The sequence below is a fragment of the Rhinatrema bivittatum genome, chromosome 8 (assembly GCF_901001135.1).
Source record: "Rhinatrema bivittatum chromosome 8, aRhiBiv1.1, whole genome shotgun sequence".
NCBI lineage: Eukaryota > Metazoa > Chordata > Amphibia > Gymnophiona > Rhinatrematidae > Rhinatrema > Rhinatrema bivittatum.
Genome location: NC_042622.1, coordinates 102372558 through 102444646, shown reverse-complemented (window position 1 = coordinate 102444646; position 72089 = coordinate 102372558).

The window sequence follows — 72089 nt, the reverse complement described above, 5'->3', positions numbered from 1 at the left end:
TGGTATTCTATTGTGAGTAGGGAAAAAGGCAAGACACTAGCTAGGCACTGTGATCTATATCTGCCAACAACTTGTATTTGTCTGTTTCGATATGTCAGAGCCAGTGTTGCTCCCATGTTTAGTCTCCATGTTGGAGTCCATTATGTCTTCACTTTACTTGACTTGTTTTCTAAAGTTTATTTCTCTAGTAGCCTTGGACTTGGAGTGCAAGTTGAAACCAGTGAGCCAGTACAGGTGCTTTCTGATCTACAGTAGTCCATCAGAAAAGTACAAAGGAGCATGCAAAAGAGCTAAGGCTAGCTTTTAACTGTAAAGTTGTTCTTGCAGAAAGGCTTCAAGTAGAAAATGAATCTAATTTTGCTCTTTGGAGTTTTCAGGATTCTGTAGTACTAGACAGAATTTTACTTTGTAAGGGGGTGGTCTACATTTGCTTTGGCCTGGATCCCAGCTTCCTAAAGCCCAAAGGTAGTGTCCCAGTTGTCTGCTCTTCAAGTTTAATCCACCTTGATCTTTTTTCCACTGACTAATTTTCACAGCATCACATTCATTATTCTGTGTAATGCCTCAAAGGTTTTTCCCTTTGATACAGAATGAAATAAATCCATTGATGAATCGGGCCCAGGTGAAGAAGCTTCAGTGTTACATTTCATTCGACTTCTGGTCATATTCCAATGTCAGGGATATAACAGGAAGAAAAATGATTTATGAAAAATCACTTTACCAAGAAATTGTATGTACAATATTTCTAGATAGGGCCATCATTTGAAATGGGACCATATGTTTACTCAGTGTTTTGACTCATCCTCTGCAGCTACAGAATAATTGTCTGAAATCTTACACTATTTTGATTATGTTTCAGTGACCCCTGATAATTGTACTGTGGACCTTTTAATCCCAAACAGGCTGAAATTTCCTACTAGGCAGAGGAGGCAGCTACCTAGGTGAGCCACAACAGTACTTTCTCCAAAGCAACACTTGGTGTGAGCAGAGGTGCTCCAGGGGCTCACTGGCCGGTTGCATTTTTATTTTATTTATTTAAAATCTTTTCTATACCGTCGCTAAGTTATATACCATCGCAACAATTTACGTGCCTACATGTAAACCAAGATAGAATGTACTATAGTACGCACTCACCTAACAGGTGCCACAAAAGGTTCGGTTACAAAAATCATTATAAGACAGTCAATTGTTTAGTGATAGAGGTAATGACCAGTTGTACCTGAAAGGTACTATTCCCAGGTAAAATTCATATTCTCTGTGTTTTACACTTACGTTTCTTGTGAAATAGAATTGATAGGCTATTATAAATGCACATTTCTGATAATAGTGCTGAGTGCTGGTGCTCTTTTGCCTCTTCCTGTATATTTTTTGCAAAGTAAAATGGAATCGCTGACAGCCCTCTCCTATATCTATAGTATAAGGGGGGGAAAGCGATGGGATGCTGTCACATAGGTTTGATATTGAGAGCTACCCTAAAATAGGAAGGGGTGAATCTTTCATTATGGCGCATCTTCGGAAGGGGAACGTCCCCTGATGGGAAATTTCCCCATCCCGCAGTACCTGCAGAGGCAACCCAAGAAGTAAATCCAGCCTTAATCTCAATAGGTTCTGTTGGATTCATAGAGTTTATTATTAGTTCCCAGGTACCTTTTGAGGTGCCAATTGGTCCTTTTTGGGGGTTTTTTTTCTGAACATAGTGATCCAGTCCGGTTTTATCTATGAATACATATATGGGCATGTACATCCGATTTTCTTGAGAAAAGCAAGAATACAACTCCATATATATAACTTGCACTATAGTGAAAATATAACAATGTTGTTTGCCCCAGAAAGCCAAGTTTAAATGCACTTAGGTGGTAGACAAAACTAATAATAACCACCATGAAGATATTTTAGTACAGTGATGAACAATTCTTGTCCTGGAGGGCCTACAGCTGGGCTGGTATAAGGAAAATGATTTTGGATACATTTGAACCTGGGGCTGTATATGGAGCAATAAAAGATTACATGGGAAGGATGGCCTACATTTGTCTGTGGCAGGAAAGATGATGCTAACTGAAAAATTGAGATCATACATTACCAGGCATTTAAACTAGGGAGCAGGGGTGGCAGGACGTGACCTGTGAATCTGGCATGTCACCTCCAGCAAACAGGAAGAAGGAAGGGAAAGCAACAAAAATCAATCAATTCAAAAAAGCAGAAAGGTGAATACAAAGAGCAGCTGGAAATCCATTAGAGATGTGAATCGTGTCCTCGATCGTCTTAACGATCGATTTCGGCTGGGAGGAGGAGGGAATCGTATTGTTGCCGTTTGGGTGTGTAAAGTATCGTGAAAATCGTTAAAATCGTGAGCCGGCACACTAAAACCCCCTAAAACCCACCCCGACCCTTTAAATTAAATCCCCCACCCTCCCGAACCCCCCCCAAATGCCTTAAATTACCTGGGGGTCCAGCGGCACACTAAAACACGGCAACTAAAACCCCCTAAAACCCACCCCGATCCTTTAAATTAAATCCCCCCCCAAATGCCTTAAATTACCTGGGGGTCCGTAGCGGCGTTTCATAGCTTAAATTACCTCCATAGCGGCGGTCCGTAGCTAAATCGGGGGAAGGGGGAGAGCAGGAAAACCGGCACACTAAACCGTGTAGTCTTCAGCCGGCGCCATTTTGCAAAATGGCCGCCGCAAAATGGCGGCGGCCATAGACCAAAACGATTCGATGCAGGAGGTCGTTCCGGACCCCCGCTGGACTTTTGGCAAGTCTTGTGGGGGTCAGGAGGCCCCCCCACGCTGGCCAAAAGTTCCTGGCCAGCTGGACCCTCAGGAACTTTTGGCCAGCTTGGGGGGGCCTCCTGACCCCCACAAGACTTGCCAAAAGTCCAGCGGGGGTCCGGAACGACCTCCTGCGTCGAATCATTTTGGTCTATGGCCGCCGCCATTTTGCGGCGGCCATTTTGCAAAATGGCGCCAGCTGAAGACTATACTGTTTAGTGTGCCGGTTTTCCTGCTCTCCCCCTTCCCCCGATTTAGCTACGGACGCTGCTACGGAGGTAATTTAAGCTATGGACCGCCGCTACGGACCCCCAGGTAATTTAAGGCATTTGGGGGGGGGGGGTTCGGGAGGGGGGGATTTAATTTAAAGGGTCGGGGTGGGTTTTAGGGGGTTTTAGTGTGCCATGTTTTAGTGTGCCGCTGGACCCCCAGGTAAGTTAAGGCATTTGGGGGGGGAGGTTCGGGAGGGTGGGGGATTTAATTTAAAGGGTCGGGGGTGGGTTTTAGGGTGTTTTAGTGTACCGGTTTTCCTGCCCTCCCCCTTCCCCCGATTTACGATTTTTTGACGATAAATCGGGGGAATTGGTATTGTATCGTGGCCCTAACGATTTTTGACGATTTAAAATATATCGGACGATATTTTAAATCGTCAAAAAACGATTCACATCCCTAAAATCCATGACAAATGCTCATAGTCTGGGCAACAAAATTCCAGACCTACAGGCCCTAATGGTGGAGGTGGCCTTGAACATTGTTGCTGCTATAGAAACCTGATTCACTGATTCCCATGATTGGGATATGGCCATTTCGGGTTATAACTTGCTAACAAAAGGCAAGACAGGACAGAGGAGGGGGAAGAGTAGCTCTATGTCAAAAACAATATCCAAGCAACTAATTTCATTAGTATCCTTGAAGGATTGGGCATTCAAATGGCAGATGAAATTTAATGTGGACAAGTGCAAGGTGTTGCATATAGGGAAAAACAACCCTTGCTGTAGTTACAAGATGTTAGGTTCCATATTAGGAGCTCCCACCCAGGAAAAGGATTTGGGTGCCATAGTGGATAATATATTGAAATAGTCATAGTCATAGTGGATAATACTTTAAAATCATCGGCTCAGTGTGCTGCAGCAGTGAAAAAAGCAAACAGAATGTTAGGAATTATTAGGAAGGGAATGGTTAATAAAACAGAAAATGTCATAATGCCTCTGTATCACTCCATGGTGAGACCGAACCTTGAATTACTATGTACAATTCTGGTCACTGCATCTCAAAACATATATAGTTGCGATGGAGAAGGTACAGAGAAGGGCAAGCAAAATGATAAAGGGGATGGATCAGCTCCCCTATGAAGAAAGGCTGAAGAGGTTAGGGCTGTTCAGCTTGGAGAAGAGACGGCTGAAGGGGGATATGATAGAGGTCTTTAAGATCATGAGAGGTCTTAAACGAGTAGATGTGAATCAGTTATTTACACTTTCAGATAATAGGAGGACTTGGGGGCATTCCATGAAGTTAGCAAGAAGCACATTTAAGACTAATCGGAGAAAATTCTTTTTCACTCAATGCACAATTAAGCTCTGGAATTTGTTGCCAGATGATGTGGTTAGTGCAGTTAGTGTAACTGAGTTCAAAAAATGTTTGGATAAGTTCTTGGAGGAGAAGTCCATTAATTGCTATTAATCAAGTTTACTTAGGGAATAGCCACACTGCTATTAATTGCATCAGTGGCATGGGACCTTCTTGGTGTTTGGGTAATTGCCAGGTTCTTGTGGCCTGGTTTGGCCTCTGTTGGAAACAGGATGCTGGGCTTGATGGACCCTTGGTCTGACCCAGCATGGCAATTTATTATGTTCTTACATGGGGTAGAGAAGAAGCATTGTGGACCATCCTAAAAAAAGGAGATGGTGCTTCCATTTCTGCTGGTATTATCTACAGACCACTGACTGAAACAGAAGAACTGGACAGAGAACTCATTGAAGAAATCCAAAAGGTAGGAAAGAAGGGCAAAGTGTTGCTTGTTGGAGATTTTAATCTGCCAGATAAGTAGGGATGTGAATCGTGTCCTCGATCGTCTTAACGATCGATTTCGGCTGGGAGGGGGAGGGAATCGTATTGTTGCCGTTTGGGGGGGTAAAATATCGTGAAAAATCGTTAAAAATCGTTAAAAATAGAAAAATCGAAAAATCGAAAAACCGGCACATTAAAACCCCCTAAAACCCACCCCCGACCCTTTAAATTAAATCCCCCACCCTCCCGAACCCCCCCCCAAATAACTTAAATAACCTGCGGGTCCAGCGGCGGTCCGGAACGGCAGCGGTCCGGAACGGGCTCCTGCTCCTGAATCTTGTCGTCTTCAGCCGGCGCCATTTTCCAAAATGGCGCCGAAAAATGGCGGCGGCCATAGACGAAAAAGATTGGACGGCAGGAGGTCCTTCCGGACCCCCGCTGGACTTTTGGCAAGTCTCGTGGGGGTCAGGAGGCCCCCCACAAGCTGGCCAAAAGTTCCTGGAGGTCCAGCGGGGGTCAGGGAGCGATTTCCCGCCACGAATCGTTTTCGTACGGAAAATGGCGCCGGCAGGAGATCGACTGCAGGAGGTCGTTCAGCGAGGCGCCGGAACCCTCGCTGAACGACCTCCTGCAGTCGATCTCCTGCCGGCGCCATTTTCCGTACGGAAAATGGCGCCGGCAGGAGATCGACTGCAGGAGGTCGTTCAGCGAGGCGCCGGAACCCTCGCTGAACGACCTCCTGCAGTCGATCTCCTGCCGGCGCCATTTTCCGTACGGAAAATGGCGCCGGCCATACGCGTATGGCCGGCGCCATTTTCCGTACGAAAACGATTCGCGGCGGGAAATCGCTCCCTGACCCCCGCTGGACCTCCAGGAACTTTTGGCCAGCTTGTGGGGGGCCTCCTGACCCCCACGAGACTTGCCAAAAGTCCAGCGGGGGTCCGGAAGCACCTCCTGCCGTCCAATCTTTTTCGTCTATGGCCGCCGCCATTTTTCGGCGCCATTTTGGAAAATGGCGCCGGCTGAAGACGACAAGATTCAGGAGCAGGAGCCCGTTCCGGACCGCTGCCGTTCCGGACCGCCGCTGGACCCGCAGGTTATTTAAGTTATTGGGGGGGGGTTCGGGAGGGTGGGGGATTTAATTTAAAGGGTCGGGGGTGGGTTTTAGGGGGTTTTAGTGTGCCGGCTCACGATTCTAACGATTTATAACGATAAATCTAACGATTTATAACGATAAATTGTTTAACCATTTCTATCCTCTCTTCTCTTTTTCCTTCTCCAAGTTTGGCCTCCATTGTTAAATGTAACTGTACCTTCTGTCACCTCAGTTCTGGTTCTATGTTTTTAAGTTCTATGTATTTATTGCACCCCCGTTCTATGTAAACCAGCAAGATATGTTTTCATGATTGCCGGTATATAAAAACTCTAAATAAATAAATAAATAAATAAATAAATAAATAAATCGTTAGAATCTGTATTGTATTGTGTTCCATAACGGTTTAAGACGATATTAAAATTATCGGACGATAATTTTAATCGTCCTAAAACGATTCACATCCCTACAGATAAGGATTAGAGTATCCCTTCTGTGGAATCTATGAGAAGTAGAGAGATAGTCTATGCTCTTCAAGGGGCTCTGCTCAAACAAGTGGTAATGGAACCCATAAGGGAAGGTGTGATACTTGTTCTGGTGCTCACTAATGGTGATAATGTCTCTTATGTTCAGGTAGGTGATCACCTGAGCACCAGTGATCATCAGATGGTGTGGGTCAATTGTGCAAATAAGACACAGAGAAGTTACACGAAGACCCAAGTTTTGAATTTCAAAAATATGGACTTTATCAAAATGGAGACATACCTAGAGGAAGAACTGGAAGACTGGAAGAAAATGGGTGAGGTGGAACAACAGTGTGCCAAGTTAAAAGGAGCTATTACAAGGACAACAAATCTATATATCAGAAAAGTAAACAAGTGTAAGAGGAAAAAGAAACCTTTCTGGAGGTGGCTTACTAAGAAGGTGGCTGAAAAATAAAGGCAAAAAGATTAGTGTTCAAAAAGTATAAAGGATCTCGAGAAAGGAATACAGGGGAGAATATCTGTTAAGAAAGAAATATGAAAGAAAGAAATATGAAAACAAAAGGTCCAGCTGAAGAAAGGATGGCCAAAGAAGTAAAGCAAGTGGACAAAACATTTTTCAGATATATCATTGAAAGGAGAGGTCAGAAGTGATATAGTTAAAATATAGAGTTTTATGTTTCACATTTTAATTGTACCAAATTTTTATTACTACTTTATTTTACGCTTTTTGATTTTATATGTAATATAATTGCTGTAAACCGATGTAATTTCCAAACACCGATATAGAAAAAATTAAATAAATAAAAAGAAAGTTGAAAAGGAGCAATGTGTAGAGAGTAGCAAAGAAATAGTTGTAATATTAAACAAATACTTCAGTTCTGTGTTCACTAAAGAAGACCCTGGAGAAGGACTGTTGCTGGTTAACAAGACCATAGATGAGGATGGAATAGACGAAACTCCGTTTACAGAAGATAATGTATGGGAGGAGCTAGGCAAACTGAAAGTGAACCTGGCCATAGGGCCAGATGAGATACACCCCAGGATACTAAAAGAGCTCAGAGATGTACTGGCAAAGTGATAGAGGGGAGGCTGGAAACTACAGGCCGGTTAGCCTCAGCTTGGTGTTGGGAAAATTAATGGAGACTCTGTTGAAGGAAAAGATAGTGAACTATCTACAATCTGGTGGATTGCTGAATCCAAGACAGCATGGATTCACCAGGGGAAGATCCTGTCAGACATATCTGATTGAATTTTTTAATTGGATGACTAGAGAATTCAATCAAAGAAGAGCACTTGATATGATCTACTTGGATTTCAGCAAAGCTTTTTATACTGTCCCATATAGGAGGCTTGTGAGTAAAATGAGAAACTTGGGAGTCGGCACCAAGGTGATGGTGTGGATTACAAACTGGTTGACTGAAAGGAAACAGAGTGTAATGGCAAATGGAACCAACTCCGAAGAGAAAACAGTGTTAAGTGGAGTGCCACAGGATTAAGTCTTGGGACTGATTCTGTTCAATATTTTTGTGAATTACATTGCAGAAGGGATAGAAGGTAAAATGTGTCTATTTGCAGATGATACTAAGATATGTAATAGAATGGACACGCCTGAAGGAGTAAAGAGTATGAAGAGTGATTTAAGAAAGCTTGAAGTATGGTCGAAGACTTGGCAGCTGGGATTCAGTGCCAGGAAGTGTAGTGTCATGCATAGGGGTTGCAGTAATCCAAAAGAGATGTATGTGATGGGGGGGATGAAAGGCTGATGTGCACAGACTAAGAGGGATCTTGGGGATATAGTGTCTGGAGATTTGAAGATGGTGAAGCAATTTGACAAGGTGATGGCTAAAGCCAGAAGAATGCTGGAGGCATAGAGAGAGGAATAACCAGTAAGGAAAAGAAGATGATAATGCCCTTGTACAGGTCCTTGGTGAGGCCTCACTTGGAGTACTATGTTCAGTTCTGGAGTCCATATTGCAAAACGGACTCCAAGCAGACAGGACTCCTAGCAGACAAGTTCCTGTACCCCTAAAACTTATCTGTACCCCTAAGACTTATCTACAGTCTGGAGTTCCCCCCGATATAGGATAGGTCACGTTCATCCACAGAGATGATGTCAGATGTGCAGTTAGATTCAATAGATTTAGAAGATGAAGCATTAGTTAAGATTATGCAGGTTTTTACTAAGAAAGAAGATATACAATACCAGGTCTCTAGGGTACGTGAGAATTTTAAAGACACATACCTACAATTAGGGTCCATCACTAATTTTTACCTGACTGAAATTTTTGGTTAGTGAATCTAAATTTACCCTTAAGACATTAGCTGAATATGCTACCATTTTGTACTTAAGAGAATTGCTACAAAAAGGATAACTTACATTTACAGGCACTAAATCAAGTGTTAGAAAAAAATATTAGTCAGCGAAGAGCAGAAATAGATGGTATCATTGAAAAATGCTCACTGCAGGAAGAAGATCACAAATTAATGGCAGCACAGAACTAAGAACTTACAATGAAAATACAAGCTTTAGAAAAGCAGATCTCTAAAGGTTAGCCCACAGACCCTCATTAAGATAAGCTACCTGAATACCTACAAATAATTCAGAAATTGCAAGAAATTTTCAGAGAACAAAGAGAGGAAGTAAATTCAGAGGAAGCTGCAGATTGGGTTCAGGAATTAGAAATGGCTATTAAAACCCAGCAAGAAGAGGCAGAAAAAAAAAGATTAAATCTTTGAAAAACCAATTAACAGACCTACAATTTAAATTAGCTGTAACTGATAGCCAAAATATTGATTTAAAAATATGGAACAAGAAGTTAACTCAGTTGGAATTTCAGGTTTCTGAAAGAGGGAAGAATGCAAGAGCTTGAATTAGAGAGGCTGGCCCTTCAAGAGGCACTCCTCACTGAAACTGAATTAGTAAAAGCTGAAAATAAAGCATTAACCCAACAGCTTTTAGTTGAAAAGTAAGATAAACAACAAACAAGGCTCGGCTGTGTTGGTTACAAGAAGAAAAAAAGTAATTTAGAAAAGGAGAACAGGAATTGTTACTTAATTTAAATGAATCCAGGTATCAGCTGCAGCTGCCTCAAAATATGATCCAGTTACTGAAAGAAAAGACAGCTAATGTTATGCCAATCCCTATCTCTCCAAAGCAGAGCATGTAGGCAGCAGAATATCCCAATACCACCCAAGTATCCCTGACTCCCACACCTCACTAAGGATTGGAAGGGGTGGAAAGAGGAATGCACAGCACAAAGCTACAGACAGTCTTTTTCCCAAGACTGGGAGAAATTACCAGAACCCAGAGAAAAGCTTAAGACATGGGACAAAGCAGAGGTGTTAGTTCTAAATACAGCCATAATCACTTGCCAGTACAAAGGTAAAAGACACACCCCATACAGCCTGGGACAGGGAGAGGGAGCTGTCCCTCCTACCCTCCCAGACGTGGGGCTGGGATCAGAAGCCCACACACCAACCAGCTTACCACCAGCTAACATTAGGGGGAGCTTCAAACCTCACCAAACAAATTAAGCTCCTTTGAACATTAACCTCTCCCTTTAAGGAAAATTCTGGCTCAGATATTTTGCAGCATTTAACAAGGTTGCATGAAATGTTTGAAGTAGTGGGTGCCCATTCAGAAAAAGACCAAGTGGCCCTTACTGCCATGGAGTTTCTGTGAAGAAGCTAGACAATATATAGCTAGCATACCCGCTGAGGTAAAAGTGTCTTTAGACACATTTGAGTTTGCCCTCAAAGAGTATTTTGGGAGTTATGTTAATAGAGTTTGTCATGGCAGGCCACCTACTATCTAATACATGGCCCTGAATAAAGTCCCAGAGCTTTTAGCTACTGCTTAAAGCAGATTTTCTTCTATGGAGAGCCCTGTGCCACTGAAGCAGACAGGATCGCTCTCCGAAACCTCTTTTTTTATTCTCTTCCCCCTACTCTGTGAACTCCCTTATATCTCCACAGGGATGCGCCCTTAAGTTTCCTCACAGAGGAAGCAGAAAAGCTATATGTCATTTGTCACAAAGGAAAGTCTGCTTTTAGGGAGCAAAAGACAGATAAGAAGGAGAGGAACCGGAAGTGTCCTGTAGCAGACAGGTTCCTGCACCCCTAAAACTTATCTACACAAAGACAGAATGGAGGCAGCCCAGAGAAGAGTGATGAAAATGGTGTGGGGTCTGTATGAGAAGATCTATGAAGAGAGGCTGAAGGATCTTAGTATTTATACACGAAGAAAGGAGGTGCAGGGGAGATATAATACAGGCCTTCAAATACCTGAAAGGTTTTAATGATGCACAATCAACAAAACTTTTCTGATGGAAAGAAATCAGTAGAAATGAAACTCCAGGAAGGACGGCTCAGAACCAACGCTGGGAAATATTTCTTCATGGAGAGGGTGGTGGATCCCTGTCATGCCCTTCTGGAGGAGGTGGTGAAGATGAAAACAGTGAAAGAATTCAAAGGAGCATGGAATAAACACTGTGGGTCCCTAAAGACTATAGGATGGAAATGAAGAAATCAGTGCATGGGGCTAACTTGCTGGTGTGGTGGTTACTACCCTTAACCAATAAGCCTTCATTCTGTTGATGCAACTCAAACACTGCTCTCTGCTTCAACGGCAGGGGAAAAGGGGAATTGCATTAAGACAGAAACCGAGGGCCCCAACTTCTATAGTCTGGGGAAACAAATATGCATGGGGGTAACTTGCTGATGCAATAGTTACTACCCTTAACCAATAAGCCTTATACTTTTGATGCAACTCAACATTGCTCTCTGCTTCAATGGCAAGGCATAATGGGGAATTGGATTCAAACAGCAATCAACAAGGGCCCGACATTTACAGTCTGGGAATCTTAAGCATGGGGGTTACCTGCACAGCGCAGCATATACTACCCAGGACGTATTAGGGTATTAGGCACACCTTACAGACTGGCGCTCCCTCCCCATACACAATTAAAAATTATGCTTTTATAACATATTTTACATGAAAAATGACATTCTGAATTAAAATTAATATACAAGTTGTTGTGATGATTTCATGCACTGTTGTGATGCCAACAAGAAAACTTTGCATCTTGGAATTCATATGACATCATACCTATTGTGATATATTTCAGCATGATCTTCCCGTATCACAGTACTATTTGCGAACACTCAAAGAATATCAACCCCACCAATGAAAAAGAATACCACAAATATTACACCAGAATCTAAAATATCAATACACCTCCTATCAGGAAAACAGAACAGGCCAAGCTACTACAGATCCCTACAGAGAAACCACATGCTAAAAGAATGTTTCATCTCAGTCTTTGCATGCAGAACACAAACCCTCACCAAATACAGAATAAAGCCACATAAAGTATAAATAGAAATGTGCAGACAAAAACTGAACTGTAAAACGCATCACGCCAGACTCTATATGGTGTAACTATGGAAAAACAAAAATTTCACCATTCCTCCTGAAACAAATCAATAAAGTCATGATTTATAAAATCATAATTATAAAATCATACAAATAAAATAATTCCAAAACAGCTGATGAATAGAATATCCAATAATTAAAGAATCATGCAAATTTTTAAAGCTTTACCAAACACCAATAAAATATGTCAAACAGGAGACGCATCACATACTACCCAATAATTAAAATGGTAGTCAAGCAAGAAAAATGAACTTAAAAGCCACCTTTATTTACCCTCTCCAGCAGTTTTCCTACTCCTTTCCCTTGCAGGCCACACCAGAAGCAGCAGTAGCTTCTCTTGTTTTACACTTTCAGGCAATAAAGCAAGTGTCTTTCTTCAAACTACCGGTGCCATTGGTTGGCCCATGTCACATGGTAGGGGCTAAAGGTAACCGGCACCATTTTGCTTAGAGGCAGCCGAAGCCCTGGGAGCGACAGATTGCTCCTGGGCCCTCCGCTGTACCACCAGGGGAGTCGTCGGGAGGGTGGCACTGGGGGTAGGGGGGGGAGGCAGGGTGAGTCGGGGGCTGGCAGAATATTGAAAGGGCACTTTTTGCCCTTTCAAAATTCTGCTGCCTACCGCAGCGCCCCCTAAGTCTCGGTGCTCTAGGCATAGGCCTAGCTCACCTAGTGGTTCCTCCGGCCTGATACTACCATAAGCTTGCTGGGCAGACTGGATGGACCATTTGGTCCTTTTCTGTCATCATTTCTATGTTTCTATCTTTTCAGCATAATCCTCATGAATATGCATAAGAGATCTGATACTGCCTCAGTTTTATGCAATTTGATTTCAAGCATATTCATGAGGGTTATGCTGAAAACCTGACTGGTGACTACTCCTGTTCTAGCATATTTTATAGGGCAAGAAAGACATTCTCCCTGGGCACCAAGTGGGGGAGAAACCATCATCATGCTTTTGAGTCAGTCTGTGAATCTGCGAACAGGAGAGCCCAAAAATAAAAGAGGGCACTGAAAGCGGTTCTTCTCCAGGGCATCATTTTGTCCTACAATTGCCCTCTCCCTGTGCATCAGTACATTGCTTGAAAAGAAGTAAAAACTCAAATTTTACAACCTCAATTTACTATTACTTAAGATGTCCATGTAGAACTGCAAACAGGAATTTTAGGTATGTGGGGCTGCAGGCCATGGCTATAGGTCAGGATAAACCAAACCATGTAAATCAGTAGGGGTGTGTGTGTGTTTGAAAACAACATGAAACATGCATACAACAGCCTGTTTCATTATACGTCGTTTCAAATGAAACAAAACTGACATTTTCTTGTGCATTTTGCTTAAAAAATAGCAGACATCCATCGAAACTTGGTCTTGCAGCATGCAAGTGAAACTGTTTAAGATAAGTTGATGTTTCTATAGAATTTACATTTTAATTGCATATATAAAAATTTCTAAAAAAAAAAAGTTATTTACATGGTTCTGGATATGAAATCAGTGATGGTGACCGATGATTAGAATTATGGTGCATGGAAGATATAAGACACATAGGGGTAGAGTTTCAAATCTAAGGGCGGGCGAACATGTGCGCGCGCTACCTCACATGCACACGTGGGCATGCATGTTATAAAATCAGGGGTCCGTGCACAGAAGGGGGTGCACACTAGTGCATCTTGCACATGCCGATGCCAGCGGCCTTCCCCCGTTCCCCCTAAACTAACCTTCCCACCCCTTCCCCTAACCTTTCCCCCCCCCAGCCCTACTCTAACCCCCCCGAACCTCTGTCTTACCTTTTGCGCCTGCTTCTGGGCAGGCGCAAGTTGCGCGCACTGGCAGCCTGCCGGCACGTGATCCTCCAACACAGCGGCAAATGGCCGCTGTGCCGGAGGCCTCTGGCCACGCTCCAATACCATCCCGCCCCCGGACCGCCCCTTTTATAAAGCCCCAGGATTAGACGCATCCTGGGGCTTTAAAAATCCATCCCAGTGTGTTTAAAAATAACCATAGAAGCATATAAAGCAAAACAGACATAACCTTCTCCTATAATTTAGTACCCTCTTTTGTGCACTAAAATAATAATTATAATGTATTTTGTTATGTAAAGCTTGTGAAATAATAAAGCTGTAGATGGGACAGAGGTAATTTACTTTTAAATTTAGGGTGAGGATAATAGAGCATTTGCTCATGCCCTTGAGTAAGTCTAGTCTGCTCTGCTCCAATGTGAAGATTGTGTTTCTAGAGGATGTCTGCACACAGTGGCCCTTGGCTCCATCTCCTTGCACACTGCCACCATGCAGGTTAGGCCTCTAGTTTCTCAGTTTTCTTTATGCATTGTTATAAACATGTTGTGTACAAGGTGAGGGCGCACTTATTCCCTTGGCCGTAGGTACCAAATTGCCTGGCTATGGCTCTGCTTCTTACCCCTTAAGTGGGTCTCGGAATTCCAATGGGGCAGGAGCGATCCCCAGTCACTCCTGTCCCTCTGGGTCCTGATTTGAAAATGGTGCCAGCTAGCCTCGAGAGGGAGAGGGAGTTGGTGGGTCATTGTTTAGTGGCCAGATTCAGGGTCCGTGATTAGCAAGGTTCTGGGGCATGGCAGGGGTATGCAGGGAAAAGTTTTGCATTTGGGGTTTTTGATTTTAATTGTGTCCGCCACAACAACGTCGGGGGAAACACCTGAACCGTGCCCGGCGCGGCTCCCCGGCCTGACCGCGGGGTGGAGAGCCGTCCCTGCTCTTTTCCCGTGCCGTTCCTGCAGCCCTTCCTCTGCGGAGGAAATCCAAGATGGCCGTCGCCATCTTTAGGCACGAGGCTGCGCCTCTTCATTAGAATTAAAGGGACCTGATCCCTTTAATTCGCCACAGCTGTTCCTTATGAGCCAGAGCAGAGGAAGTTTATAGGGATGTGAATCGTTTTAGGACGATTAAAATTATCGTCCGATAATTTTAATATCGTCTTAAACCGTTATGGAACACAATACAATAGAGATTCTAACGATTTATCGTTATAAATCGTTAGAATCGTGAGCCGGCACACTAAAACCCGCTAAAACCCATCCCCGACCCTTTAAATTAAATCCCCCACCCTCCCGAACCCCCCCCAAATAACAAACATTTCCTTGCCAAATCCTACCTCCTTCAATCCCCCACCCCCCCGAACCCCCCCCCCCCAAATGACTTAAATTACCTGGGGGTCCGGAACGGCAGCGGTCCGGAACGGGCTCCTGCTACTGAATCTTGTTGTCTTCGGCCGGCGCCATTTTCCAAAATGGCGCCGAAAAATGGCGGCAGCCATAGACCAACAGGATTCGACGGCAGGAGGTCCTTCCGGACCCCCGCTGGACTTTTGGCAAGTCTTGTGGGGGTCAGGAGGCCCCCCCCAAGCTGGCCAAAAGTTCCTGGAGGTCCAGCGGGGGTCAGGGAGCGATTTCCCGCCGCGAATCGTTTTCCGTACGGAAAATGGCGCCGGCAGGAGATCGACTGCAGGAGGTCGTTCAGCGAGGCGCCGGAACCCTCGCTGAACGACCTCCTGCAGTCGATCTCCTGCCGGCGCCATTTTCCGTACGGAAAACGATTCGCGGCGGGAAATCGCTCCCTGACCCCCGCTGGACCTCCAGGAACTTTTGGCCAGCTTGGGGGGGGCCTCCTGACCCCCACAAGACTTGCCAAAAGTCCAGCGGGGGTCCGGAAGGACCTCCTGCCGTCGAATCCTGTTGGTCTATGGCCGCTGCCATTTTTCGGCGCCATTTTGGAAAATGGCGCCGGCCGAAGACAACAAGATTCAGTAGCAGGAGCCCGTTCCGGACCGCTGCCGTTCCGGACCGCCGCTAGACCACCAGGTAATTTAAGTCATTTGGGGGGGGTTCGGGAGGGTGGGGGATTTAATTTAAAGGGTCGGGGGTGGGTTTTAGCGGGTTTTAACGATTTTAACGATATATCACGATATTTTACCCCCCCAAACGGCAACAATACGATTCCCTCCCCCTCCCAGCCGAAATCGATCGTTAAGACGATCGAGGACACGATTCACATCTCTAGAAGTTTATAAGGAGACTTCCTCTGCTCATTCCTTGACTTGGCAACTTCCCAACGCTGTCTGGTCTGCTTGCTTCGGTGAGTGCCTTGTGCTTGGACGCTGGTTCCTGTTTCGTCTTGGTGTTCCTGGTTCCTGACTTCGGATTGGCTTATGGTGATTCCTGGTTCCTGACTTCGGATTGGCTTACGGTGATTCTCTGGTTCCTGACTTTGGCTTGGCAAGCGGTGATTCTCTGGTACATGACTTCGGACTGGTGAGCGTTGACCCTCTGGCACTCAACCTAGGACTTCTTCAAGACTCCGTCTCCAAGGGCCCACCTAAGTCCCAGCGGTCGGGTCCCTACGGGCTCCTCCTGGGGGGACCGCAGACCACCAGTGGTGAAGACACAGCGCCTTATCTCGCCTTTTCATCGTCCCCTTGTTCGCCTCACCCTCCAGTGCCAAGGGTCAGCTGGTCCTGCCTCCTGTTCTGCCTTGCCACCTGACGAGAGTACCTACAGACCCTCCGACAGGTATTCCATCCTCTCGTCGGCCAAGGGTCCACAAGCCTGAGCATAACACCTTTTTGGAAATTTTTCATTTGTATGTGCAGTGGGAGATACGTGTGTATCTGTGCGGCTTTTAAAATCCGCTCGGTGTGCGCCAGCCCAACTTATTTGCACATCCCTTGATTGATGTATACATCAGGCTTTTAAAATTCACCTTTTAATGTTTATTTCACTTGTTTCATTTTTACTGAATCAAAATAAACGTTGCATTTAAAAAAGAAAAATATCCACACAGAAACTACCCCATTCCTCTGCCCTCATCAGTGCCAAAACAGAAAAATTAACCAGCTAGCAGCATTTTAAAACTGGAGGGGAAGGAGCAGCTGGGGGTCAAGTCTTGCTTCTTTATACTTTGCAGACCCAAGTATGGTGGTAAGAGACCACTTGGGGGAGGGGCTGATCGGGACAGTCTGAGGGGGTAATTTTATTTTGGAAGCTCTCAGGAGTTTTTTTTTATTCACTTTTCAAAATGAAAGTCAATGGAAAAAAATGAATTTCAGAGCAGGGGGGTTTCATTATTTCTTTTAAACAAAATGAAATGCAGACATTTTTATTTTTCATTTCATTTAAAAAGTACACATTCCTAGTGCATGGCCCCCCTCGGCCAAGACCAGTTTGAGTGTATATAAAACAAGGGGGAGGGGGAGAACTCCGGATAGTTGTGTCGGATCCTAGCCCTGGTTCTGAGTGAGCTGGAAATACAAAAACAAAATTGGAAGCAAACAAAAATCTTTCATTTTTCAATGGCTCTAGCAGTCTAATTATGTATGCTGGACAAGCTGTGTTTACTCTAAATGCTTTGTTTCTGACCTCCAGCACATATCAAGTGGAAAATAAAAATTAATGCAGTTTGCCACTGTTTAGAAGGCATGCAGACAAAAACAGCATGCTGGCATGTCTGTGTTTATGATAGCAATCCCAAGTGCACGCTGTTGTGGATAGGCTGGAAGAGGACAGGGCTTACGTAACACCCCCTGCTGCATTAGATGCATCTCAAAGGCTTAGACCCAATGTCTTGCTAGTCTATCCTTGCCAGTGAATGAATATGAAGCTTAGCGGAAAGGCTGTAGAGTCCTGCTTCATTTACTCTGAGGGTAGGGAGGTACACATGGGCTATTCCTATGGCTATTTAGAATCAATGTATCTTCCATATTTGATTTTTCAGTAGATTGCATTAGAATAGGGCGGAGGTTCTGATATCTTTCTTAATGTGAAAAAAATGCATTGTAGTATATGTGCAGGCCCTTTCTTAAGCTTTCCATCTATTTTGGCTTCATCCTTTCTATGTTTAAGGGTTTTTCTCAACACAATTTATATCTATGAATTAAACAGTATTTGAATCGCCAAATTATTTTAAAAGTGTATTAATTGGATATATAGAGAGAATCTATGCACTAGAGCAAGGGTAGCCAATTCCAGTCCTCAAAAGCCACCAACAAGTCTGGTTTTCAGGATATCCACAAATAATATGCATAAGATAGATTTGTATACAATGTATGCAAATCTATCTCATGAATATTCATTATGGCTATCCTAAAAACCAGGCTTGTTTGTGACTCTTGAGGGCCAGAGTGAAAGCTGTTAAGTGTAGCTGCATTTAAGTAAGGTTTGGACACGTTCCTGGAGGAAGGTTCCATAAACCATTACTAAGGTGGAGTTGCAGAAATCCACTTCTTAACCCTGGGGATAAGCAGAATGGAATCTATGAACCCCTTGGGATCCTTCCAAGGGCTTGTCATCTGGATTGGCCACTGCTAGAAACAGGATACTGGGCTTGATAGACCTTTGGACTGACCCAGTGTGGCAAGTCTTATGTTGGAGTTGGCCACCCCAGCACTAGGGTGTACAGCTACAATGATGTATGTACATACCTCCCACAGTGGGGTGGGGGTGGGGGGGGGGGGGTTTGGTTTTTTTTTAAACTTCATACCTTCAATACCCAAAATGTGTATACTGCATATTTTAGAGCCATACAACCCTAAAGTGAAATATTCCACGTATATTTAAAAAAAAAAAAAAGGCTATTAAGACCCACTTTAAATTTACCTTTAATCTATAGTCCATCTGATGTTAAAAATCAGATGATTTGTGATTAGTTTGACCATCTTGACATTGATTTATCTGACATTCTTTGATTCATGTTTGATGTTATGAAATTGTAGCTTTTTTTTTTGTTTGTTTTGTTTTTTTCTTTTTTACCTATTTCATTATGTATGTTACTCATGTGTCCTCCCCCAAACTATGGAGGAGCAGATAATAAATATTTAAAATAAATATAAATATTCTTAAATCAGTTATATTTTATAGTTTGTTCTGGTGAAAATAATAATATGGGTAACTCCTGAAAAGCATTAACACAAAATGGAAACATAGTTTCTACAATTTACACAATACTACTAAGAATGTATTTAAAATATTACAATTAATGCTGCTTTACTAGAGCTACTGTATTCCTAACAGCTGCAGCTTTTGAAAAGAAAAAGCATCAACAGCCTGTGCTATTTGTTTTCCCTACCTACAATTTCTAATCCTGTCATAAATGTTTAAGTGCTTTTCTCTGGGTTCATTTGTTATAGACATGTATGAATGATGCAGTATCATTTTAAAGTTATGGATCTTAGCTTTCAGGTGAGAAATCATTTCTTTGTATGAAAATTCCCTATAAGTTGAAAGATAGGAGCCAGCAATCTCCAGAAGCCCATGAGACTATGGCTCATTTTCCAAGATGGTTGCTCAAATGAAACATTATAGGCCGGGTCTTAGTCCATTTAGATACATTCTATGTTCTATTACATTTATATCCTGTTTTATCAATCCCAAAGAACTGCCCAAAGAGGCTTACAAGATAAAGCACAGTTCATAAAGTACAATTCATAAACAGTTCAAAATTGAGTAAAATTTACAAAGTAAATAGCATTCAATACAATAACTCAAAACAATAATCAATCCCTAATCATCCAGCTAGCTCTCATTCCCTAGGAAATAAGCCAGCTGTGTCACAATAACACAGGTCAAACACTTGGGACATAAGGCCTGGATGGACAGGCACAGCAATAGAGGACAGAGGTCAATCACACCTAGGGACATAAGGCCTGGACGAACAGGCACAGCCGGTTTTTGTTTTTTTAATTTATTTATCTTGCTATTTTCAAACGTTTCCAGCACTTCATAGTCAATTACACTCAGGTACTGTAGGTAGTTCCCTATCCCCAGAGGGCTTACAATCTAAGTCAAACACTTGTAGGAACATAAGGCCTGGACTGACAGGCACAGTGTTTGAGGTCAGGTACATGTGCTGCAGTGCTTATATTATCTGGAGCATAGGAGGCAGTTGGAGCTGCTGCAAGGCTTTTAATTGCTTTTATTCATCTTGCCATTCACAGTGAAAATTTGGAAACCCAAGCAAAGGCAGGTTTACTTTCAAAAACACTAGCATTTCCATCAACTCTGGTGCCAGCCTTGAGCTGTGAGGGCTCATGATATCCTCTATCATTGAAAAGACACGTTTACTGGGCACACTGGTTGGTGGACATGACAGATATCACTGAGCTACTTTGGCTAGGTGTGGCCAGACAGTGGACTTGTGTGCCCAATAAGCCAGCGGATCTGTCTGCATGTTCTCTATCGGCTCTGAGAGATACTGTGTCACTGACAGCTATGCTGGTGTCTCCTTTGCTTGGGCGGGCTGAGAGTCACTCATGCCAGCAGCTTTCTCTCTCACCTGTCGCACAAAAGATACATTTTTATGGGCAACATGCCTTGGGCGTTCTGAAGTGGAGGAGGTGGTACTATCTGTCGCTGACACAGTGCTGCTCCTGCTTGGCTAGCAGCACAACTCTCTGAAGTGCCCGCTGTTTCCACCTCTGCTTCAAGCTTAATCTGTGTCTGCCTATGGCGCTCCTGTTCACAGACTTTTGCTAACAGCAGGTCCTTCACCAATAAGAGACAATCGTACTGTAGGGCGAGTTTCCCTTTCACACGGGGATCACAGACTGTGGCGAGCATGTATGTGTTCTGTTCTGTTAAAGGCCTTAATCTCTCTTTCACCTGCTGCTGCAAAACGTCCAGACAATGCAGCACCTCAACTGTCATTCCCTCTTCCTGTCTAAAGGCCTCCAAATGTTCATCCAGGAAATTAACTATAGGGATGATGTCAGCCAAGGTGGCACTTCTGTAACTCAGCTCCTCAGTGACATCCTTGAAGGGCTGCAGGATTTTTACCAGCTGACTCATGACTAACCAATCATGATGCCCTAGGGGATTCTCTACACCTATGTCCATTGTACCAGAAAGTTCATGAAGAGGTGTCTGCAGCTCCACTAACTTCTCCAGCATCATAAAGGTGGAATTCCACTGGGTGGCAATGTCTTGAATGAGATGCTTGTGAGGCATCTCCAAATCAGTTTGTTTTTGTCAGAGAACATGCCCTGCCTTGACACTTCTGTGGAAGTGCGCTGCTATATTCCTGCACTTCTGTATTAACCTATGCAGGTATTCATTCTCTTTGTCATTGGAATCCAACCCCAGAGCTTACTTCACTACCAGGTGCAGAGTGTATGCAAAACATCAGATGTTCTTAAAGTGCAAATCGGTTATTGCCTTAACCATGTTTGCACCATTGTCTGTGACAAAGAACCCTGCCTGAGTTTTCCTGTCTCGCTGGTGTAGTTGCCAGCCCTCCAGCATCTGTCTGATGCATGCTAGAATATTGGTTGCGGTATGGGCCTGGTCCGTCAGGTGGGTGTGCAGTAAAGCCCACCTCCACCCTGATACTTCTTCAGTAATAGAGCTGCTGGCTGTCCCTGCCTCAGCCATGTCCCACCAGTGTGCTGTTAGAGAGAGGTAAGAGTGTGCAGCATTCATGGCGGTCCAGATATCGCAGGTGAAATGCACTCTCCCCTCTGCCTTAGCTAGCAGCGCTTGTATGCGACTGCAACACTGCTTGTACAGGCTGGGGATGACCTTTATTTATTTAATTTTTATTTAAGTTCTTTTAATATACCGATGCTCAAGAAAAGGTCTTATCGTACCGGTTTACAATAAACAAGGGGAAACCAGTTAACATATGAAGAGAAAAAGATACATTAAAACAGGGAAATCAAACATGGTTGTTGGAAGAAAAGGATAGATAATTACAATTCTAAACATAAGGAAGAGTCGATCAGCAGGAATGGTTGCTTCTTAGATAAACTTAAATACATATTTACATGGTGTAGATTCAATTGCAGAGTTAATACACAAATGCGGTTCTAGAATAGTGGGTACTTAATGCAGCTGGGAGAGGACATCAACCGGGGGGGTGGGCGTCCTAGCGGGTACCATGGGTTTCTTCAGCGATAGGCCTGGGCGAAGAGCCAAGTTTTCAGTTTTTTTCTGAATGTGAGATGACAGTGTTCCTGGCGTATGTCTGGAGGAAGAGAGTTCCAGTGAAGTGGTCCCGCGGTGGAAAGCGCTCGCTTTTCGATGGAGTTATGTTTAGTGGAACTGCTGGGAGGAACTTGTAGGGAGCTTCTGTATGCCGATCTAGTGGGTCTTGATGAGGAGTGTAATTTAAGGGGTATGGTTAGTTGCAGAGAGGATTGGTGATATATGGCTTTGTGGATGATGGTTAGAGTCTTGAAGAGTATTCTGGAGTGTATGGGTAGCCAATGAAGTATTTTTAGAATTGGTGTGATGTGGTCCATCTTGCGTGACCTTTCTACTAAATGTGGTTCTGGAGGGGACCTTGTAATTTGGAAGTACGACCTTCAGAAAACGCTGGAAACCCACATTCTCCACTAACTTCAAGGGCTGGTCATCAAGGGCAATCATTTCCCCAATGGTCCTGGTTACAACTTTTGAGGTTACCTGCCTCCTACCCAAGGATAGCGTTACCACACTCCACCCCATTTCCTCCATGGTGGATTGGCACTTCTGCCACATGTCAGGGGGTTGCTGGCCTGCCACCTGACTGCTAGAAGGGGATGAGGGGTGTGGGCTGACTCTGCTGCTTTTGAACCACTGCACACTGCTTGGAAGGGGTCTCCCGACTGGTACTACCACCATCCCCAGATGGCAGTAATCTTGTTGGGTGTTGCCTCTTCAAATGATGGTTCATGCCAAAATTAGATAGATGTCCCATTTGCTTGCCTCTGCTAACATCCCTGGCACAGTAATTACACTGAGCAAAACATGGGTCTTCCATCACTTTAAAGTGGCTCCAGATCGCAGATGTCTTTCATGATCCTCCCCTCTCTAAAGCCTTGGGGGTGGAAGCTGCAACTGGAGCTGAGGTAGTGGGTGCACCCTGAGAAGCAATGCCAGGGGGAGCCTCAGTCACCCTCTGTGCCTGTGCTGACTGCTCTTCCTCCTCCTCATCACTTTCATCTCTCCCCTGCTGCACTAAAGTGGAGGCTAAGACAAGACTAACTGATCCTCCCGAAGATTCTTCACCTATTACTTCTTCCGTTTCTGATGAGAATCCCACACAAGAAGATTCTTCATCTCAATCAAAAGCAAACAATGACTGCGCTACCTTGTCAACGCTAAGTGTTAGTCGAGACTTCTGTCCCCCTGCTGCTTTTGGGTATTTACATTTTGCCTGGCATGACTGCCTCCCCTTCCCTCACCTCCAAAACTACAGGGCCAGAAACATGTGGTGGCGATGGCGCTACATCATGATCAGATTTCATTTTTTTCGGGATGGAACTGCCAGCCCCTACAAAGAGTTTAGATTGCGACAGGTGCCTTTTTAACTGTACTGGTGGTGTTGCACTAGTGTCTTTTGAAGTGCCTCCTCTGCCAGTCCCAATCACTCGACTACATCTAGCTTTCCCTGACATTATGGATTTAATGTCACTGAGTAGTGCCTACCACTGCCCACTATCACAGTGCCTGGCTGTGTACTAATGTGTGTGGTGTGCACACAGAAGCTGCTTGCTTATAAGCACAAAAGAGGCAGACTCCCTGGGCACTTGACAGCACAGACCCACCCAATAATTAGGTTCAGTCTGTTAAAACTACCCACTGTCCACTATCAGGGTGCCTAGCTATGCACTAATGTGTGTGGTGTGCACACAGAAGCTGCTTGCTTGTAAGCACAAAAGAGGCAGACTCCCTGGGCACTTGACAGCACAGACCCACCCAATAATTAGGTTCAGTCTGTTAAAACTACCCACTGTCCACTATCAGGGTGCCTAGCTATGCACTAATGTGTGTGGTGTGCACACAGAAGCTGCTTGCTTGTAAGCACAAAAGAGGCAGACTCCCTGGGCACTTGACAGCACAGACCCACCCAATAATTAGGTTCAGTCTGTTAAAACTACCCACTGTCCACTATCAGGGTGCCTAGCTATGCACTAATGTGTGTGGTGTGCACACAGAAGCTGCTTGCTTATAAGCACAAAAGAGGCAGACTCCCTGGGCACTTGACAGCACAGACCCACCCAATAATTAGGTTCAGTCTGTTAAAACTACCCACTGTCCACTATCAGGGTGCCTAGCTATGCACTAATGTGTGTGGTGTGCACACAGAAGCTGCTTGCTTGTAAGCACAAAAGAGGCAGACTCCCTGGGCACTTGACAGCACAGACCCACCCAATAATTAGGTTCAGTCTGTTAAACTAACCACTACCCACTGAAGACTAGTGCACAGAGAGACTAAGTGACTTGAATTAAAAAAAACTCAGTTTAAAAAAGCTGGAATCTTTTTTTGAAAATAATATATCTCTCCCAGCCAGCCACAGCACCTTAATGGTGGTGAGTGCTAGCTGCTTCTCTCCCTGGCACAGCTTTTCTTCTCAGTCAGATCACCTAAATAAACAGCTTGAAAGAAACAGGACTAGCTGGCACTGGCACTGCAGCAAAATAAAGAATAATTCACTTTTTCTTTCCTTAACTAGTCTATCTCTCAGTGCAGCCCTCTCTTACACCAAGCCCACCTCCCCACAGCATTGCTGGAAATAAAATGTGTGGCTCTCATGCTGATCTTTATATAGTGCTGGCTCATCAGTAAAATCGACAGAGAGCACTGAATGACAGCACGATTGGCTGCATTCAGTGCATTTCACAAAATTTCAGCGTGGATACGCTGCATTCCGGTATCCATGCCGACCTGTCTGACCCTTTCCTGTGAGTCACAGTGACTCACAGGAAAGGGTCGGACAGGTCGGCATGGATACCGGAATGTAGGGCATGGGCACTGCCATTTTGTGAAAATCCTAAGCTAGCTAGTAGCTAATGGAGGTGAAGAAAAGTGCGTGCCGCAAGGTGCACCGAATTAAACGGATAATAAGTTACATACGTGGGGAGTCGCGATGTGTTTCGCCTCCCCACGTCTATAATGAACATGGCAAGATACGTTGCGGATCGCCAATATGGATTTTAAAGTATTGTCGATGACGACACATACATTCTTTTCTTAGTTGATAACTCCTCATATGGAACCTAACATTGTGTAACTACAGTGTGGGCTACCTTTCCCTATGTTCATCACTTTCCACTTGTCTACATTAAATTTAATCTGCCTTTTAAATGCTCAGTCTTCCAGTCTCGCAAAATCCTCCTGCTTGTCATTTAATCCACCATAACTGCTGTAATTAAGCTTTAATATATATCATTATATAATCTATTTATTCCTCATTAACCGCTGTAAAAAAATCAACCTTGTTCTAACCTCATTAAGCAACCTATCCTGTAAACACTGATATGTTCCTTGTACCTTTCTCAGCTGCTGTCTTTCCTCCTTTACCTCTCTCCCCCCTCTTCCCCCCCCCCCTCTTTTCGCTCCTGCTCCACTCCCCCACTCCCTGTTTTTTGTAATTTCCTCCTTTCTCAAGTTTATTGTAAACCGGCGTGATGTGCTTGCACGAACACCGGTATATTAAAAGCTGTTAAATAAATAAATAAATAAATTTAACAACTTGTAATAATTTGGTGTCATCTGTAAATTTGATCACTTCACTCGTCATTCCCCTTTCCAGACCATTATAAATAAATTAAAATGCACCAGTCCCAATGCAGATCCCTGAATTTCTGCTTACCTTTCTCTACTGAGAAAAACTGACCATTTAGTCCTACTCTCAGTTCCCTATTTTTTAGCCAGTTTGCAATCTACAATAGGACATTGTCTCCTATCCTTTGACTTAAATTTTCTCAGTAGTCTCATTCTTTGGTACAGAAGTTTACAAATGATTATGATAATGTTTACTAGGTAAATTTCTGTGTTATAGTTATACGATTAACTATTAGCGATGATGGCTTTTCACTATAGAAAACTAGTCAAGTGATGGAATAATCTGGTGACTGCAGGTTCTAACCAATGGCAGAGTAGCTTGAGACGTGCTTATTGACATCAAAATATGTTCTCCCCCCCCAAGTTTTTCAACTGGAAGTGGCCTGTTTTGCTACAGGAAAGAAAAAAAAAAAAAGGATTCTGTGTGTCAAGGGTGTCAAGGGCACATGAAAAGTGTGATCCAGAAGTCACTAGGTGATATTCTACCTGTAGCACAAATTTAAAGAGTTCAGAAATTAAGAGTAGATAGACAGATGCAATGATTTAATAAGGCTAGTTTTCCTCAGAAACTACACTAAAAACAGTAATGTACTATTAATTTCATATCAAGGGACATTCATCATCTTTGTTTTACTGGACTAGAAACTTTATTTTTTATTAAGAGAATAACAAGGAGGCTCCTGTCATGTTATGTGCTGGAGGGAGCATCCTCCAGCACATCACAGGATGATGCTTATTGAGTTTGCCAAGTTTGCTCAGTATTTGCAAATGTGATATACTGATGGTAGTGGCTTAAACCACATATACCGTGCTGCAGGTAATCTGCCTTGGCACTGTACATGCTTTCCACTTACGCAAAACTCTCATAAGCATAGAGAAGCAACCACATTATGGGACGGATTTTAAAAGGCGCGCAAACAAAAGTACGCTGGATTTTAGTAGATACGCGCGGAGCCGCGCGTATCTGCTAAAAACCTGGATCGGCGCGCGCAAGGCTATGGATTTTGTATAGCCGGCGCGCGCCAAGCCGCGCAGCCTACCCCCATTCCCTCCAAGGCCACTCCGAAATCGGAGCGGCCTCGGAGGGAACTTTCCTTTGCCCTCCCCTCACCTTCCCCTCCCTTCCCCTACCTAACCCACCCGCCCGGCCCTGTCTAAACCCCCCCTTTACCTTTGTCGGGAGATTTACGCCTCCCGGAGGGAGGCGTAAATCCCCGCGTGCCAGCGGGCCTCCTGCACGCCGGGCCGCGACCTGGGGGCGGGTACGGAGGGCGCGGCCACGCCCCCGGACCGCCCCGGGCCGTAGCCACGCCCCCGTACCCGCCCCCAAAACGCCGCGACGACCGGGCCCGCCCCCGACACGCCCCCCTCGGAGAACCCCGGGACTTACGCGAGTCCCGGGGCTCTGCGCGCGCCGGGAGGCCTATGTAAAATAGGCTTCCCGGCGCGCAGGGCCCTGCTCACGTAAATCCGCCTGGTTTTGGGCGGATTTACGCGAGCAGGGCTCTGAAAATCCGCCCCTATGGTTTGCTCACATGTGTGTCAACATTTCACGTTGAAAGTTAGGTCCACTGTTAACATGAATCCGGTTCGTTTCACGTGCAGTGTTAGGAAGTAAAAAGACATTTCAAGTTTGCCCATATATTCTGCATTATTTGAACCTCCATTACAAATCAAGAACAAGAATATATGAGTTCTGGGGTTATTGATGTGTGTAAACTTGTCTCGATGCATGAAATTCTTCTGAAGAGAGGTATTTTCTCACTGAATGCTCTCCTTTTTTAAATGTAAAATGTGAGTGCTGTAAACTTATAGGGCATTTAGCTGCTGAAAGAAAGTGGTGGCAATCATAGCAATTACATGCAGCTAAAACATATTTAGATAGATTCTGTATGCAGGGGCCCATTATTGAAAAATACTCAGCCCCTTGCATATTTCAGTTAGTGATTGTTTAATGTAGCTCTTTTACATCTTCATAAGGTTAGCCATTTATGGTGGTAGTATGCCAAGATGAGAATAAGTTTTGATTATGGTCATGTATTAAATTAAAAAATGTAAATTTCATTACATTTTCTCTTCCTGTGTTCATGAATCCTGTTAAATAATCTAGTTATAAACAGCGTATGCTATTTTGTAATGGTTAGTTAGGATCAGATTCACAGTGGACGTTAATCAATTTTGCTAGGGCTTCTGGAATACAGTAATAGTTCCAGAAACTTTGCATTAATCCACATGGCTCAGAGGTTTTGCAATTAACCTCTAAGATATTGAAGTCAACAGGATGCATTGGTTAGTTACCAATGTAGGTCTTTCCAAATCTGCCACATTGTCAATCATGATAATGTTCTCTCTCTTCCTTGATTCAGCAGAACAAATTAAATATTAGTGTGTAGAAATACATCATTGAGAAAAGGCAGTAATTAGAAAAGAGAACTTGTTCTAATTATACCAACCAAACAAAATCTTATATATATCAAAAAGTGGAAATTTAGCACAATGCTGAAATCTTGGGTTTCTTTCATATGAAGAAGCAACCTATCTGGTCTCAAACTCGCATACATTGTCATCTTTGGATAAATCTTACATTCAGCCAATAGACGGTAGCGCAGTCTATTAAGATTCCAATTTCCTCCAAGACCAATATAGCTAGTAGAACTCTGTACACCAGAGAAGAGAATAGTTTCTGTCATCTGAAATATCATTTTACAGCAATACTATGTTTCAGTATTTTCAGCCCTGGAGGTGCTTCATTTCTTCAGAGTTCCACACAGCAGCTGGCCATCAGCTAACAACAGGATGTGTATCAAGGAAACAGAAATTCTGTCATGCTGTACACATGCTGCAGATTAAAATCAACAGGCTATCAGATAATACAGAGATATAACAAACTCATCTAGAAATTCTCAATAGCTATCCAAGCACAAGAGAAAAACATATTTCCAAGTGAACAGAAGAAAGTAGAGAGAGTGTGCCAGAGGGTCTCCCTGCAAATTTACATCTTGTGCATTTCCCTGCCACTGCGATTCTATCTTGGGCAGCTGCGAGCATGAGATCTTCCCCTTGATGACATCGGACAGTGCCTTGAAAGCATGGCTCGCCCTTGGTAGCACATTTTGCACTCTGATCCTCAGCAACTTTTGTATCAAAGCCTGCTTTATCAATGAGGGAAAAACAAAAACGTAGTGTTAGAAGCTTCCCATCTGGTTCTTCTTCTACGCCACTTGCTGATCAGCTGACTTTGGAGGTTTTCATTTCACAAGCCAAGATTCCACAGGAATTGCCCAACTAGGAGCGTCTGGTTCCGTTCAATTTAAAGCTTTGACCTCCCTCAGTCCTGCTGGCTCTGTTTCTTCAAGGGCAAAAAATCTCAAGCCAGATGGAATTACTGGACAAGGGTAAAGGAAGGAATATTCCCCTATTCCCCCACTCCTGAGTAGGGCTTCACTGACCGGTTCTTTGGGATCATTAACACCCTTGAGTCATCTGAATAAACCAGCAATAACACTAGATGCTCTATGGATTGCTATCACCAAATTAGAGGCAACTTTGTCATCCAGAATTGACTCTATTTTGGATATGGGGAACATGTTTGCGCAGCTCAATGATTACTCCCAGACCATTCAAGATCATGCTGAGAAGTTGATTTCCATTGAGAATAAGATCTCTACTATGTCTGACCTTCATACTGCTATCATGAGAGATAATTTGAATTTGCAGAGAAGACTGGAAAATCTCAGTAACCATGTTAGAAGATGTAATCTTCGATTGTTTAATTTTCCTAAATGTTCTGTTATTTCTCCTGCTGAAACACTTGAGAAATGCTTTATTGCTCTCATGCTTTTCCAAGGATATTATTCCTCACTTATTAAAGTTTACTATTTGTCTTCTGTGAATTCACAGATCACAGGAAATGATCTTCAGGAAGATCCCTTTTACATTTCTGCTTTTTTTTTTTAGAAAAATCTGATTTTTTTTTTTTTTTTTTTAAAGATAAGGCTACTCTTTTGGTTGAATTCCTTAAAGAAAGAACCTGATAAGCAGTTGATTCTAAAGTATTTCTTTTGTAAAAAAAAAAAAAAAGTGTATGTTTTGTGGTCAAAAGATTTCCGTCTTTTCTGACTTTGTGAGGGTAATTCAATGTTGTAAACTTTTTCTAGAAAGAAGACAAAAGATTTTGGTCATGGGTGGGACTTACTAATTGAAATATCTTTATAAGTGTATACATAAAAATCATGGTAACAGTCATGTTTTCTATGATGTAACTCAGCTGGATAATTTTAAGGGCAATAGGGTGGTACCTCATGCTGTTGATGCTAATCCCTAGAGATCGTAATGGGCTCTAAAACAATGGCTTATTTTCCTATTAATGTATCTGTCGCCTTTCTTTTTTCTCTCCCTTTTGTGGTCTGCTATACAACTTTCTGCTTATTTTTAATCTCATTATAATGTTTTTGTCTTAAATAATATTACAGAATAATGTTACATTTCTGTAACCCAAAGTTTGTTCTTGGATAATTTTGTTAAAATTCAATAACGAAATAATTAAAATTAAAAAAAAAGAAGAAAGTAAGGGCAAGAAATATATCCAAATGAGTTCCAGAAATAATAAGATGGTAGCATTCAAAGAGGCATGTGGGTGCCCATTGATGTGCGTGCATCGGTGCGCACCCAGGGACGCGGCTATTTTATAACATGTGTATGTTATAAAATAGCCTGGGCATATGTACTATATCTGTGCACCCTATTTTGCAACTGGGTGCGCACAGTCGCACCCATTCTGGTCTGAGCCTCAGCACTGGATTTAGGTGCATAAGTATTTGCATGCACGTCTCTTGGCCCCACCCTGAAATGCCCATGCTTCTCCCAAACCACATCTGCACAGCACCCCTTTTTGGATTGGATTCAGATATTTACATATCGGGAGATGCACGCACAGGTAGGAGGCTTTTAAAATTCGGCGCACATGTGCATATCCTAGATGCACGCACATCTCCCAATTCTGGTGTATATAGAGCAGTCAAAACCCAAGTTTCCAAAATAATTTCATTATGTTGTAAGTCATATATATTCTATAAACTCATTCAACCTACATAGATTGTAAGGTGATTTCTAGAGCACAGATCATTGCTTATTATTGTTTACATTAGGAAAAGTGGTATCCCAAAGTTTAACAGTTCCATCGATAAAGACTACACGAAAAAGGATAGAAGCACAGAGAAAGATAAAGCAGATACTTTTAGTTCAATTGATGAAGCAGTGCAATGGTGAAATATGTCAATATTTATTTATTTAGCATTTTTTATATACCGAGGTATAGCAGAGTAGCCTTCACTCCGGTTTACAATTATAACAACCTGTTACATTAAAAAGTTTTAAAACATTTACATTTAACAAGCTGAGAACTGTCATATAATATTAATATAAACAAGGCAAGATATACCAAAGGATAGGTACATTGAAAAGACTGAGTTCAATCATAATAGTAGAACATTAGTAGACATCTGTAGGATGCAGAATAACTTGTCAGAAGGGGGGATTGAATGATAGGAAGTTATGGGAGGCTGTGGTATTATGTTTTGAGATCATTGTGCAAGCTGTCAATATGAGATTGGCAGAGTAGCCAGGCTTTTAGGTCTTTCTTAAAAGATTTTGGGTTTTCTTGAACAGTGAGGTACGGTTTATGTTTATGATGTTTATGATGAAGTAGCTCTGATTACAGCGGTGATAGAGAGAACGTTGTCAAAAAGCACCTTGGTATACTAAGGGCCGGATTTTAAGAGGTACGCACGGGCGTACATTTCTGCGCGCAACCCAGCGTGCACAAATGTACGCCCGATTTTATAACATGCTCGTGCAGCCGCACACATGTTATAAAATCCAGGGTCGGCGCAAGCAAGGGGGCACACAATTGTGCAACTTACGCACGCCGAGCCGCACAGCCTTCCTCCGTTCCTTCCGAGGCAGCTCTGGAATTGGAGCGGCCTCAGAGGGAACTTTCCTTCTGCCCCCCACCTTCCCCTCCCTTCCCCTATCTAACCCGCCCCCCCAGCCCTACCTAAATCCCCCCCTACCTTTGTTTTGTTATTTACGCCTGCCTCTGAGCAGGCGTAGGTTGCATGCGCCGGCACTTGACCGGCGTGTGATCCCCGGGCCCAGCAACAGTGAAGAGGCCTCTGGCCATGCCCATGGACTGCCCCCAGACTGCCCCACCCCGCCCATTTTTTCAAGCCCCGGGGCTTGCGCGCGTCACCGGGCCTATGCAAAATAGGTTTGGCGTGCATAGGCTTTGAAAATCTACCCCTAAGGTATTAGGGGTACAGAAGAATGTGGTACAGAAGCTGGACAGAAAATTTCGTAAGACTTGCACTAATGAGGATAAAATTAAATATAGAGTTATCAAATTAGAAAATCATGGAAAAAATATTAAAAACTGTTCAATCATAATTGAGTGAGTGGAGCCATTGATAAGCCATTTCAATTGTTCTCAATAGTTAGTTCAAATCTTGCTCGTCCTAAGAAGAGCACTGTTGGTTATCCTAGTAGTTCTGGCTACATTTTTTTTTATTGAAAAGGTAGAACAGTTATACTTTATTATCCAGTGAAGATTCTTTCAGGTTGACACTGTAGATGAGTTGCCTAAACCTAATGCAATATGGGATACTTTCCAGTTTGTAAATAGGCATGCTCTAGAGACACATTTTACTAAAATCTGCCTAACTAGGAATGATCTGAATCCTTGTCTATATCTGTTAATTAAAGACTCCTTAGATATATTTGTTGCATATAAGTGCAGATTATTAGCATGTCTTTGTCAGAGGGTGTAGTTCCACAGGAGTTGAGAAAGACAATTATTAGATCAATTTTAAAAGATCCTAAGGTCTCCAGAACAGATATTACAAATTTTCAACCAATTTCAAATATGTATACCTTAGTGAAAATACTTGAAAAATAGGTATTAAAACAAATAACAGAATATTTAGAAGATAATCATGTCTTGTATACTGAACAGGTTGGATTTCGATCAGGAAGAGTACTGAATCATTATTGTCATTTTTAGACGATATCCATCAAAGTCTGGATAGAAGAAAGACAAGGATTATTGTAAAAATCGATATATTATCGGTCTTTAATATCATAGAGCACTTGAGGTTAATAGAAAGGTTAAGACAATTTGGAATTGCAGGAATAGTCCTGGGTTGGTTTCAATCTTTTCTGGAAAAATGTATACAGCAAGTATAAGAACATGCCATACTGGGTCAGACCAAGGGTCCATCAAGTCCAAGTCCAGCATCCTGTTTCCAACGGTGGCCAATCCAGGCCATAAAAACCTGGCAAATACCCAAAAACTAAATCTATTCCATGCAACTGTTGCTAGTAATAGCAGTGGATATTTTCTAAGTCAACTTAATTAATAGCAGGTAATGGACTTCTCCTCCAAGAACGTATCCAATCCCTTTTTAAACACAGCTACACTAACTTCACTAACCACATCCTCTGGCAACAAATTCCAGAGTTTAATTGTGCATTGAGTGAAAAAGAACTTTCTCCGATTAGTTTCAAATGTGCCACATGCCAACCTCATGGAGTGCCCCCTAGTCTATTATCCGAAAGAGTAAATAATTGATTCACATTAACCCGTTCTAGACCTCTCATGATTTTAAACACCTCTATCATATGTAGTCAGAGTGATTCTTTGAGTTGGTATTATAATAGATCAGGCGTTCCACAAGGATCCTGTTTGTCTGTAATATTGTTAATATTTATATGTTACCTTTAGGTGGTCTTGTGAATTTATTAGAATTGGTTTTTAAGATGTACGCTGATGAAGTACAATTTTATATGCCCTGTGAGCAGTTTTCTGCAGTTTTTGAAATAATTAGAGGTTGGTTAAGGGAAAATGGTCTGTTGTTAAATGAACAACAGGTTGGTTAGGTAGAAAGTTAGATCATACCCTTTTACATTCTATCTTATCTTAATGGAAAGGCCTTGACTTGGGCTTCCACGCTGTGGGAATGCAAAGATCCTATACTCTAGGGATGTGAATCGTTTTTTGACGATTTAAAATATCGTCCGATATATTTTAAATCGTCAAAAATAGTTAGAGGCGATATACACTAGGAATTCCCCCGATTTATCATCAAAAATCATAAATCGGGGGAAGGGGGAGGGGAAGGGGGAGGGCGGGAAAACCAGCACACTAAAACAACCCTAAAACCCACCCCGACCCTTTAAAATAAATCCCCCACCCTCCCGAACCCCCCCCCCCCCAAATGTCTTAAATTACCTGGGGTCCAGTGTGGGGGGTCCCGCTGTGATTTTCCACTCTCGGGCCACGGGTGCATTAATAGAAATGGCGCCGGCGCCATTTTGGTTCCTGTCCCCCGACATCATACGGCCAGCGCCATTTTGGTTCCTGTCCCCCGCCAGCCATACGGCCAGCGCCATTTTGCAATACAGCAATATCGCCGGCGCCATTTTGCATTTTGCAATACAAAATGGTGCCGGCCTTATGGCCATATTGCAAAATGGTGCCGGCCATATGGCCGGCGCCATTTTGCAATACGGCAAATACGATTCGAGTGCAGGAGGTCGCTTCCGGACCCCCGCTGGACTTTTGGCAAGTCTTGTGGGGGTCAGGAGGCCCTCCCAAGCTGGCCAAAAGTCCCTGGGGGTCCAGGAGCGATCTCCTGTGCTCGTGACGTCGGGGGACAGGAACCAAAATGGCACCAGCACTACCTTTGCCCTGTCATATGACAGGGCCAAAGGTAGCGCCGGCGCCATTTCTATTAACGCACCCGTGGCCCGAGAGTGGAAGATCACAGCGGGACCCCCCCACTGGACCCCAGGTAATTTAAGACATTTGGGGGGGGTTCGGGAGGGTGGGGGATTTATTTTAAAGGGTCGGGGTGGGTTTTGACGCTCTAACATACCTCATTGTTTTCCTAATGGAAGCACTAGAGTGTCTGGATTTCAAGTAAATTATGACAAAACAGCTGCCTTAAACATTAATTTAGGTAAATACTCTCTGGCCTTAATGCAAGCTAATATCCCATTCAGGTGAGCAAAGCATCCCTAATGTGCCTAGGAATACTAACTCTAGAGAAATAGTACTGGGAAGCTAACTTCCTGGGATTGATATGTGCATTGGATCGCAATTTGGAGTTGTGACCCTGCTATATAGTGTGCCGGTTTTCCCGCCCTCCCCCGATTTACGATTTACACGATTTTAAAAAAAACAAAACAGCGACGATCCGATTCCCTCCCCCCCCAGCCAAAATCGATCGTTAAGACCATCGATCACACGATTCACATCTCTACTATACTCCAGGATATTGACGGATTTATGGACTTGTTCAAATTCATTTTTGATGATCCTGCCTGACACACTGTTGCTGGTTCTGCTTTGGTGGACCTGAAGCAAGGCAACCGACCACTGACTGATTTTGCTATACAGTTCAAGACTCTTCCTACTAAATTATTTTGGGATCCTAGATGCCCGAAAACCCTCTTCTTCAAAGGTTTGGCTTCCCGCTTGAAGGACGAGCTGGCCGCTCGTGAGACACCTGACTCGCTGGATGAGCATGTGGCCTTAGCTACTAGAATTGATCACCGGCTTCGTGATAAGGTGCAAGAACTCAAGCCTGGTAAAGGACCTGTTCAGAAAGAAGTTCGTGCTAAGCCTGCAACTCAGGATGGTTCCTGTAATGCCTGTTGCCAGTGGTGAAGAACCGATGCAACTCAGTCACAGTCACCTGACATCCAAAGAGAGAAGATTTCGGAAGAGGAATGGTTTGTGCATGTATTGTGGACAAGCTGGTCATGCAGTCCAAACATGTTCCATCTGTCCGGGAAATGGATGGGCCTAAGTCCTGCTGGAGGACTTTTTAGGCCTTACTACACCCTCTCCTCCACTCTCTCTCCCTGTCTCTCTGATCTGCGGACAGTTGGAATTCCAAACCCTTGCCCTGGTCGACTCAGGGGCAGGAGGTAATTTTATTCTATGACGACTTGTGGAACATTTGAGGATTTCCCTCACCATTTTGAAGATTCCACTACTCCTATCGTCTATTCACGGAGAGCCGTTACCGGGTGATGTTACCAGTTGTACCGAATCGGTAGTCCTCCTCACTGGAGTCCTCCATATTGAATCAGTTTCCTTCTTTGTGTTAGAGAAGGCCATGCACCCTATCGTTCTGGGATTACCTTGGTTGCAGCTGCACATGCCACAATTCAACAGGGCTACATTGGAACTCTCCTGTTGGGGCCCAGAATGTCATGGCAAATGCCTAAAGGAGGTCTCTCCTATTCTCTGCATGCCTATAACTCCAGTGATGCCAGGGCTGCTGCCTCAGTACGCATCATTCCATGAGGTATTCTCCAAAGAAGCTGCTGACATCCTTCCGCCACATAGATCTTATGACTGTGCCATAAGACTGAAACCTAATGCTGAACCTCCTAAGGGACATGTCTACCCACTGTCAGTGGTAGAGAACAAGGCCATGTCAGAGTACATTGAGGAAAACTTGCAAAAAGGTTTCATTAGACCATCTAAGTCTCCTGCAGGTGCAGGCTTCTTCTTCGTGGGGAAGAAGGACGGTACTCTGCATCCTTGTATCTATCAAGGTCTGAACGAGATCTTGATTAAAGACCGATACCCCTTACCTCTGATCTCAGAGCTGTTTGATCAACTTCAAGGAGCCAAGATATTCTCAAAACTTGTCCTAAAGGGAGCCTATAACTTGGTTCGCATCCACGACGGCAACGAGTGGAAATCAGCCTTCAACACTCGGGATGGCCATTTTGAATATTTGGTAATGCCCTTCGGCCTGTGCAACACTCCCGCTGTGTTTCAGAACATGATGAACGACATTCTGTGGGACCTTTTGCATATTCTCACAGGATATGCCTACTCATCTAGCAGATGTCAAGCAAGTATTACTGAGACTTCGAGAACACCGTCTCTATGCCAAGCTGTCAAAGTGTGAATTTCATAAAGATTCTGTGCCTTTTCTTGACTATATCGTATCAAAACAAGGCTTCCGGATGGATCCCCAAAAATGAGAGTGTATCAAGAATTGGTCTCAACCTACCAATCTGAAGGCCCTGAGACAATTTTTGGGGTTCACAAATTACTATAGAAGCTTTATAATGAACTAATCTTCTTTAACAGTGCCCTTAACTGCAATGACACGGAAAGGGACCAACGCTTCTAAATGGTCTGCAGAGGCCATTTCCACGTTCGAGGGATTAAAGATAGCCTTTTCCACTGAGCCATGTCTATGTCACCCGGACCCCAATAGACCCTTCATCGTGGAGGTTGACGCTTCAGATTAAATGATTTCTTTGCTTCGGTGTTTACTGAAGAGGATGTTGGGGAGGTACCCGTAATGGAGAAGGTTTTCATGGGTAATGATTCAGATGGACTGAATCAAATCACGGTGAACCTAGAAGATGTGGTAGACCTGATTGACAAACTGAAGAGTAGTAAATCACCTGGACCGGATGGTATACACCCCAGAGTTCTGAAGGAACTAAAAAATGAAATTTCAGACCTATTAGTAAAAATTTGTAACCTATCATTAAAATCATCCATTGTACCTGAAGACAGGAGGATAGCAAATGTAACCCCAATATTTAAAAATGGCTCCAGGGGTGATCCGGGAAACTACAGACCGGTGAGCCTGACTTCAGTGCCAGGAAAAATAGTGGAATGTGTTCTAAACATCAAAATCACAGAACATATAGAAAGACATGGATTAATGGAACAAAGTCAGTATGGCTTTACCCAAGGCAAGTCTTGCCTCACAAATCTGCTTCACTTCTTTGAATGAGTTAATAAACATGTGGATAAAGGTGAACCAGTAGATGTAGTATACTTGGACTTTCAGAAGGTGTTGACAAAGTTCCTCATGAGAGGCTTCTAGGAAAAGTAAAAAGTCATGGGATAGGTGGCGATGTCCTTTCATGGATTGCAAACTGGCTAAAAGACAGGAAACAGAGTAGGATTAAATGGACAATTTTCTCAGTGGAAGGGAGTGGACAGTGGAGTACCTCAGGGATCTGTATTGGGACCCTTACTTTTCAATATGATCTGGAAAGAAATACGAGTGAGATAATCAAATTTGCAGATGATACAAAATTGTTCAGAGTAGTTAAATCACAAGCAGATTGTGATAAATTGCAGGAAGACCTTGTGAGACTGGAAAATTGGGCATCCAAATGGCAGATGAAATTTAATGTGGGTAAGTTCAAGGTGATGCATATAGGGAAAAATAACCCATGATATAATTACACAATGTTGGGTTCCATATTAGGTGCTACAACCCAAGAAAGAGATCTAGGCGTCATAGTGGATAACGCATTGAAATCGTCGGTTCAGTGTGCTGCGGCAGTCAAAAAAGCAAACAGAATGTTGGGAATTATTAGGAAGGGAATGGTGAATACTACGGAAAATATCATAATGCCTCTGTATCGCTCCATGGTGAGACTGCACCTTGAATACCATGTACAATTCTGGTCACCGCATCTCAAAAAAGATATAATTGCGATGGAGAAGGTACAGAGAAGGGCTACCAAAATGATAAGGGGAATGGAACAGCTCCCCTATGAGGAAAGACTAAAGAGGTTAGGACTTTTCAGCTTGGAGAAGAGACGGCTGAGGGGGGATATGATAGAGATGTTTAAAATCATGAGAGGTCTAGAACGGGTAGATGTGAATCGGTTATTTACTCTTTCGGATAATAGAAAGACTAGGGGCACTCCATGAAGTTAGCATGGGGTACATTTAAAACTAATAAGAGAAAGTTCTTTTTTACTCAATGCACAATTAAACTCTGGAATTTGTTGCCAGAGGTTGTGGTTAGTGCAGTTAGTATAGCTGTGTTTAAAAAAGGATTGGATAAGTTCTTGGAGGAGAAATCCATTACCTGCTATCAAGTTCACTTAGAGAATAGCCACTGCCATTAGCAATGGTAACATGGAATAGACAGTTTTTGGGTACTTGCCAGGTTCTTATGGCCTGGATTAGCCACTGTTGGAAACAGGATGCTGGGCCTGATGGACCCTTGGTCTGACCCAGTATGGCATTTTCTTATCTTCTTATGAGTAGGGACCGTGTTAAGCCAAACCGGAGATTCTGATGGATACAAACTGTGTAAGTTGCTTGTTAGTATCGGAATTGATGTAGGAATTTGTATTGTGCTGTATGAGGTTAAATGTCACTGCTTGGGTGCTCCATGTCCTGGCAAGTTCACATCAGCGCTATCACATGCTGCATCCATATATTTGTGTACTTTTTTGGTACTGAATCTTAACTGCCACGTATTCAACCACTCCTTGAGCTTTCTTAGATCAATTCTCATTCTGTCTACTCCCTCAGGTGTGCCCACTCTGTTACAGATCTGTGTGTCATCTGCAAAAAGGCAAATTTACAGAACCAGCCCCAGGGCTAATCCCTGAGGTACTCCACTAATTATCATTTTATCCTTAGGGTGAATTCCATTTACCCCCACGCTCTGTTGATTATCACTCAACCAGTTTCTAACCCAGTCCACCCACTTTGGATCCACCCCCAGGCTGCTCAGTTTATTAATGACCCTCCTATGTGGGAATATATCATAAGCTTTTCTGAAATCCAAGTAAATCACCTCCCGTACATGCCCATGATCTAATTCACTAGTTACCCAATCCACTGGAGTGCAGACAGCCTTACTATTATTTTCTTCAGTAGTGTCTCCATCAATACTCCCACCACCAACTGACCAGGCTTTTAGGTTCCAGCCTCCTCTCTAATACCACTTCTATGAAGAAGGACCACATCTGCCCTTCCCTAGTCCTGCAAAAATCATAAGAAATAATTGAACCCCAGTAGTTTGTATTAAACTGGGCTGAAAAAAAAAAGAATATTTGTCTGTGTATACCATAGAAATCCATAATGCAGTATTTGTTTTCTTTCACCATATGACATGAACAATTAGGCTTCCTGAGAATTCAGAAAAGTACAAGCTTTGAGGAAATAGTGTAATATTTGTGTCTAAATGCCATGAAATTTATTGGTGATTATTTTCCCCTGGTTGGAAGACTTTTAGCTCAGAGCAAGACCTGTTGAATGTCACTGGTTTGACAGGTTGAGCTTGACCCTACATTTCGTAACTAGGTACTGTAATCTAATAGAAAAAGGTGATAAAAAGCAGAGTTTTTACCATCATCCCTATATATTACTTTTCTTTATATAATATATTGTCAGGTCTGAACCTGGGGAAGAACAGGCACATTTCACATCCTATCACTTATCCCTGAGGGCATTGCTATTCTGTTCCAAATCCAGAATCAATTATAACTTTCTGTAAAGTCAGAATCCTGTGTAAAGTTTGAAAGATTTGTGCAGTAGAAATTGAATATTTTGGCATTAAACATGAGTTCTTCCATATTAAAATACTATTTAAAGTATTCATGTTGTACAGCACTGCCTCCATTGTATAAATACACATCTCATGAATATTCATAATAAGAACACAAGACTTGCCATACTGGGTCAGACCAAAGGCCCATCAAGCCCAGTTTCCGGTTTCCAACAGATGCCAATCCAGATCACAAGTACCTGGCAGGATCCCAAGGGATAGATAGATTCCATGCTGCTTAACCCAAGAATAAGCAGTGGATTTCTGCAACGCTATCTTAATAATGGTTAAAGGACTTTTTCTACAAGATCTTGTCCAAACCGTTTTTAAATGTAGCTATACTAAAGCTTTCACCACATCCTCTGGCAACAAATTCCAGAGCTTAATTATGAGCTGAGTATAAAAACATGTTTTATTAGTTTTAAATGTATTAACCTAGTAACTTCATTTTGTGTCCATAAGAACATAAGAAATTGCCATGCTGGGTCAGACCAAGGGTCCATCAAGCCCAGCATCCTGTTTCCAACAGAGGCCAAACCAGGCCACAAGAACCTGGCAATTACCCAAACACTAAGAAGATCCCATGCTACTGATGCAATTAATAGCAGTGGCTATTTCTTAAGTAAACTTGATTTAATAGCCATTAATGGACTTCTCCTCCAAGAACTTATCCAAAGTTTTTTTGAATCCAGCAACACTAACTACACTAACCACAATCTCTGGCAACAAATTCCAGAGTTCTACTGTGCGTTGAGTGAAAAAGAATTTTCTCCGATTAGTCTTAAATGTGCTACTTGCTAACTTCATGGAATGCCCCCTAGTCCTTCTATTATTCAAAAGTGTAAATAACAGATTCACATCTACTCGTTCAGGACCTCTCATGATTTTAAAGACCTCTATCATATCCCCCCTCATCAGTCTCTTCTCCAAGCTGAACAGCCCTAACCTCTTCAGCCTTTCCTCATAGGGGAACTGTTCCATCCCCTTTATCATTTTGGTTGCCCTTCTCTGTACCTTCTCCATCACAACTATATCTTTTTTTATTTATTTATTTAACATTTTTCTATACCGAACTTCATGACAAGCTTCATATCAGGCCGGTTTACATCAAACTTAGGGATTAACTGAACATTACCATATAACAGGCAGGCCGAAGCGCAGTTACAAATAACAGGGAGATGAACTTGGGGGCTAAAGGACAGCAAAAACTGGAGAAAGAACGTATGACTATATAGTGGCTGAGTCGGTCATTTAGTCTATTGGGTTGAATGAAAGCACTGTTGCAATGTTAGGCTTAAGGGAAGGCTTGGAGGAAAAGCCAAGTCTTGAGTTTTTTTCGGAAGGTAATCAGGCAGGGTTCCAGTCTTAGATCAGTCAGCAGGTTGTTCCAGATAATGGGGCCAGCTGAGGAGAATGCCTGTTCTTTCTTGGAAGTTAGACGAGAGGATTTAATTGGGGGGACTTGAAGGGTTCCTTTGTGTGCCGCTCTGATGGGTCTTGCAGATGTGTATAGTTTGAGTGGAAACTGAAGGTCTAGAGGTAATTGGTTGTGGATGGATTTGTGGATAATGGTGAGTGCTTTGTGCAAGATTCTGTATTTAATAGGTAGCCAGTGTAGGTTTCTAAGTATAGGAGTGATATGAGTTCTCCGGTTGGTATTGGTTAATATCCTGGCTGCTGAGTTCTGGAGCATCTGTAGTGGTTTAGTGGCAGAGATCGGGAGTCCTAAGAGGAGAGTGTTACAGTAGTCAGTTTTGGAGAATATTGTTGACTGAAGGACAGTTCTGAAATCCTGGAGATGGAGGAGGGGTTTGAGTCTTTTCATAACTTGAAGCTTGAAGAAACAATCCTTTGTGATATTGATTTTTTAGGTTCAAATGGTTATCAATGATGACTCCTAAATCTCTAACTTGAGTGGTCTGCGGAATAGTGGTTGTCTGATCATGGCTGGTAGAATGGTCGGTGGAGATAAGAAGGATTTCTGTTTTGGCTGCACTGAGGACCAGGTTCAGGCTGGTGAGTAAGTGGTTGATGGACTTAAGGCAGTTCTCCCAGTAGGAGAGCGTTTTTGGAAGGGATTCTTTTATTGGGATCAGGATCTGAACGTCGTCAGCATATAAGTAGTGAATTAGGTTAAGGTTTGTAAGTAGCTGGCAAAGAGGCAGTAGGTAGATATTAAAGAGGGTGGGGGATAGAGAGGAGCCTTGGGGAACACCTAGCGTAGATTTGAAGTTAGGAGATTCTTTATTATTGATAGTGATCTTGGAGCTTCTATTATTGAGGAATGAGCTGAACCATTGGAAGGTGTATCCTGATAATCCAATGTCTGAGAGACGATTAAGGAGAATGCTATGGTTCACGGTGTCAAACGCCGCGGAGATGTCTAAGAGAACTAGCAGGAATGAAATCCCTTTATCTAGGCCCATGAGGATGTGGTCTGTTAGAGAGATGAGGAGGGTTTCGGTACTGGATGACTTGCGGAAGCCATACTGGGAAGGGTATAGGATTTTGTGTTCTTCCAGGTAGTCCGAGAGCTGTGTGTTCACCACCTTCTCGGTGAGTTTTGCTAGCAGCGGGAGGTTGGATATGGGTCGGAAGTTGGAGAGCTCATTTGTGCCCAGGTTGGGTTTCTTCAAGAGAGGTTTAATAGATGCTGTTTTAAGGTAATCTGGGTATACTCCTTGGGCTAGGGAGCAGTTAATAATGTCGGCCAGAGATCTGGAGATAGTGCCTGGGATAAGGAGCAGAAGTTTCGTTGGGATGTGGTCCATCGGGTGGCTGGATGGTTTCAGCTTCTTGAGTGTTGATTCTATCTCCAGAGGGGTGGTGGGCTCGAAGGAATCTAGGGTAGCTCTTGGGGAACATGTGGTGGTGAAGTTTAGAGTTGGTGGTGTTGAGTTGGTAGGGAGAAGCGCTAGCGTGTTTGCAATTTTATCCTGAAAGAAGAGTGCGAGTTCATTGGCTTTGGATTGAGCCTGATCGTCAGGAATGGTAGGGGCAGAGGGTTTAGTGAGTTGAGATACATAGGAAAACAGGGCCCTAGCGTCATACTGAATATCATGGATTCTGCTGGCATAATAGTCTTTTTTTTCTTGAAGAGAAATCCTATAAAGATGCATAGTGCGTTTGTAGTCGGACAAAGTTGTGGAGTTGGGGGACTTCCGCCAAGAGCCTTCCTTGTGTCGGAGGTCTTGCTTCATTCGTTTAAGTTCCGGTGAGTACCAAGGTTGCTTCCTTTTTTTGAGTCCAATTGATGGTTTTCGTCTCTTTGGGGCAAAGTTTGTTGGCTATAGACTCCGTGATATTGCGCCAGGATAAAAGGGCTGATTTGGGGTTGGAGGTGTCTAGATTGGGGAGTTCCTTGGAAAGATGTTCACTGAGAATGTCGGAGGTGCATTTTCTTCTGAGATGGATGGTGGAGTGAGGTTGTGGTTGAGAGGGGTTTCCTCGAGTCGTGAGAGTAGCTGATATAAGTGAATGGTCGGACCAAGGGACTGGGGTGCAGTCTGGAGTGTTAATGTATGATAAGTGTGAGTTTAGGAAGATGAGTTCTAATGTGTGTCCTGCTTTATGGGTGGGTTTATTGACAATTTGTTCAAAGCCTGTGGAGTGTGGATAGGAAGGTTTTGCAGTTGTGGGAGATCGGGGAGGCGTCAACATGCAGATTGAAGTCCCCCAGAATCATAGCAGGTGAGTCAATGTTAATGTATTTAGCAATGGTTTCTATAAGGGGTGATGCATCAGAGTCTAGTGATCCCGGTGGAGCGTACACAAGGAGAATTTGAATGTGTTTTGACTTGAACAATCCAAGTTCTAGTTTTTTGGAGGAGGTCTTGATGGGTTGCTGTCTAAGATTCAATTCTTTCTTGGTTGCTAGAAGCAAACCACCCCCTCTTTTTTTGGGTCTTGTAATTGAGAAGATGTCATAAAGGTGTATAGGTAACTGGTTTATCAATGGGGTGTCAGTGCTTTTTAACCAGGTTTCCGTGATAGCACATACATCTGGTTTGGAGTCGAGCAGGTAATCGTGAAGAATGTGTGTTTTCTTTGTGAGGGACTGAGCGTTGAAGAGGGTTAGAGAGAATATCGTGGGTCCTAGTAGTTGGGTCAAGGGTGAAAGCATTATAGGGATGAATGATCTCGTTGACTGATTAGAGGTCCGTTGTGAGAGTTTGGAGAGGTGGGAGTGGCGATGATAGATGATAGGAATGAGGTAGGTTTGCATGGTACCTACTCGGATGTTGTGGAGAATGAGAGTTGATGCTGGGGTGGCTGGAAGAGTGCTGGATGCTGGGGTGGCTGGAAGAATGCTGGATGCTGGGGTGGCTGGAGGAATGCTGGATGCTGGGTCTGAGAGACCATTTTTTGAGATGCGGCGACCAGAATTGTACACGATATTCAAGGTGCGGTCTCACCATGGAAAAATATAGAGGCATTATGACATTTTCCATTTTATTAACCATTCCCTTCCTGATAATTCCTAACATTCTGTTTGCTTTTTTGACTGCTGCAGCACACTGAGCTGACGTTTTTAAAGTATTATCCACTATGATGCCTAGATCTTTTTCCTGGGTGGTAGTTCCTAATATGGAACCTAACATCGTGTAACTACAGCAAGGGTTACTTTTCCCTATATGCAACACCTTGCACTTGTCCACATTAAATTTCATCTGCCATTTAGATGTCCCCTAGTCTTTGTATTTTTAAAAAGAGTAAACAACTGATTAACATTTTATCCACTATCTGGATAATATATTTAGTAAGCAGGATATTAAGAATAAAATTAAAATACCCATTCCATTCCACTCATTATTTTATAAACCTTTCAGCCATCCTTCTCCAAACTGAAGAGTCCTAACCTCTTTAGCCTTTTTTCATAGGGGAATTGATCCGTCCCCTTTATCATTTTGGTTGCCTCTCTCTGAACCTTTTCTAATTCTGCTATATCTTTTTTGAGATGTGGTGACCAGAACTGCACACAATACTCAAGATGAAGTCACACCATGGAGCGATACAGAGGCTTTATGATATTCTCTGTTTTTTTTTCTAATTTCTTTCCTAATGATCCCTAGCATTCTATTTGCTTTCTTGGCTGATGCTGCACACTGAGCAGAAGATTTAAATGTGTCTTCAACAATGACATTTAGATCTTTTTCCTGAGTGGTGACCACTCCTAATGTGGAACCTTGCATTGTGTAGCCTTAATTTGAGTTACTCTTCCCTAAGTGCATCATTTTGCACTTGTCCATATTAAATTTAAATTTGCCATTTACATGCCCAGTCTCCCAGTTTTCCAATGCCTCTTGTAATTTCTCACAATCCCCTTGTGATTTAACAACTTTGTGTAATTGTGTGTCATCAGTAAATGTGATCAGCTCCCTTGTTGTTCCCATGTCCAGGTTGTTTATAAATATATTTATAAGCAGTGGTCCTAGAACAGATCCCTGGGGCCCTCCACTATTCACCTCTCTCAATTAGGAAAATGTACCATTTAGTGCTACTCTCTGTTTTCTCTCTTTTAGCCAGTTTGCAATCTACAATAGGACTCTTCCCCCATCCCATGACTTTTCAGTTTCTCAAGAAATCTCCCATGAGGGACATTTGTCAAATTCTTTCTGGAATGCAGCTATGCTATATTAACTGGCTCACCTTTATCCATGTGTTTATGTCCTCAAAAAAAGTGGCCAATTTGTGAGGCAAGACTTCCCTTGGCTAAAGACTTCCCATGTTGGTTTTTCCCATTATCTATGGGGCCAATGTAATAAGGTGTGCTGAAGCTGCCGTGGATTTGTGCACACGTTTTCCCATGCAAAGCCCTATACAAGGTTGTAACAAGGGTTTTGTGCACGGGAAAAAAAGCGCATACAAATGCACTCACAGACCCACGGTTTTTCCTGCGCAAATGCGTGCTAACGGCCTCCAAAAGGGGTGATTAGTTAATCATAAGCAATGCAGGGAGCCGCGCTAGTGCGGGTTTTTTACCACCATGGTCAGGGCACGCGTTAAGTCTCAGCGCTGGTTTGAGGGGGCCTATGTCGGCATTCGAGCGTCCTGAAAACCACCTGGCTGAGCGTCTATCTCGGCATCAGAGTGGCCAGCTTAGCTAGGTGCTTTTCTGGGCGTTGGAACATATAGGTTCGCAACCAAGTCAGCGTCTAGCTCAGTGCCCGAGTGGCAACGGTAGCTAGGCACTCGGAAAGGCTAAGTGCTTTACTGGGTTGCAAATGTATGTCATTGGGTGCCCAGAAAGATGCCTAGCTACCATTGCCGCTCGGGTGCTGAGCTAGGTGCTTACTTAGTTGCACTTACTTGGTCGTGCCAGAGCGGCAATGGTAGCTAAGCATCTTTCTTGGCACACGATTATGCAGATATGTGAGCAACTAAGCGCCTAGCTGAGCATCCAAATGACAAGGTTCACTAGGTGCCTTTCTGGGCGCCCAATCGTGCAGCTTTTTCTGCCACAAACAGAGAACGAGTGGCCTGATAAGCACCTGGCTAAGCGCTTATCTCGGCTTCTAAGTGGCCAGCTTATCATGGTGTCCGAGGTAGGTGCTTCCCTGGGTGGACAGATACATGGCCAGAAGAAAGGCAAGATCGTTCTGAATTATCACCCATGAAAATATTTGCCCTGTTTTCTGCAGCACAGTTAACTGAAATATTAAAATTACTTTCCAGGGTCATACTTTCACTTAATAGGGAGACCCGTTCGCTCGCTCACTTGCCTTTATGCGCAGATTGTGGGGGTCTCCTGAGATCCAAAGGGCAGGAGCGATGCCCATTTGCTCCTATCCTGTCATGATATATTTCAAAATGGTGCTGGCCACATTGAAAATCTGGGCTAAATTTGCAGAGACTTTGTACCCGCAGACCTTAGCATTACACAGCTGCTGAAAATCACTCTCCTCAGGACAATAACTTTGATACCGGCATGCGGACATGCATGCACACGTGTATGCACGTGTATTTTATACCATGCATATATTCACGCATGGTATAAAATAAGCTGAACGTGTGTATATGTGCGCACAGTTTAATATGGATATGCAAATTTGTATGCAAACTGGATTCATCAGCATTAGGGCCATAAAGATTAAAGAAAGTAAACTTTTCTCTGCCCGTGGTGACCAGAGCCGAAACCCATCAGCACCAATGTCAAAAATGTGATTTAGAATTTGGACGCCAAGGCGCTTGTGGAACAAAATAGCCACACCATGCTTTTTTTTTTTTTTATCATCACGGAGAAAAGAGCATTTCACCGACCCAATCTTGTTTTAATTTAAGGCATTCATTAGAAGAAATATGAGTCTCATTTGTCAGGGCCACATCATTTTTCAGAGATTTCAGATTAGCCAGCACTTTCTTGCACTTGATAGAGTCTGAGAGACCATTTCCATAACTCCAATTTTATTTAACTCATAACAATTCAACACACATCACCATCAATAGCACTATTAACTACCTCTTACAATGTAATTATATGTAATTATCTGGTTTTCCTATTCCTTTTTTCCTTCTTACTCCAAGTTCTATTTCCCCTGTTACATGTAACTGCTTTTTCCGCACAATTGTTCAAGTTTAAGCTTATTTTGCACTCCTGTTTCATGTGAACCAGCATGATGGGACTATTGTCGTGAATGTTGGTATATAAAAAACTTAAATAAATAAAATAAATAAAATAACATTTAAGGATACAAGTATATCAGAAATGGAAGCCATTATGAGAAAAGACAATAAGCAGATAGCCCCACCATTTATGCAACAACAAAAATAATTGAGATTTCCTGAGAACAAGAATGCATATCTAACCCTCAAGTAAAAAAAGAAAAGAAAACAAGAAACACACACCTCAGAAAAGAGAACATACAGCAATACCCATAACATTGGGAACGAGCCAGACCCGGACAAAATGGGCTTCATGGCAGGAAGAATAACCATCACAACCAATAAGAGAAAAGCGCAAAACTTTATCACAATTTATCAAACAATTTTTAGAAATGTGTCCATACAAATTAAAATCACACATACACTCATTCACACCTTAAAACATCACAGAATACACACAAGTGCCAATATATAGGACTCTACTGAGCCTATATAAATATGCAATACCCTTTTAGCTGTGACTCAAATTCCCTGTGGGGTTTTCCACTTACAATCTATATATTTCTAACCTACTCCTCCATTATCCAGTTTTTATAAACAAAATCTGTCAATTCAACACATTAAAGAATGTATATTAATGATAACACTGGTCACTGGTGTAGAATTCTGATTTCTGGTCCATTTTCAACTTCAGATATAAATTCACGTGGTCTGACCCCAACAAGTTTACCAAGATTTTCACCAAATCTTGGTAAACTCCATGCGCAGTTGGAGGTCCTAGCGAAACGAGAAGCATATTGATAGTGTTTACATCGTGGTGTTCAATGAAATATCTTTATGGAACGGATCCTGTGAGTTGATAAGAATAGCTCTGTGAGAGACATTTGCTGTGAAACAAAGAGAACAGCTTTTTGGGAGTGTCGAGTACTCAAGTCATGAAAATGGTTGAAAAGAAGTATATTCATGCAGCTTGGAGAAAAAATCTTTGAATTTAAACGATTTTGAGTGGTTGCAGTCCCCCTGAGGAAGCATATGCATGTGAAACAGGGGCCGCTTGTTGGGGTCAGACCACGTGAATTTATATCTGAAGTTGAAAACGGACCAGAAATCAGAATTCTACACCAGTGACCAGTGTTATCATTAATATACATTCTTTAATGTGTTGAATTGAAAGATTTTGTTTATAAAAACTGGATAATGGAGGAGTAGGTTAGAAATATATAGATTGTAAGTAGAAAACCCCACAGGGAATTTGAGTCACAGCTAAAAGGGTATTGCATATTTATATAGGCTCAGTAGAGTCCTATATATTGGCACTTGTGTGTATTCTGTGATGTTTTAAGGTGTGAATGAGTGTGTGTGTGATTTTAATTTGTATGGACACATTTCTAAAAAATTTTTGATAAATTGTGATAATAAAGTTTTGCACTTTTCTCTTATTGGTTGTGATGATATAGTTTAGAGAGAAAATAGTTCAGATTACCCCGTGAGTGTACCTTGTACAGGAAGAATAACCAGCCAGGTACAGCAAATCATATTGGGCCCTCTCGGCTTACAATGGAGGCCTGTATGCTAGAAAAGCCTACATCTCACCTCAACCTATTAGCCGGCCCTCCTATAAAGATATAAAGAGGCGCACAAAGTGAGGCCCTCCCCAGAGGCTCTCTCTCTGAAAAATAGGGATTATACCGATGCAAAGTGATAATTAAAACATTTCCATGAACACGCCCCTTTTATTAACACTTTTTGATGAATCTAGGGGATTATTCATTACTCTGTAGGGGTTAGTTTTCTAAAGGTTTCCACATATAAAAGCAGCATATATGAGTGTAAATAACATGTACATGCTACACTGGAAACATCGTGAGAATGTACAAACTTGCATTGTTGCACATAGCATTCCAGGACAGGGCTCAGAAGTTATGTGAACAAGTTGCTAATATTTAAGCAGCATTTGTGCATAGATTACCAAACTTGTAGGGATGTGAATCGTTTTCCATATCGTCTTAACGATTGAAATCGTGTGGCAGGGCAAGAAAATCGTCTTAGGCACGATTTTTTAGTTAAAAAATCGTTAAAAATCGTTTTTTCCGATTAGTGCGCACTAACGGGAGTTAGTGCGCACTAACTGGGAGTTAGTGCGCACTAACTGAAAATGATACAATTTGACACTTTTCAGGTCAGTTAAGGTCAGTTTAGGAATGAATATGTATTCCTATTGGCTGCCCTCTTATTTATTCATGTTACCAAGTTTCCTACTGACAGTATATGGGGGATGGGAAATGGAAACAGTTGGTAGCTTGACAAAACAAGTAATGTGATCAGTCAATGTGACTAGAACTTGTGCCCTAACCCTGATACCAGGGGTATTGTGATCTTCCTGCACACAGTGCCCTATCCCTATTAATACCAGGAGTGTTGTGATCTTCCTGCACACAGTGCCCTATCCCTAATACCAGGGGTGTTGTGATCTTCCTGCACACAGTGCCCTATTCCTGATACTGGGGGTGTTGTGATCTTCCTGCACACAGTGCCCTATTCCTGATACCGGGGGTGTTGTGATCTTCTTGCACACATCCCGATATCAGGGATAGGGCACTGCATGCAGGAAGATCACAACACTCCTGGTATTAATAGGGATAGGGCACTGCATGCAGGAAGATCACAACACTCCTGGTATTAATAGGGATAGGGCACTGCATGCAGGAAGATCACAACACCCCTGGTATCAGGGATAGGGCACTGTGTGCAGGAAGATCACAATACCCCGGAGGAGTGAGGGTCAGGCAGCTCCCCCCTGTCTGTGAAGCCAGCCTCTCACTAGTAATGCAGGGAGGGAGCTGTCTCAGACTTCACCATCCTCCCCCCCCCCCTCACCCACACACCATTCACTAGCTGGGACATGGGGGAAGTCAGGAGTGAGGGTCAGGCAGCTCCCCCCTGTCTGCGAAGCCAGCCTCTCACTAGTAATGCAGGGAGGGAGCTGTCTCAGACTTCACCATCCTCCCCCCCCCCCCCCCTCACCCACACACCATTCACTAGCTGGGACATGGGGGAAGTCAGGAGTGAGGGTCAGGCAGCTCCCCCCTGTCTGTGAAGCCAGCCTCTCACTAGTAATGCAGGGAGGGAGCTGTCTCAGACTTCACCATCCTCCCCCCCCCCCCTCACCCACACACCATTCACTAGCTGGGACATGGGGGAAGTCAGGAGTGAGGGTCAGGCAGCTCCCCCCTGTCTGTGAAGCCAGCCTCTCACTAGTAATGCAGGGAGGGAGCTGTCTCAGACTTCACCATCCTCCCCCCCCCCCCCCCCTCACCCACACACCATTCACTAGCTGGGACATGGGGGAAGTCAGGAGTGAGGGTCAGGCAGCTCCCCCCTGTCTGTGAAGCCAGCCTCTCACTAGTAATGCAGGGAGGGAGCTGTCTCAGACTTCACCATCCTCCCCCCCCCCCCCTCACCCACACACCATTCACTAGCTGGGACATGGGGGAAGTCAGGAGTGAGGGTCAGGCAGCTCCCCCCTGTCTGCGAAGCCAGCCTCTCACTAGTAATGCAGGGAGGGAGCTGTCTCAGACTTCACCATCCTCCCCCCCCCCCCCTCACCCACACACCATTCACTAGCTGGGACATGGGGGAAGTCAGGCGTGAGGATCAGGCAGCTCCCCCCTGTCTGTGAAGCCAGCCTCTCACTAGTAATGCAGGGAGGGAGCTGTCTCAGACTTCACCATCCTCCCCCCCCCCCCCTCACACCATTCACTAGCTGGGACATGGGGGAAGTCAGGAGTGAGGGTCAGGCAGCTCCCCCCTGTCTGTGAAGCCAGCCTCTCACTAGTAATGCAGGGAGGGAGCTGTCTCAGACTTCACCATCCTCCCCCCCCCCCCCCCCTCACCCACACACCATTCACTAGCTGGGACATGGGGGAAGTCAGGAGTGAGGGTCAGGCAGCTCCCCCCTATCTGCGAAGCCAGCCTCTCACTAGTAATGCAGGGAGGGAGCTGTCTCAGACTTCACCATCCTCCCCCCCCCCTCACCCACACACCATTCACTAGCTGGGACATGGGGGAAGTCAGGAGTGAGGGTCAGGCAGCTCCCCCCTGTCTGTGAAGCCAGCCTCTCACTAGTAATGCAGGGAGGGAGCTGTCTCAGACTTCACCATCCTCCCCCCCCCCCTCACCCACACATCATTCACTAGCTGGGACATGGGGGAAGTCAGGAGTGAGGGTCAGGCAGCTCCCCCCTGTCTGCGAAGCCAGCCTCTCACTAGTAATGCAGGGAGGGAGCTGTCTCAGACTTCACCATCCTCCCCCCCCCCCCCCTCACCCACACACCATTCACTAGCTGGGACATGGGGGAAGTCAGGAGTGAGGGTCAGGCAGCTCCCCCCTGTCTGTGAAGCCAGCCTCTCACTAGTAATGCAGGGAGGGAGCTGTCTCAGACTGGTATCAGGGTTAGGGCACTGTGTGCAGGAAGATCACAACACTCCTGGTATTAATAGGGATAGGGCACTGTAAGAGATGACTGTAGTAGATTGAATAAAGATCTGATGTTTCTGCTATCCTCACACCAAACAAAAACAACACACAAGCAGAGAAGCCCTTCTTACAAAGCTGAGCTAGTGAGTTAAGTAGGAGGAAAAGTAAACATACTGGTGCCAGTGTGGCTACTTAAAAAATACACTTACCAACAATCAATTACATATATTTGAACTGTGTACAGTTCCAGCCAGGACCACCTTTCTAAAATGCACAGTGATTGGCAAATTCAACATGCACTAGCATTTCAGGTGCCTGCTAACAAAAATAATAAACAAACAAGTTCTAGTCACGTGAGTGCTGATCATTACATTACTTTTTTTGTCAAGCTTCCAACTGTTTCCATTTCACATCCCCCCAACCATATTGGTAACATCAATAGATAAGAGCACAGCCAGCCAATAGGAATACATACATACATATTCATTCCTAAGTGACCTTTACTGACCTGGGAAGTGTGAACACTTTGTTTCATTTTCTGTTGGTGTTCGTTAGTTTCCAGTTCCATTTCCCATCCCAACCATCACCTCAGTGGTAACCTTGGTAATATCAATAGATAAGAGGGCAGCCAGCCAATAGGAACACATATTCATTCCTAACTGACCTTCAGTGACCTGGAAAGTGTTTATTTGTATCATTTTCAGTTAGTGCGCACTAAATCGAGTTAGTGCGCACTAACGGGGAGTTAGTGCGCACTAACTCGAGTTAGTGCGCACTAACACGATTTAACGATTTTTAACGATAAATCGTTAGAATTTCTATTGTATCGTGTTCTATAACGATTTAAGACGATATAAACATTATCGGACGATAATTTTAATCGTTGAAAAACGATTCACATCCCTACAAACTTGTCCATTTGCTTTTACACCTGAGTGTTCAATTCTGGAAGTGAGATTACACTTGCCTTTTGTCTGTAGTTTTTGGGTAGGAGGTCTAGGTTAAGTGCTGGAGGGTCAGGGTGAATTAGTGATTGCAAGTATGTGCATACGTAAGTATTTATAGAGGTGGAGTGCATTCATTCTTTATAAAATGCATGCTTCCACGTATAATGGGGTTATGTGCATGTTATAAAATATATGTGCATACTTTTATATAATGGATATGCATTTTCTAGAATGAAAAACATGCATACATACTTTGGGGGCAGAAATACACGGTATTTTATAAACTGTAGCAGGAGCAGCACATAGTTTATAAAATGATAGCAGAAATATCCACAGGCCCACTTATGACGTATTTTGGTGGCTTGTATAAAATATTGAAAACTGGGCTTATGATGTATTTTATTCTTCCCCAGAAACAATTTGGAAACCTGAAGGAAGAGATCGCTTATTACTCATGAAAGCTATTTAAAGCTGGAAAGAAATTAATCTTCCTTGGGGGAAAATGTATTTCTTTTCAAATTGCTGTATCCGACTGAACGGAACTCATCGTATTTACAATATTATGGCAAAGTCTATTAAATTAAATTCCACTGCTATCTGCTGAGGCACAGATAAGAAAGTTTGAGAAATCAAAGCAGATTTTTTTTTCATCACTAACTTCAAATTAATTCTCAAATTCCAGAAATGATTTGTGTTAGCTAAAGGGAGCCACTAGCTGGCAGGCAGGCAGGTTTGGAGGGATTTGGATTTAATTACTTGTCTTTCCAAATCTGAGCTCAAAATGAGCTACAAATTCAAGTGGTTTACAGCTTCATTAGAATCCAGGTTCAGTAAGTCCCTTCCCCAAGGAGCTTACAATTTAATTCTGTACCTGAGGCAAGGGAAGGTGAAGTGACTGGCCCAAGGTCACAAAGGAGCATCAGTGGGAGAAGCAGGATTTGAACTCTGGCTTTCCTGATCATTCTCAGCCTGCTGCTGTAAATGCTAGGCTACTCCTCCCCTGCCTGGTTTTTAAATACATCTCTGAAATGTATTAAAGATGCCTAGCTGTTTTTGAGCACTTTATAGAACCTCTGCTTATCCATGGTGCATCCGCTCGTCAGGATGCAATGAGTTAGAAACATAATTTGGCCTGATATTCAATAGCAATAAGACAACTTGAGAGCAGCTACAGCATAGATTGAAACATACAAAAAAACCCAACTGTTATACATGCTGCATCATATAACTCCATGGAGCCAAATAATAATATCTTAACATGATAAGAAAATCAATTCTACTTTGTGTAGATGCATGAGTTTAGAATGCCTGTAATTCAGAGCTTGGGGAAGATGAAAAAAAAAATCAAAGATGATCTCTCCACCACAGATCTCATGGCTTTGTAGTTCAGTCACAGAGGTGCTCAAACACATTATAAAGCTCCTCACAGGTTTGATTTTTATTTTGCTTTTAAAAAAATTGCTTCCTCTTTTTCAATCTGCAGGAGAATGGTCCCATCGTTCATAGCTCATTCTACTACACAAGGTACTATAAGCTAGATACGTAAGCAATAAGTCATGACTGAGTGTTCAGTAAGACAGATGGCACTGTGTGCCCTAGATATTAGGATGTGCAATTTATCTTACTGCAATAATAAAAATGGACAGATTAGAAGGCAAAAATGCCTTTAAATAAACATTTTATTAGTGATTAGAGACAGTGCGATCAATGGCTTAGGTACTAAACGTTTTCTTCCATTTTTTGTCTATGTGAAAAATGCTTATGTACATAAGGCTCTCTATGGCTATTTGCTCTCTGCTGTCCAATAATTTTGTATTTCTTTATTTGATTTATATTGAGCCTTTCAGACTCTTCAAAGCATATTATATTTAGGTACTGTATGTATTTCTTTGTCTCCCTTTATGTGTATTTTTTTTAATAAAGAATTATAGAAGTATGAAAGCAATAATCCAGGTTTTTAAGATATCTCATGATACCACTGCAATGATTTATTGAACTCATGCAACTGCTGCTGATATAAGACATATTTGCTACAGTGTATCTATTGTTCTATTTATTTTCATAGTCTATTGTTCTTTTCAGTTACAGTATATCTATTGTTTTGTTCAGTTAGAGAGAGGGAACTACCAAATCCACTACCTGATTTAGCTTTATTTCAGTTTACTACTAGGGAAATTCTGTGCAAAAATACTTAAAATTCTGCACACAAAATATTAAAATTTTGAAAAATTCTGCATACTTTATGTTGGTCAAAGTAACACAATATACATGACAGTCTAAGTAATTAATTTAAAATGCAATACAGAAAAAAGTTATTACAGATGCAGAGTTTTAAATATTTTGAGCAGAATTTCCCTAGAAGTTCACTGTAAAAATGTATCTTCCACCCTCTCTCCCTACTCCCCTGTCCAGTCGCCTTTGACTTTGCCCTCTCAGGCCCCATCTCCTCCACCTGCCACTAATCTCTCCCCTCCACCTCTAGGCTCAACCCCTTCCACTCTATCTCCACTCCCAGAGTTTGACTCCTTTCTCAGTAATGCCCATCACACACACACACACACACACACATACAGAATCCCTCTCTCTAGTGCACACACACACACACACACACCCTCATACAGGCTACCTCTCTCTCATGCACACACATACCCCCTCATATAGACTCCTCCTCTCTCCCTCACACACACCCACACCCTCATACAGGCTCTGACTCTCTTTTGCACACACACACACACACACACACACACAGGCTCCCTTTCTTTATCATGCATACACCCTCACACAGGCTACCTATGTCTCTCTCTCACACACCCCTGCACACTGGTTCCCTCTTTCGCTCACCCCCATACACACATACAAATCCCTTCACACAGGCTCTCTCTCACACAAACACACACCCTCACACAGGCTCCCTCTCTCACAAACACGCTTACATATACACAATCCCTTTTTCACACACACCAGCTCCCAATCTCTCACACATATACACACTCCTTCACAATCTCCTCATATAGGCTCTCTCTCTCTCTAGCACCCACATCAACACTCTCTCTTTCACACCACAGGTTCACAGTCTTAAACACGCACACACACACACACACACACACACACACAGACTCATTCTTCGCTGTGAACAGGATGGCTTCCGCTCACGGCATACCTAGGCCTGCTTCATCTTCCCCACGAGAGGGACAGCCTCCAGTTGTGGCATGCCAGTGCCTGCTCCTTGTTTGCTGTGAGTGGGATGGCCTCTGTTTGCAACATGCCTGGGCCTGGTTCATCTTTGCTGCGAGTGGAATGACCTCCGCTCATGGCATGCTGGGGCCTGCCAAATTCTGATCAAAATCTGTGCAGGAGGGGAATTCTGCAGGAATTCTGTGCTTCACAGTAGTGCAGAATTCCTCCAGCACTAACTATTGCAAAATTATAAACATTACAAAGAGAGATGAATCTTATCTCAATTCATCCCCTAACAATTATGCGGTCTGTTGTAATGTCTGTGCCTCTTGAATTTGTTAAAAACCAACCTTCAATACTCTGCAAAAATCACAACCTCGTGGGCTCTATCCAAATGACAGTGCCTGTATTATTCAAAACAGTTTTGAGATATCTGAAAAATCTTTACTTAAGGTTGTGTACAAACTTTGCTAACAAATTCAGAAAAAACACAAGATGTGGTCTTTAATTTCTTGCACAATAAATGTTACCAAATACCCAAATGCTAACCAAAAAGCGCATGTCTCTGGACTCTGCAAACATTTTATCCACGGTCCTTCTTACAGAGCATTGAAGGTTGGTTTTTAATTTTTACTACATGATTTATACGTTATGTAGACGGAAAGATTATCACTAATTAATACATGTGCAATTGATATTCTTATACAGAGTTGCTCCCATTACGGATTGGTTTAAATGAGGTTGATCTCTAAGCTTGATGCTTCTTTAATGGTCCCAAGTTTCAATGAGAGTCCAAGGTAAAAACAGTAATAAAAATTTAAATAAAAGGAACTAATTTAATAACACGCTGTACAATTCTTATCACCTTAATATTTTTTTTATAATATATGCCCCTATCTTTTGCATATATTGGTATATAATATTATGTAACAAATATTCACCTAATTGTCACCATTTTATGAAATCTCCACTAGTTACACATTTGTTTTTAAATTATGTTTTATTAATTATTGTATAATTTTTGTGATTTATTTGTAGCCTCTGAGGCAGCCACCAAAAGGACGGTGAAACTCGGCCTGAGTCGGGCAACATTTTTAATTAAAACACGTCTCCACTGCAATAAAGATTGAAAAAGACTTGGGCATCTAATCCTTTTGTGTTTACCTAATGGCTTTCTTAGATCGCCTACCTTCTTGTTTTCTGGGTCCGTCCCTAGATGAAGGGAAGCATGGCTTACCTTTGAATCACTCGCTCCCGGGGATGTCCCCCGAGAATTCCATGAGTAACGGCAGCCATGGGTGGGATGCTGAGTCCATCTGTCTACACTAAGGAAAACGAAATTATCAGGTAAGTAATTTCTCCATTTCCTAGATTGTAGCAGATGGACTCGAAACCAATGGGATGTATAAAAGCTACTCCCAAACTGGGTGGGAGGCTGCCCATGACCCACTTAGTACTGCCCTTGCAAATGCTGTGTCCTCCCGAGAACATCCAGGTGGTAAAACCTGGAGAAGGTGTGGATGGAGAACCATGTCGCCACCCTGCAGATCTCGGTGGGTGACAGCATCTTGTTTTCCGCCCAGGACACTGCCTGGGCTCTAGTAGAATGCGCCTTGACTTGTAAAGGTGGTGGCTTGCCTGCTTCTGCATAGGCTGCCTTGATGACTTCTTTGATCCAGTGGGCTATGGTTGCTCGCGAGGCCACTTCCCCTTGCTTCTTCCCGCTGTGAAGGACGAATAGATGGTCCATCTTTAACCTGCAGACGTTGAGATGGCGTAGACTTCGAGCCTCTTCCGAATTCTTTTCCTCATCTGGCGATGGTAGCGAGATGGTTTGGTTGAGATGGAAGTGAGACACCACTTTGGGGAGGAACGACGGAACTATGTGTAACTGGATGGTTCCCGGGGTGAGTCTGAGGAATGGCTCTCGGCAGGACAGTGCTTGTAGCTTGGATATACGACAGGCCGAACAGACTGCCAGCAGGAAGGCTGTCTTCAGTGTTAATAGTCGGAGAGACAGGCCGCGGAGAGGTCTGAAGGAGGTTCCTGCTAGGAAATCTAGGACCAGGTTGAGGTTCCAAAGAGGTACCGGCCACTTTAGGGGTGGTCGGATCTGCTTGACTCCTTTCAGGAAGCGTGAGACATCCGGGTGAGAGGCTATGCTGCCGCTCTTGCTCTTGGTTCCGTAGCATGACAATGCGGCCACCTGTACCTTGATGGAGTTGAGAGACAATCCCTTCTGTAGGCCGTTCTGCAGGAATTCCAAAATCGCAGGAATTTTGACTGAGCGTGGTATGTTGTCGCTGTCCTCGCACCAGGCTTTGAATTCTCTCCAAATCCTTATGTATGTTAGGGATGTGGAGAACTTGCATGCTCAGAGTAGGGTGTCAATTACTGCCCCCAAGTATCCACTCTTCCTTAGGAGAGTCCTCTCAATGGCCAGACCGTAAGAGAGAATCAGCTGGATCCTCGTGGAGGATCAGTCCCTGTTGGAGCAGGTCTCTGTGTGGAGGTAGCGGAAGGGGGCTCCCTGTCAGAAGTCTTCGCATGTCTGCATACCACAGTCTTCTTGGCCAGTCCGGGGCCACTAGAAGTACTGGTCCCCTGTGGTGTTCTATCTTGCGCCCAATAGGGGCCATGGCGGGAAGGCATATAACAGAGTCTCCTGTGGCCAAGTCTGTACCAGGGTATCGATTCCTTGGGACTGGAGTTCCCACCTGCGGCTGAAGAAACTGGGTACTTGGGCATTGGACCGGTTTTGCCAGGAGGTCCATGGTTGGTGTTCCCCAATGGTTTACTATCAATTGCAATGCTGGGGTCGACAGCCTCCAATCTCATGGATCTAGACTTTCTCTGCTGAGGTAGTCCGCAGCGACGTTGTCTTTACCGGCGATGTGGATGGCCGAGATCTCTTGAAGATTCGCTTCCGCCCATGACATTAAGAGTCTATTTCCAGAGACACCTGTTGGCTTCTGGTTCCTCCCTGATGGTTGATGTAGGCCACTGTTGTGGCATTGTCAGATATTACTCTGACTGCTTTGTCTCAGAGTCTGTGACCGAACAGTAGGCAGGCGAGTCTGACTGCCCAGGCTTCTAGGCGATTGATGTTCCATCCCGACTTCTTGTTCCATTGCCCTTGGGCGGTTAGCTCCTGGCAGTGTGCTCCCCATCCTCGTAGGCTGGTGAGGATAGTCTCGTTCCCTGGCTCAGATGGGCTTCTTGTAGCCACCATCGTAGTTGGGCCCAAACTCTGTCCGGGAGCTGAAGATGTACGGTGTAGTTCTGGGACAGTGGATTCCAACGTGATAGTAGAGAACGTTGTAGGGGTCTCATGTGAGCTCGTGCCCATGGCACTACTTCCAGTGTGGATGCCATGAGGCCGAGGACTTGTAGGTAATCCCATGCTGTGGGGCGAAGTTCGCTCAGCAGGGTTCTTAACTGGGTCATCAGTTTTGATCTCCTTGTCGGTGTCAGGATGACCTTGTCTTGTTTGGTGTCGAACCGGACTCCCAAGTATTCTAGAGATTGGGAAGGCTGCAGGCAGCTCTTGTTTGTGTTGTCCACCCACCCAAGGCTCTCCAGTAGAGTTTTGACTCTGTTGGTTGCCTGGTGGCTTTCCTCTGGGGATTTTGCCCCGATCAGCCAATCGTCTAGATAAGGGTGCAAGCAGATTCCTTCCTTCCTCAGTGTTGCTGCCACCACCATGATCTTGGTGAACGTCTGGGGTGCAGTAGCTAACCCGAAAGGTAGTGACCGGAACTGGTAGTGATGGTCCAGGATAGAGAAGCTTAGAAAATACTGATGCTCTTAATGATCGGAATGTGTAGGTAGGCTTCCGACAGATCCAGGGATGTAAGGAACTCTCCCGGTTATATCGCCCTTATTACCGAGCATAGGGTTTCCATGCGGAAGCGAGGAATCTTCAGGTGACGGTTGACTGCCTTGAGGTCCAGGATGGGTCTGAACATTCCTTATTTCTTGGGGACAATAAAATAGATGGAATAATATCCAGTATTTGTTGTGGAGGCACCAGTGTTATAAGCCTCTAAGGCTAGCAATCTGGTCAGTGTAGCTTCCACTCCCATCCTCTTGAAAGGGTCGTGGCAGGGAGATTCCACAAACTTGTCCAGAGGGAAGTGGTGGAAATCCAGGTAATATCCATCTCAAATGATGAATAGGACCCACTTGTCCGAAATTATCTCGACCCATCTTTGGTAGAATAGGGCAAGTCTTCCCCCTATGGCTTCTTCCTTTGGACGGGTCAGCTGATTTTCATTGTGGGGTGTGGCTAGGACCTGACCCTGAGCTGCCTCCCCTTTTGTTGTGCTTGCTCCGAAAGGACTGGCTTCAGCCTGCGGGGCAGGCCACTTGATATGTGTTTCTATATGGATTGAAGCGCTGTGATCCTCTGCCCCTGGAGGTTCGGGGGAAGGATCACTGGTTTCTCTTATTCCTGTCCTCTGCTAGCCACAGCAGTGGGGACTCGCCCCATTTGTTGGCTAGTTTCTCTAGTTCGCTTCCAAACAGAAGTGTTCCTTTGAAAGGCATCCTTGTGAGTCTCGTTTTGGAGGATGTGTCGGCTGACCAGTTTCGGAGCCAGATTTGTCTTCTGGCTGCCATGAAGGATGACACTCCTCGAGCTGCGGTACATACCAGATCAGAAGCGGCATCCACGAGGAACGATACTGCTGGTTCCAGGGCCTCCCCAGGAGTGTTGGTTCCTGGTCTGTGATAAGCAAGCACTTGTCACCAAGGCACAGCAGGCCGCGATCTGTAAAGACATAGAGGAGGCGTCAAAGGACTGTTTGAGGATAAATTCCAGACATCTGTCTTGAGCATCCTTGAGTGCTGCTCCTCCCTCCACCAGGATAGAAGTGCGCGTCGAGACCACGCAGACTATGGCATCCACTTTCGGATATGCCAGGAGATCTTTGGCAGCTGGTTACAGAGGGTACATGGCTGCCACAGCCTGGCCCCCTTTGAACATAGTTTCTGGGGCTTCCCATTCCAGGTCAATTAGTTGCTGGACGGCTTGTAATAGTGGGAAATGGCGGGAGGTCTGATGGAGTCCCTCTAGTAGGGGGTTCGTCTTAGGTTCCCCCGAGGCACTAGTGCCCGGGATAGCAAGCTCTTTTAAGCTGTGTGTGACCAGGTCTGGAAGATCATCCTTGGTGAAGAAGCGCCTCATGGTTCGGTGGGGCTCTGTCCCCGGAGGGAGTTCCCCTTCCTCCAGGGGTTCTGAATCCTCATCCGAGTTGTCCGTGTCCCATAAATGAATGAAAATATGATAAATGAATGTAATAAAATGAACATATGATATTGCCTTTACCTCAATTTGATCGCTGTATCCTAAAGGGCGGATTTTCAAAGCCCTGCTCGCGTAAATCCACCCGGATTTACGCGAGCAGGGCCTCGCGCGCCTATTTTCCATAGGCCGCCGGCGCGCACAGAACCCCGGGACTCGCATAAGTCCCGGGGTTTCTGAAAAGGGGCGTGTCAGGGGCGTGTCTGAGTCGCCGCGTTTGGGGGCGTGGCATGGCATTTGGGGGCGGGCCCTGGCCAGAGGGCGTTCCGGGGGCATGGCCGCGCCCTCCAGAACCGCCCCGGGTTGGGTCTCGGCGCGCCAGCAGCCCACTAGCGCGCGTGGATTTACGTCTCCTTCCGGGAGGCGTAAATCCATGGATAAAGGTAGGGGGGTTTAGATAGGGCCGGGGGGGTGGGTTAGGTAGAGGAAGGGAGGGGAAGGTGAGGGGAGGGCGAAAGAGAGTTCCCTCCAAGGCTGCTCCGATTTCGGAGCAGCCTCGGAGGGAACGGAGGCAGGCCGCGTGGCTCGGCGCGCGCCGGCTGCCCAAAATCGGCAGCCAGTTTATTATTCAATTTTTTATATCATGCAGGTCACAACCAGTTTCAATTACATATATTGGAGAGCATTTTTCATTTTTTATTTACTTTTTTGTTTTGATTGGAATATTATCTTTTTCTCAGTTGCATAATTTTTAATCTTCAATATTCATTTTTTAAATTATAGATGTATATATTAGAAATCCAACTATATACTAAGGATACAGCGATCAAATTGAGGTAAAGGCAATATCATATGTTCATTTTATTACATTCATTTATCATATTTTCATTCATTTATGTATCATTTTATTTTTATAACATTGTAGGCTATACCACATACATTTAAGTCATTAGATATGTCTATTTTATATGTTGGTTTAAGTTGTTCTTATGATTTCATCATTTATATACTCTCATATGTTATTTATTGTATGTTTTAGCTCCTGAAGCAGTCCTATTTAATTTTTATAACATTGCATGTCACACCACATATATTTATGTCATCACTATATATGTTCATGTTATATGTTGGTTTTAATTTTGTTCTTATGTTTTTAGTATTTATGTATTTTTATATGTCATTTATTGTATGTTTTAGCCCCTGAAGCAGCCCTATTGAAAGAGGGCGAAACTCGGCCAGAGTTGGGCTAGTTTGTACATTCCTGTTTCTACTCAATAAAGAAATACAGATCTGACATTTGACTGCCTATTCTGTACTTCCGCCCACACGGCTTTATTAGGCAGCCTTCCTTGCTGTTTCTTCAGTCCCTTTATTTATTTTAGGTAATGAGGCCCAGAAGAACAGCATGGTACTGTGGGAGCATTCATGCACCTACAAAAAATATTGATCCATTGGGAGCGGTCAGAGGTCATTTCCTGGACTGTAACTTTCATTTTTCTCCTCAAGAAAAGATAAAACTCCTGCACTCTAGCCCTTAAAGGGACCAGGATTTAAAATGGGAAAAATCTAAAGATCAGCAGAGCTGTGATAAGAAAAATAAATCTTGTCCTTAAAATAATATCATAGTGATGATAGGTATATATACCTGGGTCTTATTTATTTTAAAATATCTACTAACCACATATAACAATTTGAGCTGGGCTAGATGCTGTACATAAAACATAAGTCATAATTCAGAAATAATAAACAATAAAACAAATTAAAACCAATGTCAAACATTCACAAAAATAAATTATGGGTACCATATCATCACCAAACTAAAACCTCCTTATAAACTGATCAGATTTAAAATCAGTTTGAAAGTTACAGTCATAGTGTCGCAATGTGCTCCTTGCTGATGCCCAAAATATCATTAAGGACCTGTCAAACAGTTGGACTGGTTCAGCAGTTAGTTGCTCTGTCTCCAATGCTTGCCTAGAGAAATCCATGAGTTAAATAAATCAGCCATCCTACCGCATTACATGCTACGACATTTACAGCATTTACCATGCCTACCCACCTGAACATTTAGTTACCTGCCCCCCATAATTGGCAAGGCTGACGTCATTCCTTCAGCATAATTTTACTAAAGGAACATGGCGTGTCAGGGTTTCCTTGGTTGCTCAGCAGACCACTCTTAGCTTAACTCTGTCTGTGACTTAGAAAACCTGTGGGGACAGGTGTTAAAATAATCTTTAGCCAAATTGAACAGAAGATCTTTTAAAACTTCAGCAACATCCGCAGTAGATGATGCTAATCTTTCCCCAGAGAATCCCTCTGCTGGTGGGACCTTTTTGAAGTGAGTCTGGCACAGATTACTGTGAGATCAGAAGATGAAGCTTTTATTTATATACTTCTTTAAATTAAGTCCTTGAAAGGCTCTCCTAAAAAGTGTCTGTCAGAACAGCGCACACATTTGATTGAGGATGCAGAAAGATGCATTCCATCCCTGTGGAGCTCTCATGACTTAGCCCTGTAATTATTGTGAGCATCCTTGGACGGGAATTGGTGCCTGGTGTGACATGCTAACTAAGCTGCCTACCCCCACTTAGCCATGCAAATTCAGCAAATGTTGAGTGGGTGCAGCTCCAATAAACAAGCCACCTGTTCTCCGTTTTCCATCCAACATCATTGCTCAGACAAATTCAGCAATTTAGAATTCCAGCAGTGCAAGAAAACCCTACCAATTCAAAACTGAAAAATCACAGTAGAGTGGCAGGGTCACGCTTTACACTGAGGGTAATGGATATAGATAATTGTGATCTATAGGCTGTGCCTTCAGGGCTTACTGAATCCACTTTACTGTATATTCTGATTTCTTTCCTGGCAATGTAGAATCTGTTTTATGCATGCATTTCACAAGTATTCCTGATTTAAAATGTTGTATAGTAAGCTCATATTTGCCTTGCAAAATGTTTGCCAGATTAGGAGTTTCCTTGCATCAAAGAAATTAAAAATGTTTCATAAATTTTCCATCTGAAACATGAAACAGTTTTATCATGTAAAGACTGCAAAGAAGAATGAATCCTCATATTTAATCGGTTACAACTCTTTATGCTGTAATTGTGAATTCATTTTTATACATTTTGAGCAAACCATAGGAGTGAGGTAAAACTTGAATATTTACTGTTGGGGGGTGCTTTCATTGCAAAAATCTACTTTTTCAGCTCAGTATAAAGGGGCAGTTCATTATGGGTCCATTTTCAGAAGTTTTACCCTTGGACCTTCAAGCTAATTTTCAAAAAGAAACTACTCTGGTCATTTCTCTTTAAAACTTTAGCTATGACAAGGTCCACATGGGAAAGCACATTGGAGCAGGCAGGGCAAGATCTGAAAATCAAATCCCCAAGTCTATTTCCCCTCCCCCCAGGAATGCCACCTTTTCCCACAGCTAAATCTAGCTTTATGGCTGTAAAACATGGAACTGAACATTCCAAAGGTTGGCACCCTTTTTAAAGTGGAACCAGCAAGATGATAGCAACTGGGGGTTCACTCCTGCCCCCCTTTACCCTTGGATCAGTGCTATGGAAGAGGTTTGGACTTGTGGGGACAGTGGTAAGGGGCACATTTAAAAAAAAAAAAAAAGTCTTAGCAAATAGTCTGCACTATTTGCCAAAATTAAGAACTTGAAAATGTTGGTGTTTTACAGAGCTGGTAGGTATGCCTCTTAGAACGGACTATCTTATATTCAGTGGAATATAAAAATGCTTAACTACATAATTTAAATCAAATACATTTGTTTAGTTTGAAACAAAAAAAACAAATGCACATCTCTAATATTAATTGTGTTTAAGAAATGAAAATGGAGACTCTATAATTAATATGTACAGAAGACAGATTACCAGAATGAGACAGGTAGTTTTATATGCCCTGAAAAACCCATATTTGTAACTGTCAGTTAATTTATTTGGTTGACTTGCAGTTCTCACATGTATGTAAATATCTGCTGATACAACACAAAAAATGTCCTCTCTCAGTAGTTGATTAACAAGTTACTCCATGCTCTTAAGTCATTAAACACACTGGGGCAGATTTTAAAAGCCCTACGCGTGCAGAACCTATTTTGCATAGGCCCGGCGACGCATGCAAACCCCGGGACACACCTATGTCCCGGGACTTTAAAAAAAAGGGGCGGGAGTGGGCGGTCCAGGGCAGGGGCGTGGCCAGAGGCCTCCATAGAGGTAGGTGCAACTTGCATAACAAAGGTATGAGCGGGTTTTAGGTAGTTATTCGTAGAGAAAGCCGGCAGCCAGTGCACCACAGTGGTGCGATGGCTGCCAGCTTTCGCAGCCCCGCCCCCTGTTACCACCGGATTTTCTAAGTTCTGCGAACTTAGAAAATCCAGGCCTAAGATAGCAGAGTTCTTTGAGAACGTGAAAATCTCGAGCACCAATAGTTCATGTTTATCATTACAGCATAATGAAAAAAATTGCAAACAAAATAATTGTATAAGAACAAACATTGCTTGCAGAGTGTAATAAATGTCACATAGTCACACAATGGCGTGTTTACAGAAAAACTTTAAATTTAATAAAATTGGACTATCATAACACCCCACGGATGCTGAACTTAATTTTGAATTCAGTATTTTCACTGCTAAGAGTCAAATAATCATCGGTCCTTTGGTGGCAATTCCTTTTAAGAAAATACATTTTTTAAATGTTTTTAAATGCTTATAAAAAGAATATACTTCCCCAGAGAAATGCTCAGCAAACCCAAGCCTGACATGATATCACATTTCGAATGTCTGCTTCAGGGGCTTCCAATTCGTGCTTTAAACTGACAGAGAAAATATATTCGGTTTAGTATGATGCCAAATATCTCACTTTTGCATTAGGTACTGTTGTGGGGAAGCACACACTGGTAGCCGGCCAGCGTGTGGAGTTTACTTCTGCTCCGGAGGAGCAGTAAGTATCAAAACAAAAAACTTGGGGTTAGGTAGGGTAGGTTTAGGGGTTGGGGAGGGAGGAAGGATAGGGTTACGGTTAGGGAAGTTCCTTCCTAGTCCGCTCCTTAATGGATTGCCGACACGCGCATGTTATAAAATTGGCGCGTCCATGTGCACACACCTTTTAAAATCGACCACATATTGAATAATGGCAGATAAAGACCAAAACAGTCCATTTAGTCTGCTCAGCAAGTTATTTTCTTTTAAAGGTAATAGCAATTGCCTCTCCATGCAGGCTACCTCCAAGCAGAAATGTAAACTTTAGGTGAAATAGTAAAGTTACTTCATTTGTTCATTTCCATTGTCTAGCCAGCAGGGATCCTCTGTGTTTGTCCCACATCCTTTTGAATTCCATTATTGTTTTTGTCTTCACCACCTCTTCCTGGAGGACATTCATATCCACCACTCTTTCCATGAAGTGTCAAACACTCATGGATATCATGATGGCACTAGGATTCAAACTAACTACTGACAAGCCCACTCACAAAGCAGGACACTCACTTGATTTATCGTTTATCAACCACAGACACCTAGAGCACATTAAAACTGACTATACACAGATCCCTTGGTCAGATCATTTCCTCATACAATCCTCTATCAAATATACTGAACAACAAGTGACACAAAAAATAGAACCCACCATATAACAGAAACCCTGAAAGACAAATTAGAAGAAAAACTTACAGAAATAGACTACACTGACTGCTCCTCTGCAAAATCAGCATGGATGCATACAACCAAACATTTAGCTAATGAGATAAACCCAATAAAATGTATTAGCGTCAAGGAACCCAAGGAAACAAACCAATGGCATAATGAAAAGATAAAGGAAGTCAAAAGAAATCTGAGGAAAAAATAAAAAGAATGGAAAAAAATAAAACAAATGAAAATCTAACTAAATACAGAAGTCACCTAGCCTACTATAAACAAGTAATTCTCAGCACAAAGAAACAATATTACAGCACTAATATAGAAAAATGTGCAAATAACCCAAGAACCTTGTTTACCATAGTAAAAATCTCACAAATGACAAATCTGACCCTCCCCAAAACCTTCCAGTAAATAGATGTAATGAAACAGCTACTTTTTTTTAACGACAAAATTAAGAACCTAAAAACAAAGATCCCAAAGATAACTAAACAAAAAATTAAAATGCAAAAAAGAGACATTAAACAATGGCGACATTCAATGAAATATCAGAACTAGAAGTTGAATCTATGCTAAAAAAAGATAAACCCCGGCCCACATGAACTTCACATAATACCAACCATAGAAATAAAAAAGTTAGCCAACACAGTCTCTCCAATATTAACAAATATCATTAATTTAACCTTATAAGAAGGAACCACGCCAGACACACTAAAAGGGGCAATCGTAAAACCAATTTTAAAGAAAAAAACAAACAGCGATCCACTCATCCTGAGCAATTATAGACCAGTGTCGAACCTACCTCTAATTGCAAAATTAATAGAAAAAAACATACCAAATCAATTAGCAGAACACTTAGGGGCAGATTTTCAAAGGGGTATGCACGTAAGATATCCACATACCCTCCAAAAACCTGCCCCAAGCTCCCCCTGCACGCGCCGAGCCTATGTTGCATAGGCTGCCAGCGCGCGCAAAGCCCCTGGATGCACGCAAGTCCCGGGGCTTTCCTTGGGGGCATGTCGGGGGCGTGTTGCGGCCGGCGCATATTCGGGGGCATTCCAGGGGCATGGCCACGGTCTCTGGACCAGCCCCTGGACCGGACCATGGCGCGCCGGCAGCCATCCGACGCGCCATGGTCCGGTCCGATAAAGGTAGGGGGGGAATTAGTTAGGGGTGGGGGTGGAAGGAACGGAGGCAGGTTGCATGGCTCAGTGCGCGCAGGCTGCCGATTTTGCGCGTATCTATTAAAATCCGGCGTACTTTTGTTTGCGCCTGGTGCACAAACAAAAGTACGCGCGGGCGTACTTTTATAAAATCTACCCCTTAGAGAACAATAATATCCTGTACCCATCACAACATGGCTTTCGCAAAAACTACAGCACTGAAACACTACTGCATGCACTAACAGACCTCATCATGAGAGGTTTTGACAGCGGTAAACACTACATTTTAGTGATGCTAGACCTGTCAGTGGCATTTGATACAGTAAATCATGACATCCTATTAGATAGATTAGAAGAAATAGGATTAAGCAACAAAATTAAGCCTGCCCCTTTGTGTGCCCCTTCATGCAGCACCGTTGTGTAGCTCCTGTTAGTCAGTCTGCCTCTGGGGTAGATCCTACTACACTTAGCCAGATCCGTACCAAAGACCACCTCATATTCTCAAATTGCCTACAGGACTTATCCTGGTCGCATACTACCCTTTCACCTACTTATCTCCACCAGCTAAGATGCGTACCTTCCCAATCCCCACCATTTCAGAAACATCAAACCCACTCCCTTCCCTAACATCCAACTCAAGAGGCTGATCCCTATCACGATCTCTCCCCTCACACAACTACTGGGCCTCTCTCTAACCCTTTTCAATGCCCAATCTCTCACAAAAAAAATCCACATCATAAACTACTATCTATTGGATGCCAAACCCGACATGTGCAATTACAGAAACATGGCTGAAACCCACGGACACAGCATTAACCAACCAACTTCCCACCCAGATATACGACATTTTTTCAATCCCTAGACTCAAAAAAAGAGGCGGCAGCCTACTCCTAGTGGTAAAAAAAATCTAAGATTTACCCTCCAATTCATAGAATCAGCTGCAAATCTTGAATTCGCAGTCTTCAAATCAACTCAGCTTCAAATATGTTTAATTTATGCCCCCCAGGGCTCCTAGATTCAGACCCTTCCCCACTAATTGAACACATCACCAAACATATTAACTCCGATGCCCCTGCTCTAATCTTAGGAGACTTCAACCTACACATTGACGCATCTACTCTATCCTCCAACTGCGAAAACTTACTCTCCTCTCTCAGCTATTTGGGTTTCAAACAAATCATAAACAGTCCCACGCATAAAGCAGGACACACTCTGGATTTAATATTCTTAAACGATTGCCTGTCTTGCTCTTCCAAGCCTATATGCACACCTGTCCCTTGGTCAGACCACTGGTTGATCACTACGGTCCTGGATAGCATTAAAATCACACCCCAAACATCTCCTAAGTCCACAATACAATTCAGGAAACCATGTACCTTAGACAACCTCAGCTCCTACCTCTCCAAAGAATTACATCATCTTCATCTCTCAGACGCAGCGTCTGAGAGATCATGGTTCAAGATAACCAAAGTAGCAGATCTAACCTGCCCCATAATTACCAAAGTACTACACCCGAACCCTGATAACAGAAAACCTTGGTTCACTCCAGAATTGAAATCCCTCAAACAAGAACTAAGAAGCAAAGAACACAGATGGCGGGAAAACCCCTCCACAATGACTCAGGGCCACTACAGGAACACGATCCTCCGAACAAAGAGATTTCTTCACTCAAAAAATTCATCACTTCATCTTTGATTCTAAAGCACTGTTCTCATATGTTTCATCTCTCACCAAAACTTCCCCACCAACTATTCCCGATGACCAAGCTTCAAGCAAAGCCTCAGAACTAGCTACATACTTTGAAAATAAAATCACCAACTTGGTAGCTCCCCTTATTGCTAACAACCAACCACTTCCCTCTTACAACACTACAATTCAGCAAACAACCAGACTCAAATCATTTGAGCCCACGTCATCCTTGGAGATAGAAATCATGCTCAAGAAGCTCAAGCCATCCTCTCATCCGTTGGACCCAATACCATCAAATCTTCTCATCTCCATCCCAAAAACCATTGCTAAGCCTATTTCGGCAATCATAAATTACTCTCTTGCACAAGGTCTAGTACCAGACACCCTAAAGTTCGCTATTCTCAAACCTCTATTAAAAAAACCTAACTTGTCACCAGCTGATCCAGCCAATTTCCGCCCTATAGCCAACTTACCGTTTATTGCTAAGCTCCTGGAAAAAATAGTAAACAAGCAACTCTCTGAATACCTGGACTCACACGAGATACTTGCCCCAGCACAGTTTGGTTTCAGCAAATCGTTAAATATGGAATCCCTCTTAATCTCACTCTCAGACTCTATCTTGCTTAACCTAGAAAAAAAAAGACAACCTTACCTTCTCGCTCTTCTAGATTTATCTGCGGCCTTCAACACAGTGAACCACTTAATACTATTAGATTGCCTCATGGACATAGGCATTTCTGGTATTGCACTCAGCTGGTTCAAGTCATTCCTTAGCAATAGATTCTTTAAGGTCAAAATCAATAACAAAGAATCCCACCCTGTCAACTCCACCCTGGGAGTCCCCCAAGGATCATCTCTCTCCAACTCTCTTCAACAATTACCTTCTCCCGCTCTGCCAGCTTCTTACAAATCTCAAGCTAACCCACTACATCTATGCTGATGACGTACAGGTACTCATCCCTATCACGGACTCCCTCCCCAAAACCCTCAGCTTCTGGAATAATTGCCTTCAAGCTATCAACCACCTTCTCACCAGCCTCAACTTAGTCCTTAACACCAATAAGACTGAGATCCTTATCTTCCAAGACGACAATAATGGATTAACCAACATACCAATCTCTTCTCAATTTAATATCTCCTCCCAGGTGAGAGACCTTGGCGTTATCCTGGATAATCACTTCAACCTAAAAAAAATGTGTCAATACCACCACAAAGGACTGCTTCTTCAAATTATAAGTCCTGAAAAAGCTGAGACCCCCTCCTCCACTTTCATGACTACCGTACAGTGCTTCAATCCATCATCTTTTCAAAAATAGACTACTGTAATTCACTCCTTCTAGGTCTCCCAGCAAACACAATCAAACCCTTGCAGATGGTTCAGAACTCCGCCGCAAGGATTCTGACCAACACTAACAGAAGAGAGCACATTACACCCATACTTCGTAACCTGCATTGGCTACCCATTAAATTCAGAATTCTCTACAAAGTCCTTACGATAATTCATAAAGCCACTCACAACCTAACACCTCTTGCTCTCAACGTACCTCTTCATCACCTCGAGTCATCAAGACCGGTCAGATCTGCTTACAAAGTCTCTCTTCATGCCCCACCAGCAAAGACCACCTTAAGGAAATGTGCCCTATCCTCCGCTGGCCCTTCACAGTGGAATGCTCTTCTCCCAGATCTCCGGCAAGAATCATGCCCACTAACCTTTAAAAAAAAACTCAAAACCTGGCTATTCAAAAAAGCCTTTCCCTAATCGGATGAACTCCAGATGAACCTTTCTCTCACTCATGATTGATCTATCCCGGCTCTCCAAAGGAATCTCTTTACACAATTGTATGGAAATATGATCTCCTTCACTAAAGGTCAAACATTCTCTTCCCTTGACTGGACTGGTCTTACTATCTTTTACTGACTTATTATTTTATTATTATTCTCACTTAATTTATTATGTTAGATTTGTTGAATCTAAGTCCCGCTCCTTACGGGGTTCATGTGTTAACAGTTTTTAATTATATTTACTCTAGTTTTTTCCCCTGGTTCCCAGTTCAATATAACCCCTGTTCTATGTAATACTCCATGCAATATTCTGTTTCAGTGTAAACCGATATGATATGTCACTTTCCACATGAATGTCGGTATATAAAAGTTCAAAATAAATAAATAAATAATAAAACAATCGAATGGTTCAGTTCATACCTAAATAACAGATACTTCCAAGTACAGATCAAAGACATAATATCAGAAAAAATAAACCTTCAAACAGGAGTTCCACAGGGATCAGCCCTATCTGCCACACTATTCAACATATACATGCTGCCATTATATCACCTGCTAGCTTGTCTGGGCATCTCACATTACATATACGCTGATGATATTCAATTAATTCTTCCCATCA